Source organism: Phocoena phocoena, chromosome 21 (assembly GCF_963924675.1).
Source record: "Phocoena phocoena chromosome 21, mPhoPho1.1, whole genome shotgun sequence".
Lineage (NCBI taxonomy): Eukaryota > Metazoa > Chordata > Mammalia > Artiodactyla > Phocoenidae > Phocoena > Phocoena phocoena.
Window position 1 is genome coordinate 15,119,337 of NC_089239.1, and position 72,089 is coordinate 15,191,425.

At 42.1% G+C, this 72,089-nt stretch overlaps 1 protein-coding gene across 2 annotated transcripts; it reads right to left on the reverse strand.

Moving 5' to 3' along the window:
- Nucleotides 1-14,580: 14,580 nt before the first annotated feature.
- LONRF1 (LON peptidase N-terminal domain and ring finger 1) lies at nucleotides 14,581-58,685 on the reverse strand. 2 transcript variants are annotated; one of them, XM_065899946.1, is made up of 12 exons: nucleotides 57,974-58,685; nucleotides 44,081-44,199; nucleotides 42,937-43,059; nucleotides 39,783-39,932; nucleotides 39,074-39,314; nucleotides 38,877-38,940; nucleotides 37,497-37,611; nucleotides 34,332-34,453; nucleotides 31,925-32,083; nucleotides 31,650-31,812; nucleotides 25,558-25,710; nucleotides 14,581-14,739 (listed from the first exon to the last, which is right to left on the reverse strand). In XM_065899946.1, exons 1-12 carry the CDS (start codon nucleotides 58,683-58,685, stop codon nucleotides 14,581-14,583), a joined length of 2,280 nt encoding a protein of 759 aa, XP_065756018.1. The 2 variants fall into 2 exon arrangements, with proteins under 2 accessions (XP_065756018.1, XP_065756017.1); XM_065899945.1 differs by having other exon boundaries at nucleotides 38,877-38,973.
- Nucleotides 58,686-72,089: the final 13,404 nt, after the last annotated feature.

A 72,089-nucleotide genomic window follows, 5' to 3' on the forward strand; every position in this document is an offset into this window, starting at 1 on the left:
AAATAGTGCTGCAGTGGACATTTGGGTGCCTGTATCTTTTTTTAAAAAATTTTATTGGAGTAGAGCTGAGTTACACTGTTGTGTTTCAGGTGTACAGCAAAGTTAATCAGTTACACATATACGTATATCCACTATTTTTTAGATTCTTTTCCCATATAGGCCATTGCAGAGTATTAAGTAGAGTTCCCTGTGCTATACAGTATGTCCTTATTATTTACCTATTTTATATATAGTAGTGTTTATATGTCAGTCCTAGTCTCCCAATTTATCCTTCTCCTGGTAACAATAAGTTTATTTTCTACATCTGTAAATTTATTTCTGTTTTGTAGATAAGTTCATTTGTACCCCCTTTATTTTTAGATTCCACATATAAGTGATATCGTGATATTTGTCTTTCACTGACTTCACTCAGTATAATGATCTCTAGGTCCATCCATGTTGCTGCAAATGGCATTATTTTGTTCTTTTTTAATGGCTGAGTAATATTCCACTGTATATATGTACCACATTTTCTTTATCCATTCCTCTGTTGATGGACATTTATGTTGCTTCCATGTCCTAGCTATTGTAAATAGTGCTGCAGTGAACATTGGGGTGCATGTATCTTTTTGAATTCTGGTTTTCTCCGAATATATGCCTAGGAGTGGGATTGCTGGATCATATGGTAGCTCTATTTTTAGTTTTTTTAGGAACCTGCATACTGTTTCCCGTAGTGGCTGTATCAATTTACATTCCCACCAACAGTGTAGGAGGGTTCCCTTTTCTCCACACCCTTTCCAGCATTTATTGTTTGTAGATTTCTTGATGAGGCCGTTCTGACTGGTGTGAGGTGATACCTTATTGTAGTTTTGATTTGCATTTCTCTAATAATTATTGATGTTGAGCATCTTTTCATGTGCTTTTTGGTCATTTGCATGTCTTCTTTGGAGAAACGTTTATTGAGATCTGCCCATTTTTTTGATTGGGTCGTTTGTTTTTTTGATATTGAGCTGCATGAGCTGTTTGTATATTTTGGAGATTAATTCCTTGTCAGTTACTTCATTTGCAAATATTTTCTCCCACTCTAAGGGTTGTCTTTTCGTTTTGTTTATGGTTTTCTTTGCTGAGCAAAAGCTTTTAAGTTTAATTAGGTCCCATTTGTTTGTTTTTATCTTCATTACTTGAGGAGGTGGATCCAAAAAGATACTGCTGAGATTTATGTCAAAGATTGTTCTTCCTGTGTTTTCTTCCAAGAGTTTTATAGTATCTGGACTTACATTTACGTCTTTAATCCATTTTGAGTTTATTTTTGTGTATGGTATTAGAGAATGTTCTAATTTCATTCTTTTACATGTAGCTGTCCAGTTTTCCCAGCACCACTTATTGAAGAGACTGCCTTTTCTCCATTGTGTAGTCTTGTCTCCTGTGTCTTAGATTAATTGACCATAGGTGTGTGGTTTTATTTCTGGGCTTTCTATCCTGTTCCATTGATCTATATTTCTGTTTTAGCTCCAGCACTGTACTGTTTTGATTACAGTAGCTTTGTAGTATAATCTGAAGCCAGGGAATTGATTCCTCCAGCTCTGTTTTTCTTTCTCAGGATTGCTTTGGCTATTCGGGGCCTTTTGTGTTTCCATACAGATTGTAAAAATGTTTTGTTTTAATTCTGTGAAAAATGCCATTGGCAATTTGATAGGAATTGCATTGACTCTGTAGATAGCTTTGGGTAGTATAGTCATTTTGATAATATTGATTCTTCCAGTCCAGTAACACGGTATATTTCTCCATCTGTTTGTCATCGTTTATTTCTTTAATCAGTGTCTTATAGTCTTCTGAGTACAGGTATTTTGCCTCCTTAGGTACGTTCATTCCCAGGTATTTTATTCTTTTTGATGGGATTATAAATGTGATTGTTTCCTTAATTTCTCTTTCTGATCTTTTGTTGTTAGTGTATAGGAATGCAAGAGATTTCTGTGTATTAATTTTGTATCCTCCAGCTTTACTATAGCTCATCAATGAATCTGGTAGTTTTCTGGTAGCATCTTCAGGATTTTCTATGTATAGTATCATGTGACCTGCAAACAGAGACAGTTTTACTTCTTCTTTTCCAATTTGGATTCCTTTTTTTTCTTTTTCTTCTCTGACTGCCATGGCTAGGACTTCCAAAACTATGTTGCATAAAAGTGGTGAGAGTGGACATCCTTGTCTCATTCCTGATCTTAGAGGAAATGCTTTCAGTTTTTCACAATTGAGAATGATGTTTGCTGTGGGTTTGTCGTATGTGGCCCTTATTATGTTGAGGTAGGTTCCCTCTGTGCCCACTTTATGGAGAGTTTTTTTCGTAAGTGGGTGTTGAATTTTGTCAGAAGCTTTCTCTGCATCTTTCGAGATGATCATGTGGTTTTTGTCTTTTGTTGATGTGGCGTATCACACTGATTGATTTGTGGATATTGAAGAATCCTTGCATCCCTGGGACAAATCTCACTTGATCATGGTGTACGATCCTTTTAATGTATTGTTGGATTCGGTTTGCTTGTGTTGTGTCCCAGCTGTCTGTCCCAGCTGATCTCTCTGCTGGTGAGGGAGGCTTTCCCCGGGTATGGGAGTCTCATCTGTTCTTCAGCTCCCCACCAGGGGTGCAGGTCCTGTCCCATTCTACCCGGTTGTGTGGGGATTTTTCTTGTCTTTTTAGGTTTCCTAGGTCTTTTGCTAGTGTTCAGCAGGTGGTCGTGAGAATTGTTCCATTTGTAGATGTAGTCTTTTTTTTTTTTTTTTTTTTTTGCGGTACGCGGGCCTCTCACTGTTGTGGCCTCTCCCGTTGCAGAGCACAGGCTCCGGACGCGCAGGCTCAGCGGCCATGGCTCACGGGCCCAGCCGCTCTGCAGCATGTGGGATCCTCCCAGACCGGGGCACGAACCCACGTTTCCTGCATCGGCAGGCAGACTCTCAACCACTGCGCCACCAGGGAAGCCCTGTGGATGTATTCTTGATGTACTTGTGGGGAGAGGTGAACTCCATGTCCTCCTTTCCACCATCTTGACTCTTCCCCCTGTTAAACATTTCTTGTATCTTCTCTGTCTGTGCCTCCATTCTTTTTCTGAGATCTTGGATTCTCTTTACTGTCATTACTCTGAATTCTTTTTCAGGTAGATTGCCTATCTCCACTTCATTTAGTTGTTCTTCTGGGTTTTTATCTTGTTCCTTCACCTGAAACAAGACAGCAGATACTTTTCTGCTGTCTCATTTTGTCTAACTTTCCGTGTTTGTGGTCTCCTTCTCACAGGGTGCAGGATCATACTTCCTCTTGCTTCTGGTGTCTGCCCCCTTGTGGGTGAGGTTGGTCCAGGGCCTTGTGCAGGCTTCCTAGTGAAAGGGACTGGTGCCTGCCCACTGGTGGGTGGAGCTGGGCCTGTCCCTCTGGTGGGCAGGACCATGTCAAGTCATGTGTTTAGAGGTGGCTGTGAGCTCAGGAAGACTTTAGGCAGCCTGTCTGCTGATGGGTGGGGCTGTTTTCTCCCTACCCCTGCTGGTTGTTTGGCCTGAGGTGTCCCAGCACTGGAGTCTGCAGGCTGTTGGGTGAGGCCAGGTCTCGGTGCCAAAATGGTGACCTCTGGGAGACCTCACACTGGTCAGTGTTCCCTGTGATCAGGGACCACCAGTGTCCTTGCCTCCACAGTGAGTCACAGCCAACCCTCACCTCCCCAGGAGAGTCTCCAAGACCCACATGTAGATCTAGCCCAGGCTTCTGTGGAGTCACTGTTTTGTGCTGGGTCCCAGTGCATGTGAAACCCTGTGTGTGCCCTCCAAGGGTGGAATCTGTTCCCCAGTCCCGTGGCGCCCCTGCATTCAAGCCTCGCCGGCCTTCAAAGTCAAGTGCTCTGGGGGCTCCTTCTCCCAATGCCAGACCCTCAGCCTGGGGAGCCTGAGGTTTGGCTTAGAACTCTCACTCCTGTGGGAGAACTTCTGCAATATAATTATTTTCCCGTCTGTGGGTCGCCCACCTGGTGGGTATGGGATTTGTTTACAGTGTGAAAGTGCTGCCCCTACCATTTTGTTGTGGCGGCTTCTTTGTCTTTGGATGTGAAATATCTTTTTTGGTAGGTTCCAGTCTTTTCTATCGATGTTTGTTCAGCAGTTAGTTGTGATTTTGGTGTTTTCGTGAGAGGAGGTGAGCTCAAGTCCTTCTGCTCCACCGTCTTGTCCAGAATCCTGTACACTTTCCTATATGTGCGTTATACTTTGAATTTAAAAGTCTAAAATACATAAATAATTTTTTCCTAATACCTATGAACCACCCAGAGATTTAAAATCAACAGGCATAAGATTTTAGTATTTATATGTTGTATACATAGTAAAAGTTCAACAAATAGCATATTGATTGATTTCATCTGATTAAAGCTATTTTGATATCAGACTGAACTTTTTTTTCTGGCCATGGATATTTTGTTATAAACTTTTGAGTGCAGGAGTAACGCTGGTTAGGTCTAAAGTGAGGCAGCCTTTTGTGATCTGTCATGCATGAAAAACATCTGGTTGAAATGAGTGTTTGATAAGGGATACTTTCCATTGGATAAAGTCCTAGCTCTTTCTCGTGCCTTTGTGATTTGACACCCACCTACCACCTCAGCCTCACCTAGACCTACTTCTCCCCTTACCCACCTTCCTTCTGGCCACGCCATAAGCAATACAAAATTCCCCGTGGTTCTCTGATCCCACGTTGATCACTCTACCTGGACCGCGGCCCACACCCATTTTTTCCGCCGGTGCAATCCTAGTCTATATCAATTCTCCATTTAGTTTTCATTCTTCGTTTACTTCACAGGGGCCATGTACTCCCCAGTCATCACAGCCTACCCTGGAACACTGATCGTGCCCATAACACATTTGCAGACGTATCTGTCTTTCCTACCAAACTGTAAGTTTAAAAGGAGTCGATACAAGTATTCCAAATACCTGTAACAGTTCTGGGCACATGGTAGATGCTAATAAGTATTGTTGGAACCAAAGATCTGTGAAAATAGTACTCTGTCTCATTCTCCACACAGCAGGGAGCCACTGGGAGCATATGCCTCCCTTGCTTTAAACTCTCCAACAGCTTCCCAAACCAACTCACAGAAAATCCAGGGTCCTTACTGTGGTCTATAAAATATTATGTAAACTGGTCCCTGCCTAATACTCTTTGCTTCTGCTATTCTCTTTAATCCCTAAACTCTGGCCTCATTGGCCTCCTTTTTCATACCTGCACACACCAATCTCATTCTCCCCTTAGGGTTTTGTACTTACTCCTTCCTCTGTCTGCAGTGGTGCCCTCACAGTGTCATCCTGGCTGCTGCGGTGGTGGCCCTGAAGGGCCTTCAGGAATGCTGTGCAAGGGCATCCGGACCTGTCTGGTCCAGCAGCAGCAGGGAGGCGGCCCCGCCCTGGCACCACTACCCACACGAAGCACGACCTCTCGTCTACTGCTCAGATGCTGGCTGGGCCGTGGGGGCCGAGGAGTCTGACTCTTAAGACTGAGCCAGCCGCTTCCCAGTGCAACGTTGCTAGAGGACCTCGTGACCAGGGGAAAGGAGGCCGAGATGGCGCAGCTGCTGGACCACGAGCCCTGGTAGCTCTCGCAGCCTGGACGGAGCAGGCAGGACTATGGACCCAAAGGCAACTTTCAGAAACAGAAGCTAAGGACTGCTGGCTTCAGAGGCCTCCCCAGCTTCAGCCGGCAGGTGGTGCGGAGAACCGGCCTCTTCCCCATCTGGGAGGACTTCCGGCACGTCTAGCAGTGGACGCTGGACCACTGCCACGAGTGGAGTTCAGCCGCAGACCCCACCGGGACCACGCCTGGCGTGGGGAGGGCGGGTGAGCCTCCTTGTCCTAGCCCCATCCAGCTTCCCCGCGGCCTTGGTGGAAGGTGCGACGGCCCCAGTAGTTCTGTACTGGGCCAGCAGGTGGAGGCGGCTGTCCCCTAACCTGTTGTTGGTCTCTGCTGGGCACCCAAGAGCCGCACGGACCTGGACCCGGGGCGGCACGCCCTCTGCCGCGGTCCCATGGGGCCACGTGTGCGCCACCTTCAGGGAGCCATGGGCGTGTCTGTCCAGGCCAGAGGCTTCAAGGACTAGAGTAGGATCCAGGAAGCCTGCAGATCTCCCTCCTTCCTTCAAAGGAAGCCCAGGTCTTCAGAGAAGACCGTTCAGTATCCTCAGACCCTGGGATGTGAGCCTTGCCTGAGAGCTGGTTGTGATGGACTGTGTGCCGGATCAGTCCCCTTTGAGCTGCCCTATGGCCACTCTTTGGACTATTTAATCTAGTCTCCCCCCCAGTGTGGTGTTTGAAGCTTATTGAGGGCACAGACCTTACTTAAATTATTCCACAAAGTCCCTTGTCGCTGTGAGAGCACCTGGCACAACTTGCTCACAGGAAACATCCTGACACATCCTGTGAACGGGTGCAGGAAGGAAGAAATTGACACATCTCCTTCGAAGTGTGACGGGACCCAGGACTTTAACCCCTCCTCTTTTTTTTTTTTTTTTTTTGGTACACGGGCCTCTCACTGTTGTGGCCTCTCCCATCGCGGAGCACAGGCTCCGGACGCGCAGGCTCAGCCGCCATGGCTCACGGGCTCAGCCGCTCCGCGGCATGTGGGATCTTCCCGGACTGGGGCACGAACCTGTGTCCCCTGCATCGGCAGGCAGACTCCCAACCACTGCGCCACCAGGGATGCCTGCCCCCCCCCCCTTTTAGTATAAAAGAAACCTGAGGAAGATGGTTCTTTGGGATGCTAGTCTGCTGTCTTCTCAGCCTTCTGGCTTTCCAGATAAAGTTGCTATTCCTTGCCCAACAACAATAAAACAGTGCTGTCTCACTTAGATCTAGATTTTCTAACCATCTGACATTCTTAACCTTCATATATTGTCAACAGTATGGTACAGAAGTAGCATAAGACTCTGTAAAATTAAGAATGAAAGTAACTTGACTTCATGAAATTTCTGTTTCCCCAGAGACCCTATTGATCTCTCAGTTTTGAAAATCAAACCAACTTAGTAGTAACATGAAATCACTTGTTCATATTTATATCCAGATAGGCAGTCATTCTAGGGGTATTTATTGAGTAACTAGTATACATATGATGTGCTAGAATCATTCAGATATGTTGGCTTGGGATGGGAGGATGATTTAAAAAATTTTTTTATTGAAGTATAGTTGATTTACAGTGTTGTGTTAATTTCTGCTGTACAGCAAAGTGATTCAGTTATACATATATAGACATTGTTTTTTTATATTCTTTTCCATTATGGTTTATCATAGGATATCGAGTATAGTTCTCTGTGCTACACTGTAGGACCTTGTCGTTTATCCATGCTATGTATAAAACCTTACATCTGCTAACCCCGACTTCCCACTCCATCCCTCCCCCAACCCCCTCCCCTTTCACAATCCAACCACCAGTCTGTGCTCTGTGCCCACGATTCTGTTTTGTAGATAGGTTCGTTTGTGTCATATCTTAGATTCCACATAAGTGATATCATATGGTCTTTTTCTTTCTGACTGACTTCACTTAGTATGATAATTTCTAGTTTCATTCATGTTGCTGCAAATGGCATTATTTCATTCTTTTTTATGGCTGAGTCGTATTCCATTGTATATATGTACCACATCTTCTTTATCCATTCATCTGTCGATGGACATTTAGGTTGTTTCCATGACTTGGCTATTGTGAATAGTGCTGCTAGGAACACAGGGGTGCGTGTATCTTTTGGGATTAGAGTTTCGTCTGGATATACGCCCAGGAGTGGGATTGCTGGGTCATATGGTAGCTCTATTTTTGTTTTTTTAAGGAACCTCCCTACTGTTCTCCATAGTGGCTGCACCAGCTTACATCCCCACCAGCAGTGTCGTGTCCCTTTGCTCCACATCGGGAGGAGAATTTTCTTGTCTACAGTGTCTCATATCTGACAGTCTGCATGGGTCTGTGAATAGATGTTTCTGGAGTCAAGGCATAATTATTTTGAGTCTCATCTGTTGATTCGTCTTTCATTCCCTACCTTTCTTCATTATTGTCAACTCCACGTACAGATTTCCCAACTCCGGTTACTAGAATCAATTGTATCTGAAAAAGGAAGTTTTCAACCAGTTTCAGACCCACTTCCACATGGCCTTTGCATCATAATCCTTGTTGTCAGCCTGAATTGAATGCTGTTTTAGGTCCTGAGGCTGCGGTGTACCACAAACCGAGTGGCTTTAAACGGTAGGAACCTATTCTTTACATACAAAACCAGCAGAGCCATCTTCAAAGTTCACGCTGGAGTGGAGTGTCTCCAACTGAGGGGGGCCCATGATAAGAGAGAAACCCCCTTATTTACTGGGCAAGTAAGCACTGAAAAATTATAAACTGCTGTGAGGCACAGGCAGCAGGAAAAGCATAAAACTGAGTATAAAACGCCAACATAAAGAAAAAACCTCAGGCAAACTTGTGATTTTGTTAAATGAACATTTGTTAAGTAGAACCTTGGTCCTGAGTCAAATGATGAGCCACAGTTCAACAAAGACTGAAAGGGAAAGGGAAATAGAGGAGATTATTATTCCTCAGAGGTCCTGGCGGAGGTCCGTGGCAGCCTCAAGCGGCCACATGGAGAGGTAAAGGCAGGATGCAGGCAGGGTGGGAGCAGCAGGACCTGGGGCGCCTGGCTTTATTAGGGTCCACAGGTGCAGTGCTTTGCGGGTCCCGGGTTAAGGCTGGATCAGTTAATTCAAACCATAAAGAGCAGGGTTTAAGTAAGCTCCAGGGGGCTCTTGTGCACAAGTGGAGAAAGCTAGGAGGCAGGAGAGACTGTGTATCAGCAGGGTGTTGGAGAAGGCACATCAGGAACTTGACTCTGAGGCTGCCACGGAGGGCACGCACCCGTGGGAGGGCTAGTGTCAGTTCAAGGCCCCCACTGGGCACTTGGCCGCGCAAATTGATGCCCAGGCAGCAGTATTATGGAGTAATTTAGTGAACCCCTCAACACAAACCAATGCCCGCCCTCCAAGATAGATCAAAGAAAAATTATCTAAACTGAGACACGAAGAGCAAAGAAAGGGAAAATAGAGCATCAGAGAGCTATGAAAGAATATCAGATGGGCTAACATACATGTAATGGTAAAGAAGAGAAAAAGAAAAATGTCTATTTGGAGATGCGTATGTGTGTATGTGTGTACGTGCATCTCTGGCATAGTTTAATACATTTACAGTGAAATACCAAGTCCAAAACACTGAATAAATTCAACTATTATTTCATGCTGAGAGAGAACAGGGAAGTTATTTAAAAATTGGGGTGCCAGGGAAGAACCTAGATCACTTACCAAAGGAACAGAAGTCAGGTTTGCATTAGACTTTCAGCAGCAACATACATGTATGTATGTGCCTAGTATGGGGTCTGGTACTTTAAGAGGAGCTCAATCGAAGGCCACTGCTCCACACCGAGACCTGGTTATTGCACATCTGTTTTTACTTGCCACTGAACATCCTGTCTTGGGCTTGGACATTTGAGTACGAGAGGTAATTCCTAAGTCTGGTAATTCCTAAGTCTGTTCTAACTCCACCGATGTGGAAATGTTCTTGGAACTAAAGGTATGTTTTTCTTTCACTCCCTGGCTTGCACGAGGAGTTCTTACAGCCTTTCACCTTGCCATTTTGTTTACTTTGCTGTCCTTGCTTAAATGTGTTCTAGCATGTTAGGCTGTTCAGCAGTGATTTGTTCTGTATGTTGCTACATCGTCATTTCTCTAGCTTCATATTCAATTTGTTGATGATAAGAAAATTCTTTTCAGGAATCTCATATACACTCCTCCTTCCCTCCTTTCCTTTTTTGGAAGAGTTTGTTAACTATCTTGACTAATTCCAGTAATATTGGTTTACAATTAAATCAAGTGGATTAAGATTTGAGAGTCACTGAGTACACAGCAACAAAGGCATTTCAAAAAGTAGAGAAGGTATTATAAGCATGGGGTATATAAGCATATGAGATTTTCCCAATTTCAATGTTATATACCATTGTTCTGTTGTGGGTTTTTGTTTTAATTTGGGTCTCTGTGACTTGAAACATGGGGGATAAAAGACGCCACAGTATGAGCTTGGGTTGAAGATTATGAACATTTTAATGATCCTTGATACATAACTGCAGTATTACTTTCTAAAAAGGTTGTTAGCAATTTACACTGCTCCCAAAAATATAGGGCTGAGCCCAGTTTGGCCATCTCCCCATCTTGGTGAGGTGCTTAAAAATAGGTCCTAATGTTATCGCTGTAAAATGCATCCCTCCCCCAAGTGTAAAGCCTACTAAGTCAGGGAGTCACGTCGGTCACTTCAGACCCTTCACATACCGACCTTCTTAGATGCCTTAGAACTTGGGTGGTGGTAAGGTTGAGCCAGACTGCCTGGCTTCGGTCAGATCCACCACACATTAGCTGTGTAATCCTTTGACAAATTACTTAACTACTTAGTGTTTCCATTTCCTCATCCTTACAAGGACACTACCTACTTCACAGGACTTTTCTGAGGATTAAATGTGCGTGTTTACCACATTTTGAAACGAAGTCTGTAGGCTCTTCAATATCCTACTGTGACCTGCCCCCCCCCCCCCCGCAAAAAAAAGTCCTTAAGGATACTTTTAAATTTTGGTGAACAGCCAAAGGCTATTTGGAGGCAGGTCTGTAAGAGAGCTCATTTATTAAGCCACGTCATAAATGTCCTATCTATAAAAAATGCTGGCATTTAAGTGTTGGCTTAGGAAGAAAATTCATCTCATTGAGCCAATCATTTCCCTGTGGATTGATGAGCCAGACAGTTGAGATATTGCTGTTTTGTCTGTCCTTGGTCATCTAAGTTTGCCTTACTGTCCTACTTAAATGGATCAACTTGGTACCTAAGAAAGCACCTAAATTATTTTATTACTCTTGAGCTAATTACGTGCATTATTTGTTTCTTCCCTACTCTTAAGAATCTTCTCTCAGATGAACGTTAAAACTTTGAATCTCTCCTCCACACCTCGATGTTTCCCTCCTACTCTGCCTCTACTGATTTCTGCATTGTGTTCTGGAAAGGACCCCAACTCAACGCTCTGCCTCATTCCTTCACCCTTTGTCTGAATTCATTCTTCTGTTTAACTCGTTTGCTTTTATTTATTTATTTTTGCTTAGTTTATTTTTATGATTCATTCATTGACTCCAAAAACTCTTATTGAATGCTTCTGTGGTGCCAGGGACTGTCTGAGGAACATATTTTAGATCTCCAGATAATTTTTGGAATTGCACGTCCTCAAATCGAAGGGCACTGGATTTGTTGTGTTGTTTAGAATGTTTTTCCTCAAATTTGTAGGAGTTGACTGTCTCCTCATCTTTGTCATGTGGGAGCTCTATTCCTTCCTGTGGGTGCTGGTGTGGTTCTGGGTGGCCTGCCTCTGCTGACTGGTGAACGCTGGAACGCCTGCCGTGTGAGTGAAGTCAGTCAGCAGCCTACTGTCTGTGCGTGAGGGCCCTCCATCCCATGTGGCTAATGAAGGTTTCACGGTCTTCTCTGGCCCAACGCCCGCATTTGGTGCTTTGGCCTGAGAACAGCTGCTGTTGCTGCCTGCTGCCCTGGCCAAGTGGGGAGAGGGCAAATGATCCAGCCAGCCGTGTCAAATACAGCCTCCCCAGGGAACCTGCCCAAGTTTTCCAAGACCCTCTACCAGTCTGGGGCTCCCCTGCAGTCCTCCATTTCTGTAAAGCTATGCTCTCCTCTGGTCTTCTATATTAGATCCCGTTTCCATATCTCAAAAATTCCTCAAAAAGCATTGACTTTAGTTTTGCAATGCCATTAGATTTCATTTTCTTTACTGTCATTGTTTTGAACTTGGGGAGGAAGGTAAGACGAGGTACTTGCTCAGTCGAACCATCTTTATTCAACTTCCCTTCTTAACTGGCATTTATTTCAACCCTGTTCAGGGGTCACCCTGTGTCTTGGAGATTAAATCTGTCTAAACTGCTAGACACTGATCTTGATATCAGGAGAGGGTTTATGTATTTAATTCAAATATCCCCCATACATGCTATAAGCAAAGCACAAGGAACGTGCTATGGATTCAGGGTTTTAGCTGAGTGAAGGCATTCAAGTTGACCTCGAGGAACAGGAAGAACTGGACATGTAGAGACAGGTGTATAAGAAAAGAAGATCAACAACCAGCTACCTTGACTTGAAATATGGAATTCATGACAGAACTTAGTCACTTAAAGTGTTAAGGGAAAAAAAAAAGTCAGATTCTTCCCCCCCACCTTCTTTTTCTGATAATCTAGATGGAAAGTGCAGTAGGAAAAAGATTTCCAGAGATTAAAAAAAAAAAAAATCTATAGACAGAATAACTATCAGAGATCATTTACCACAAAACTAGGGTCAAATGATAAAACCCATGAATTTCCATTAGTATGTGTATGTATATATAGAGAGACCATTTAATGCTGCTTTGTGCGTGTGTATGTGTGGACACACGCAAGTACATACCACGGATGTCGATTCAGCACCAGGTAACTCCTGCTGCCATCTGACACATATTTTGAGAACTATACAGAACTGTATAGGTAAACTCTTCATTTATACCACCCAGACACTATTTAAGCTATTTAACAGGTATTTGATAGTTTTTTATTACAAGAAAGTTCAATCTAACACTGCAGAAACTATTGATAAGGTACTTTTGGGGAATGGCCCATTCTTTGTAGAACTATTCACGATTCGTGACTAGCATAATTGTGAGGGCAAATGGTGGCTCTCTATCTAGGCAGTGATTTCTGCCTTTTTAATTAAAACATTCAATATTAAATCCTAGCTGGGAAATCAGGGACTGAAAGAATCAAGGCTGTTTAGCCAAGAGGTGTCCCCAATGAGGGTAACTAAGAGCCTTATCTTTATCCTAAAAGGGACATGGATTTTTCAGAGGTTGAAAAATGTGCCTCAGAGCAGTGGTCCCAAACTTTTGGGCCCCAGGGACCAGTTTCATGGATGACACTTTTTCCACGGACCGGGGTGGGGTGGGGGGTGGTTCAGGCGGTAACGCGAGTGATGGGGAGCGGCAGATGCAGCTTTGCTCGCCTGCAGCTCACCTCCTGCTGTGCGGCCTGGTCCCTAACAGGCCACGGACTGGTACCAGTCCGGGAGTTGGGGTACCCTTGCTTTAGAGGATGGTTCTAGGCCTAAACTTTCCTTAAGACACTTCATTGTTTGGTCAAAAGATGACCAAAAAAAAAAAAAAAAAACTTTTGAAAGCTATAGCTTACATCTCACAGCACAAAACAGTAGGCGAAACTCATCTGTTCTCTACTCTGTGTAGCTTGATTCCTCCGCTGATCTTTTTTTGACATTAACCTAATCATTAAGAAAAAAAAGTATTATGAATTTAGCTTTTATTCAAAATTAAATAAGCAAAAGCAAAATTTTTAAGAAACTTTTACAAATTACTTACATAAAAGAAAGTTAAGAGGGACAGTCACAAGTCTGCAACAAATAATTACAAAAGTATCTAGGGCAGCATGAATACAGACCATGTCACAGCATGGTGATCTAACTGTGATATGAATAAGGCATAACTAACATTTGCACCAAGACGAGAATTAAAAAAAAAAACCAACATACTTTAAAAGCTTAGTTCTACATTAAGCTTCTTCTCTTCCCTTAGATTCTTAATGGGTTTATACTATGTAATTTTTTAAAACAAACATATGTCAAACTATAAATTACATAGATGGGCAGTTAATGTGAAAAGCCCCCCTAAAATGTACAAACTAACTGGTACTGAACTGAGTTCTCCATTTACCTTTATGTACAGTTAAGTGTAAACCATATTTTCACAGTTTTAAGTGTTTTATGAATAGATGCACAGTACCAAGTCAGGTTTGCAATTGTTCCTGAAAACTGGCTCTAGGTTCTGCATCCGATGCCTGTTGGCTATTGGGATGCAAGTATTTACATAAATAAGAAACTGTGTCCTAGTTAATGGTCAAGACAGTTCAGCAAGAGCGGTATTTCCGACAAAAAGTGATACTCAATACCATAGCTTACGTACTTGTGCAAATTAAGCATCAGGACAGAGAAATCTGAGGCAAATTCAATTTGCAAAAACTTGTATCGCTCCTGTTGTAAACTTGGGCAATAAATGACCCTCGGCAAGTCCTGCTCTCTATGGCTTTTTTCTTTCTTTTAAAATTTTAAAGCCAGAGAAAATGCACCCATACTACCCACACGGGCGCGCATACGCACGCGCGCGCACACACACACACACACACACACGCACGCACGCACCCACACACAGAGTTCTCATTTCATTTAGAGTATGGTACATAGTGCAACTTCATCACAATGTAGAGGTTTAACACACATTTCGTGTGTGTTTTTCTGTGCAAGTTCTTAGTGGTCTAAATCCTAGTTGAAGGTGTCTGTTTGCAGAACCACATGATTCAGAAGGTTGAAGGAAAAAGAAAAAGAAAAAAAGAACAGTTTCATTACATTTCTCAAACCAGCACTGGATGTGCAAAGGCAGCGGACAATCTGGCCATCACCACAGCCAGATTAGGGTAATTTTAGAGGAAGATCCAAGCAGTTGGTTACTTAGATTGGTCTCTAGAAAAATAAGTCAGTATATGCTGTATCTTTGTCAACCGTTCTTTCAAAGACTTCATTGACAAAACCGACAGCTGATAGCGGGGGTCGACGGGAAGGACGGCAAGAAGCCACCAACACCAGGCGGGTCCATTAGGGATTGCCTAAAAAGAATCCACATTGTATAGTGTTAATGAAACAAATATTTATGTAATTGCAGCAGTAAAAAAACCACCACCAAGCTAATCTGTACTGAGCACTTTATGGTGTCAGATTCTTTTTCTAACTTAAAAAAATTTTAATTGAAGTATAGTTGACTTACAATACTGTTGGTTTCAGGTGTGCAACAGTGATTTAGTATTTTTATAGTTACCCTCCATATAAGGTTATTATAAAATGCTGACTATATTCCCTGTGCTGCAGTTTACGTCCTTGTAACTTACGTATTTTATACCTAGTAGTTTGTACCTCTTAATCCCCTTTACCCCTCCTCCTCCTTCACTTCCCTCTGGTAACTACCGTTTGTTTTCTGTATCTGTGAGTCTGTTTCGGTTTTCTTATGTTTGTTCATTTGTTTTATTTTTTTATACTCCACATAGAAGTGAAAACATACACTATTTGTCTGACTTATTTCACTTAGTGTGATAATCTCCAGGTCCATCCATAGTGTCAAAAATGGCAAAATTTCATTCTTTTTTACGGCCAACATTCCATTGTAGATACACACACACACCACATCTTTATTCGTTCTTCTGTTGATGGGCTTAGGTTGTTTCCATATCTTGGCAATTGCAAATAATGCTGCTATGAATACTGGGGTGCATGTACCTTTTCAAATTAGTGTTTTCATTTTCCTTGGATATATACTCAGGAGTAGCGTTGCTGGATCTCATGGTAGTACAATTTTTAATTTTTTTGAGGAACCTCCATACTGTTTTCCACAGTGGCTGCACCAATTTACATTCCCACCAACAGTGCATGAGTGTTTCCTTTTCTCTCCACATCCTCACTAATACTTGTCTTCCTGACAGTATCCATTCTGACAGGTATGAGGTGATATCGCAACATCACTAATCATCAGGGAAATGCAAATCAAAACCACAGTGAGCTATCATCTCACACCTGTCAGAATGGCTATCTGAAATCCTTTATCAATCATGTAAGGAGGGCACTATTATGCCCATATAAAATGGGCATAATTAAATATAATGCAAATTGTCCAAGATAGCTCAGCTCCTATGTGGCAGAGCCAAGATTCAAATAATCCAGACCTGCCTCATAGCCAGCACTCTTTCCTCTTCACTGACCTAAACAGGGTATCTCAATGTCAGGCTACTGGCTTCTGGGGCTGGACAGTTCTGTGTTATGGGGACTGTCCTGTGCATTGTAGCATGTTTAGCACATCTCTGACCTCTGTCTACTAGCTGCCAGTAGCACCTCCCCCAGTTCTGATGGTCAGAATCGTCTCCAGATATTGCCAAATGTCCCACAGGGGCAAAACTGTCCCCAGTTGAGAACTGCTTTCTTAAAATATATATTTAAAACACTAAGGGACCTCCCTGGTGGTCCAGTGGTTAAGGCTCTGCGCTTCCAATGCAGGGGGCATGGGTTCGATCCCTGGTCGGGTAAGTAAGATCCCGCATGCCACATGGCATAGCCAAAAAAAATAAATATTAAGACAAGTTAAGTGATATTTTTAAATGTCTTCAAAGAATTGTGGAATCCTAGGAAGGATATAAGAAAAGTCTCAGCTTCCAGTTTCATTTGAGAAATAAACATATCTCCAGCTGATGTTGCAAGGGCTGACTACTGGCTATGGAACGAATTAGGAATTTATATACAAGAATGTTTAAGCCACCTTTACTACACACTGAATTGCTTTGTACTGAACCTAAAACATGAAGTTTCAGAATGACAAAAGGAGCTGTGACATGAGTTGATATCAATAAGCTCCTCCTAGAATCAAACCGGACTTATCTGTGTCCTGTGTGTTGTCAACTCAGCATCACTGCCACCTTCCGTAGAGACATCAGAAACTACATTTCCCAGGATCCCCTCCCCCCATGTGAGGGGGTGGTTCCAGGTTAAACATGACCAATGAGAGGCACTCTTTCAAGATTTGGAAGTTGGGAGAGGAAGCCATTGTCCTCTGGAGGCTGTTGCCAAGTGTGGGCAGATGTGAGATTTGCAGAAGCTTTCCAGAGCTTTCGTGAAAACCACCTCCTCCACTACTGCAAACTGAGATACTGGCGGGGACTGCCCTGGGATTCCTAAGGTGACAGTAGCTTCCCCTCAAGTCCTGAGCCCGTGCTCCACTGTGTCAGGAAGAGAGTCCCTGAGCTCCGCTGACGATGGCCTGATCTGATCCTCCCTCCTCCAGCTCTCCCAATGGGGGTGTCAACTTTAATTCTGACAATAAACCCTTCACTCCTGGGATATATAGAGTGGCTGCTTTTGTTTTCCTGACTGAATCCTGACTCATACAGTATGACTAACTGAAAGCAGTGGAAGAGGACTGCATAATAAAAGTGAGGGTGGTGGAGGTGATTGGAAAGTAATGTTGAAATTTTCTACAAGTTGGTTTGTTAACATTTAAAATGTACTTATTCAATTCTGTGCTCATCAAAAGCTGTTTCTATCAAGTTCAATCAGATTCAGGTAGCCAGGATAAAACAAACACGTGGCAACTGATATTATGCTGGACACAGAATGAGAACTCAATTTGGAGATGATGTGATGTTGAAATTTCAAGTTCAGGTGAAGGATTCAATTGAGATTCAGAAAGATGTAGGCCGACCTTTGAAAACTGGAATGAGAGACAGTGTCCATCACAGGGGCCCTCTGTCCATCTGATATTCATTTACAGCCATTCCTTTATGTAATCTATTCCCATCTAACCACAAACATTGTATCCAACTCAATTCAACAATGCTTATGCCTAATGCTTTGGTGGGTCTTTTACCAGATTTTCCAGGATAGGAACTCTTCTTTATGCCTCTTGCAGTGCTCTGCTTGACCAGAAAGCACCTGCTGTATGCTAATTAGATTAAACTTAAATGTAAACCCTAAATTCCAGATCAAGACCATAAAAACGATAGTTTCAGGAGGAGTGAAGTATAAAACATGAAGAGATAAAAATGAATTAAAGTGGCAGGGTAAAAAGCTGGGGATAACAGAAAAGGTGAGAAGATTTTTTAAAAGTATAGAAAATGATACATCTCTCAACTCTCAAAGAATAACAGCAAAGCTAAAGAGGCTCGAAGATGTAGCTGTCTTATAGGCACAATTTACTAGATGGTACCATGTCCCCTTTTTTTAATTGAAGTATAGTTGATTTACAATGTTGTGTTGTGTTAATTTCTGCTGTAAAGCAAAGTGACTCAATTATACACATATATACATTCTTTTTTTATATTCCTTTCCATTATGGTTTATCCCAAGAGATTGGATATAGTTCCCTGTGCTATACAGTAGGACCTTGTTGTTTATCAATTCTAAATGTAATAGTTTGCATCTACCAACCCCAAACTCCCAGTCCATCCCTCTCCCTCCCCACCTCCCCCTTGGCAACAATGAGTCTGTTCTCTGCTAGTCCATTTCTGTTTTGTAGATAGGTTCAGGTTCATGATGGGTTCATTTGTGCCATATTTTAGATTCCACATATAAGTGATATCATACAGTATTTATCTTTCTCTTTCTGATTTACTTCATTTAGTATGATAATCTCTAGTTGCATTCATGTTGCTGCAAATAGCATTATTTTGTCCTGGCTGAGTAGTATTTCATTGTATATATATATATGTACCACATATTTTTTATCCATTCTATCGATGGACATTTAGGTTGTTTCCATGTCTTGTGACATGTGCTATTGTGAATAGTGCTGCTATGAACATAGGGATGTATGTATCTTTTTGAATTAAAGTTTTGTCTGGATATGTGCCCAGGAGTGGGATTGCTGGATCATATGGCAACTCTACTTTTAGCTTTTTGAGGAACCTCCATACTGTTTTCCATAGTGGCTGCACCAACTTACATTCCCACCTTCAGTGCAGGAGAGTTCCCTTTTCTCCACACCCTCTCTAGCATTTGTTATTTGGGGCCTTTTTTTTTTTTAAAAAGAAACATTATTTATTTGGCTGCATGGGGTCTTAGTTGCGGCATGTGGGACCTTTCATTGTGGTGCGTGGGCTTCTCTCTAGTTATGGCATGCGGGTTCAGGACTTGTGGTGCATGGGCTCAGCAGTTGCAGCACGCAGGCTGTCTAGTTGTGGGGTGCGGGCTCTAGAGCATATGGGCTTAGTTGCCCCGTGGCATGTGGGATTTTAGTTCCCCTACAAGGGATCGAACCTGTGTGTCCCCTGCATTGGAAAGCAGATTCTTAACCACTGGCAGAGCAGAGCCCTGTGGCCTTTATAATAGTGGCCATTCTGACCTGTGTGAGGTAGTACCCCATTGTAGTTTTGATTTGCATTTTTCTGTTAGCTATGTTGAACATCTTTTCATGTGCCTATTGGTCATCTGTATTTCTTCTTTGGAGAAATGTTTATTTAGGTCTTCTGCCCATTTTTTGATTGGGTTGTTTGTTTTTTTGTTGTTGAGTTGTATGAGCTGCTTACATATTTTGGAAATTAGCCTGTGTCAGTCACATCATTTGCAAATATTTTCTCTAATTCTGTAGTTTGTCTTTTCGTTTTGTTTATGGTTTCCTTTGCTGTGCAAAAGCTTGTAAGTTTGATTAGGTCCTGTTTATTTTTGCTTTTGTTTCTATTGCCTTGGGAGGCTGACCTAAGAAAACACTGGTACAAATTGTGTTAGGGAATGTTTTGCCTATGCTCTTCTAGGAGTTTTATGGTGTTGTCTTAAGCCATTTTCAGTTTATTTTTGTGCACGCTGTGACGGTGTGTTCTAACTTCACTGATTTACACACAGCCGTACAACTTTCCCAGCACCCCTTGCTGAAGAGACTATCTTTTTCCCATTTTATATTCTTGCCTCCTTTATTGAAGACGAATTGACTGTAGGTGTATGGGTTTATTTCTTTATTCTGTTCCATTGATCTGTATGTCTGTTTCTGTACCAATACCACACTGTTTTGATGACTGTAGTTTTGTAGTACTGTCTAAACTCTGGGAGAGTTATGCCTCCTGCTTTGTTTTTTTTCCTCAGGATTGCTCTGGCAATTCTGAGTCTTTTATGGTTCTATATAATTTTTTGGATTATTCTAGTTCTGTGAAAAATTTCATGGGTGATTTGATAGGGATCACATTAAATCTGTAGATTGCTTTAGGTAATATTGCCCTTTTAACAATATTAATCCTTCCAATCCAAGAGTATGGGATATCTTTCCATTTCTTTGAATTCTCTTTAGTCCTTTATTTTTTGGTGCAATTTTAAAAGGTATTGATTTTTACATTCCCTTTCTGATATTTCATTGTTAGTGTAAAGAAATGTAACCGAGTTCTGCATGTTAATCTTGTATCCTGCTACTTTGCTGAATTCATTTATTTGATCTAGTAACTTTTGTGTGGAGTCTTTAGGGTTTTTTATATATAGTATCATGTCATCTGCATATAGTGACTATTTTACCTCTTCCTTTCCAATTTGGATACCTTTTATTTCTTGTCTGATTGCTGTGGCTAGGACTTCCAATACTATGGTGAATAGAAGAGGTGAGAGCAGGCATCCTTGTCTTGTTCCAGATTTTAGCAGGAAGGCTTTCAGCTTTTCACCATTTAGTATTATACTGGCTGTGGGTTTGTCATAAATAGCTTTTATTATATGGAGATATGTTCCCTCTATACCCACTTTGGTAAGAGTTTTTATCATGAATGGATGGTGAATATTGTCAAATGCTTTTCTGCATCTATTGAGATGATCATGTGGTTTTTGTCTTTTCTTGATGTGGTGTATCACATTGATTTGCATATGTTGAACCATCCTTGTGAACTTAGGATGATTCCCCCTTGGTTGTGGTGTATGATCTTTCTTATGTGTTGCCGGATTCAGTTTGCTAATATTTTTTTTTTTTGGGGTGGTATGCGGGCCTCTCACTGTTGTGGCCTGTCCCGTTGCGGAGCACAGGCTTCGGACACACAGGCTCAGCGGCCATGGCTCACGGGCCCAGCCGCTCCGCGGCATGTGGGATCTTCCCGGACCGGGGCACGAACCCGTGTCCCCTGCATCGGCAGGCGGACTCTCAACCACTGTGCCACCAGGGAAGCCCAGTTTGCTAATATTTTGTTGAGAATTTTTGCATCTACATGCATCAAAGATACAGGCCTGTAATTTTTTTTTTTTTTTTTTTTTTGGTGGTGTCTTTATCTGGTTTGGTATCAGGGTGACAGTGGCTTCACAGAATGTCCTTGGGAGTATTCCCCCTTCCTCAGTCTTTGGAAGAGTTTGATAATTGGTGTAAGTTCTCCTTTGGATGTTTGGTAGAATTCACCTGTGAAGCCATCTGGCCCTTGACTTTTCTTTGTAGGGAGTTTCTTTTTTTGTTTGTTTGGTTTTTTTAAATTACAGATTCTATTTCACTTCTGGTGATCAGTGTGTTCAAATTATCTATTTCTTCTTGATTCAGTTTTGGTGGGTTGTATGTAGAAACTTGTCCATTTCATCTAGGTTGTCAAATTTGTCAAAGTTGTTGGCATATTGGTTGAGATTTCTTTTTCATTTCTTATCTTATTTGGGTTCTCTTTTCTTGGTGAGCCTGGCCAGAGGTTTGAAAATCTTGTTTATCCTTGCAAAGAACCAGCTATTGGTTTTATTTTTTTTTCTATATTTTTTAACCTCTATTTTATTTCGTCCCTGATCTTTACTATTTCCTTCCTTCTGCTGGCTTTAGGTTTTGTTCTTCTAATTCTTTTAGGTGATAGGTTAGGTTGTTTATTTGAGATTTTTCTTGTTTTTTGAGGAAGGCCTGTATTGCTGTGAACTTTGTTCTAAGAACTACTTTTGCTGCATCCCATAGATTTTGTATGGCTGTGTTTTCATTGTCTCAAGGTATTTTTTCATTTAATTTTTGATTTCCTTGTTGACCCATTGGTTTTTTTAGTAGCATGTTGTTTAGTAGTCTCCATGTAATTGTTTCTCATTTCTTTTCCTGTGGTTGATTTCTAGTTTCATGCTGTTGCGGTCAGAGAAAATGCTTGAAATAATTTCTATACTCTTAAATTTTTTGAGGTTAGTTTTGTGCTCTAGTATGTGCACTTGAAAAGAATGTGTATTCTGGGTTTTTTTGGATATAACGTCCTGAAAATATCAATTACGTCTCACTGTTGTATCATTTAGGATCTCTGTGCCTTTTTGATTTTCTGTCTGGAAGATGTGTCCATTTATTGAGTGGGGTGTTAAAAGTCTCCTACTATTATTGTATTCCTATCAATTCCTCCCTTTATCTGTTAGTATTTGCTTTATGTATTTAGGTGCACATAGGCTGACGAGCGCATAATCCTTTTCTTATATTGATCCTTTTATCATTATATAGTGTCCTTCTTTGGCTTTTTTTATGGCCTTCGTTTCAAAGTCTATTTTGTCTGATACGAGTATTGCAACTGCTGCTTTCTTGTCATTTCCGTTTGTATGAAATACCTTTTTTTTTCCATCCCCTCACTTTCAGTCTGTGTCCTTTGCCCTAAGGTGGCTCTCTTGTAGGCAGCATATTATAGACTCTTGTTTTTTAATCTAATCTGAAACTCTGTCTTTTGATCGGAACATTCAGTCTATTGACATTTAAGGTAATTATTGATACATGTGTATTTATTGCCATTTTAAACCTTGCTTTCCAGTTGATTCTTTGTTTCTTTTATCCTTTTTTTTCTTTTTGTGGTTTGATGATTTCATTTTATGCTTGTGTTCTCTTTTTGGGTTTTGTGAATCTTGTATGCTTTTGATTTGTGGTTGCCCTGTTTTTCAAGTATGTTAACCCCTTCCTATATGTGCTTTAGACTGATAGTCACGTAGGCTCAAACACATTCTTAAAGAATCTACATTTTCTTACTTTCCTTCTCTACATTTTATGGTCTTTCTTTTTTTTTTGCGGTACGCGGGCCTCTCACTGTTGTGGCCTCTCCCGTTGCGGAGCACAGGCTCCGGACGCACAGGCTCAGCGGCCATGGCTCATGGGCCCAGCTGCTCCGCGGCATGTGGGATCTTCCCAGACCGGGGCACGAACCCGTGTCCCCTGCGTCGGCAGATGGACTCTCAACCACTGCGCCACCAGGGAAGCCCCATTTTATGGTTTTGATGTCCTTTTTTACATCTTAATGTTTATCCTTTTGCTATTCCTTGTGTCTATTGTTGCTTTCACTAATAGGGTTTTTAAATTTTCTTCTTCTTTTTGATGTGTATACTGGCTAGTTTATTTACTTTCCAATTGTGATTTCCTCCTTCCTGTATCTTCTTGCTGCTTTTTTATTTAGAGAAGACCTTTCAGTAATTTTTTAAGATAAGTTTAGTATTGCTGTATTCTTTTAGTTTTTGCTTGTCTGAGAAATTCTTTCTCTCTCCTTCTATCCTAACTGATAATCTTGCTGGGTAGAGTACCCTAGGTTGCAGGTTTTCCCCTTTCAGGACTCTGAATATATCTTGCCACTCCCTTCTGGCCTGCAGTGTTTCTGTAGAGAAATCAGCTGATAGAATTATAGGAGTTGCCTTGTAATTAACCCTGTTTTTCTCTTGCTGCCTTTAGAAGCCTCTCTTTAACTTATGCCATTTTAATTATGTCTTGGTGTGGGTCTGTTTGGGTTCCTCTTGTTTGGGACCCCCTCTGCGCTTCCTGTAGCTGGATATGTTTCCTTCTTTAGGTTTGGGAAGTTTTCAGACATAATTTCTTCAAATACATTTTCCCTCCCTTTTTCTCTTTCTTCCCCCTCTGGAATCCCTACTATGCATAGATTGGCCAGCTTTATATTACCCCACAGGTCTCTTACATTGCTTTCTTTTTTGTGTTTTCATTTGGCTTCCTGTCTGCTGTTTTGATTGGGTAATTTCCATTATTCCGTACTGCAGATCACTTATTCTTTCCTCATTATTCATTCTGCTATCATTGCCTTTAGCTCAGCTTTCATCTCTGCAAATGAATTTTCTAATTTTCCTTGGCTCTTCCTTCTAGTTTCTTTTAACAGTAATCTGCATTTCTGTCGATAGCCTTTCTTAATTCCTTCAGTATTTTCATTACCTCCCTTTTTGAACTCAGTATCTATTATTAGACTGAAGAGGTCTGTTTCATTGTTCCTTCAGGGGAATTCTCTTGGTCTTTTAACTGGGAGTGGTCTCTGTGTCTTCACTTTACTTGTATCTCTTACTCTGTCAGTTTAGGAGAAGCAATTACGTACTGTGGTCTTGGTGGGCTGTTACATGCGGGAGCGTCCGTACGTAGCTTGCGACAGTTTAGGAGAAGCAATTACGTACTGTGGCCTTGGCGGGCTATTAGCCATTACATGCGGGAGCGTCCCTACATAGCTTGCGTGGGTTTAACAATTTTTTGGCGTGTGGGCTGTTCTTGGTTTGGATGCCTGTTGCCCCTTTCCTCGGTGTGTGCTGGCCGTTGTCCCCTGGATCGGGGTGTGCAGGTGCGTGGCTTATGTACGCTGCCAGGGAGGAGGGGGCAGCAGTTGGCACGTGGTTGTGGGACCCTCAGCAGCAGCAGTGGTCTGCACCTGCCTCTGGAGTCCGAGATGGCAGCTGCAGCTTGCACCCGCCCCTGGAGCTCAGGCAGGCAGTGCCCTGTTGCCTGAGAGTGCGTGCTCAGAGACGGAAGCTCCTACGGCAGTCCTGACCCTCTCCTTGCACACCCCGAACAATGGCACCTTGCCTCTCTGGCAGTCCCAGGTTTCTTCCCGTATTCCCTCGGTCCTGGGGCCCTACACTCTAGCCCCCTCAGGCTGTCTCCACACAGCCAACCACAGCCCTCTCCCCCGCCAGGGTCTGACCTCTGAAGCCTGAGCCTCGCCCCCTCCTGCCCCAGTGGACAAGTGTCTGTCTCAGGTTGGTGAGTGCTTGGTGGCACCGACCATCTGTGCAGGTCTCTCTCTGCTTTGCCCTCTGCGAACTGGTTGTTGTGCTCTTCTCTGTGTCTCTGAAGCTCTCCCTCTGTCCCAGCTGATCTCCCCACCAGTGAGGAGACTTCCCAGTGTCCAGAAACCTTTCCTCTTTCAAAGTTCCTTCCCAGGGGCGCAGGTCCCATCCCAATTCCTTTCTCTTTTTTTCTTTTGTCCTACCCAGTTATGTGTAGATTTTCTTGCCCTTTTGGAAGTCTGAGGTCTTCTGCCAGCATCCAGTAGATGTTCTGTGATAATCGTTCCACATGTAGATGTCTGTGATGTATTTGTGGGAGAAGGTGAGCTCCACGTCCTGCTCCTCTGCCATCTTGATCCTATCTCCCATGTCCCATTTTTAATTCCTTATCCCTCCTTCTGGAAAATCCTCAGCTGGGGGCTTTCTCCTCCTGCACTTGCTCCTATACGCATCTCAGCTGACACTGTTTCCATCCTCTTCCTATATAAGATGCAGTGGATACCCCTGTGCTAGAGAATATGGTCACGAATCTAAAGACAGGACAAAGGAGATGTGCAAAACTAAAGATGAAGAAACTTAAAAAAATCTACCAATTTCGGGACTTCCCTGGTGGTGCAGTGGTTAAGAATCTGCCTGCCAATGCAGGGGACACAGGCTCAAGCCCTGGTCCGGGAAGATCCCACAGGCTGCAGAGCAACTAAGCCCATGCACCACAACTACTGAGCCTGCGACCACAACTACTGAAGCCTGCATGCCTAGAGCCCGTGCTCCGCGACATGAGAAGCCTGTGTGCCGCAACCAAGAGTAACCCCTGCTCCCGGCAACTAGAGAAAGCCCGCCTGCAGCAACAAAGACCCAACTCAGCCAAAAGTAAATAAATAAATTTATAACAAAAAAAAATCTACCACTTTGGGTTTACACAAAAAGTGAGACTTTTGGAAACAATATCAAAGCCATCATACCTGGAGGTTTTCCTCCCTCCCGGGCATTGATCCAAAGTGCTGAAGAATTTGGCTTCGAAATCTGTCTCGTAAATTCTGAAACCAGCTGCAGGCTTGAGAGTAGACCAAATCGTGAAGCTGTCGGAGGTTCTCTATCTCCTCTTCATTCTCAACCTAGAAATACAACAGTCAGTAAGGTGTCTGTGTCTAATCTTCCCATCCATCCCTATAGAAATGGAAAAAACAAAACCATAAAAAAAATAGGGAATACCTATTCAGTGCTGGATCAGAGTATTATCCTTATGCAGTAAACACCATACATTTCTGCCTCACAGAGTGCCAATGGGCCAGACTAAGAAAGACAGCAAGCCTTGACCTCCCAGCGTAGCTGACCTAGCCTTGCTGAGTTAGCAGTGCGACACTGCAGAACCCAACTAACAGCCCCTAACTGGAAGGGGTAAGATGGAGAGTTAGTTCTCCGATAAAGGTCTACAGGGACTGGGAATTCATCTTTATGGATCAACAGCCTTTGAAAGCAGTAGAACAAAAAAACCAGGGATACAGTTGCTACAATGAAAGGGAAGATTGGGGGAGATTTAAGGTACCATAGCAAAAGCAGTAATAGGACAGAGGAAAAGCATAATTACACCTTTAACCAGGGAACTGGGTCAAAAACAAAAACTGCAACAAATAACTTAGCATATAAAGCCAGAATTTCAAAAGAGAGAGAATACATTATACACTCATTATACAATGATGAACTGCTGCTGCTGTAAAGGCCCAAGGCCGTGGCTACCTCCATCCCCTGTGTATGCCCTTTGGACTACTGGCTCATCAAACTGCAAATATAAAATTAAACGCATCAGCCTTCCAGCCTAAGATCCAGAAGAGTAGTCTCATAAAACACAGGTGGGAAGATGGAACATTAACTCATCCATCTCATATTGATTTCTTTAACACTCATATCCCACTCACTCCATGCCAGGGAGCACTATATTTCACATACATTAACGCACTGAACAAATACCAGGCCTGAGTCAGCCTTTCCTACTTCAAGAGTGACTCAATAAAAAACAACAATGGGACTCTGAAAATATTCTGATGTATAAAACGTTAAGACTTACATAGCACAGGGGCTTCCCCGGTGGTGCAGTGGTTGGGAGTCTGCCTGCCAGTGTGGGGAACACGGGTTTGAGCCCTGCTCCGGGAGGATCGAGCAACTAGGCCCGTGCACCACAACTACTGAGTCCGCGTGCTGCAACTCATGAAGCCTGTGTGCCTGTGCTCTGCAGCAAGAGGAGCCACCGCGATGAGAAGCCTGTGCACCACGCCCCTGCTCGCCGCAACTAGACAAAGCCCGTGCGCAGCAACAAAGACCTAACGCAGCCAAAAATAAAATAAAAAGACTATAGCACACGAGACAAAAGAACATACTTATTTTTGAAGGATTTGAAAAAGAAAACCAAAGTTGTTCACAACAATGTGAATGAATGTGCTTAATGCCACTGAACTGCATATGTAAAAATGGTTAAAATGGTAAATTTTATGTCGTATATTTTACCACATGAAAAATTTTAAAAGGTAGAAGAGCCATATGATTCAAGAATTCTGGTCTTGGAATTGGCTATACAAGATTCAGTCCTCTGCTAACACACATTGGTCTTGATATGAGCAATAAATAAACTTGTGGGGCTGGGATCAAGATGGTGAAGTAGTAGGATGTGAAGCTCACCTTCTCCCTCAAATACATCAAAAATCTACATATGGAATGAGTACACGTGGAATGATTCTCCCAGAATATCTACTGAACACTGGCAGAAGACCTCAGACTGCTGAAAGGGCAAGAAAATCACCATGTAACCAGGTAGGAAAAAAAGAAGACAGAAAAAAAAGAAAACGAGAAAGGAATCAGGACAGGACCCGTGTCCCTGGGAGGGAGCTGGGAAAGAAGAAAGGTTCCTGGACTGGACCCTGGGAAGCCCCTTCACCGGCAGGGAGATTGACCAGGACAGTAGGGAGCTTCAGAACCTTGGAGAACACAGCAGCTGGTTTGTGGCAGCCAGAGTGGAGAGAGGACAGATGGTCAGTGCTGCCACTGTGGGCTCCCCAGCCTGAGATGTGCGTCAGCCGGGGCTGGGTGCTGGTACTCGGGCTTCAGAGATCAGACCCAGCGAGAGGACTGGGGTTGGCTGTGTGGAAACAGCCTGGGGGTGGTAGCGAGAATCCGGTGCAACCGCAACTGAGAGTGTATGAGGAGGAAACCTGGGCCGCCTTAGAGGGGGTGCTTTGTTTGGGGGGTGCTCATGGGGAGGGGTGGAACCTGCCATTGTAGCCTTTTTCCTGTGTGTGCGCTCGCAGAGGGCAGGATACTGCCCGCATGTGCTTGAGACTCTGTCACAAGTTGCCACTGCCTCCCTCCCAGACGCCAGGAGTGGGTGCAAGCCACCTCCTGCCTCCCCTCCCAGGGCCAGGCACCAGTGACTGCATCTGCACAACCCCTATCAAGGGGATAACAGCTGGCACACACGGAGGAAAGAGGTGACAGGCATATGACAACCCTCGCACCAAATATATTAAACCCACACACGCTACACAGGGACACCCCACATATAAATAGCCCTCCCAGACCACAGTAGATAATTGTTTCTCCTAAACTCACAAAGTAAGAGAAATATAAGTAAATTAAGAAGCAGAGGAACCACACTCCCAGTTAAAAGACCAAGACAATTCCCCTGAAAGTACAATGAAGTTCAGAAAGGAGGTAATGAAAATATGGAAGGAATTAAGAAAGGCTATTGACAGAAATGCAGATTACTGTAAAAAGGAGCTAGAAACTGTAAGAGAGAAACAAAGAAAACTTAGAAAACTCATTTGCAGAGACAAAAGCTGAGCTAAAGGCAATGAATAGCAGAATGAATAATGAAGAAAGAGTGATTTGCAAGATAGAATAATGGAAATTATCCAATCAGAAAAGCAGACAGGAAGCCAAATGAAAAAGAAAAGAAAGCAGTATTAGAGAGCTGTGGGATAATATAAAGACAGTGTGGTACTGGCAGTGGAACAGAGTAGAGCCAGAAATAAACCCACACACCTATAAAGGAAGCAAGAACATACAATGGGAAAACAGTCTCTTCAGCAAGGGGTGTTGGGAAAGTTGGACAGCTGCATGTAAATCAGTGAAGTTAGAACACACCCTCACACCATGCACAAAAATTAACTCAAAATGGCTTAAAGACTTAAACATAAGACATGACACCGTAAAACTCCTAGAAGAGAACATAGGCAAAACATTCTCTGACACAAGTTGTACCAATGTTTTCTTACCAAGGCAATAGAAATAAAAGCAAAAATAAACAGATGGGACCTAATTAAACTTGTAAGGTTTTGCACAGCAAAGGAAACCATAAACAAAACAAAAAGACAACCTACAGAATGGGAGAAATATTTGCAAACAATGTGACCAACACAGGCTTAATTTCCAAAATATATAAGCAGCTCATACAACTCAACAGCAAGAAAACAAGTAACCCCACTGAAAAATGGGAGAAGACCTAATTAGACATTTCTCCAAAGAAGAAATACAGATAGCCAAGAGACACGTGAAAAGTTGCTCAGCATCGCTAATTATTAGAGAAATGCAAATCAAAACTACAATGAGGTACCACCTCGCACAGGTCAGAATGGTCCGTGTAGACCATTAAAAAGTCTACAACTAACAAATGCTGGGCAGGATGTGGAGAAAGGGAACCCTCCAGTACTGCTGGAGGGAGTGCAGCCATATGGAAAACAGTATGGAGTTTCCTCAGAAAACTAAAAATAGAATTACCATATGATCCAGCAATCCCACTCCTGGGTATATATCCAGAGAACACCATAATTTGAAAAGATACATGCAACCCCTATGTTCTTAGCAACACTATTCACAGTAGCCAAGACATGGAAACAAATGTCCGTGGACAGAGGAATATGGATAAAGAAGATGTGGTACACATACACAATGGAATAATACTCAGCCATAAAAAAGAATGAAATAACCGCAACTTAGATGCAACTAGAGATTATCATACTAATGTGGAATCTAAAACATGACACAAATGAACATGACACAAATGAACCTATCTACAAAACAGAAACACAATCACAGACATAACAGACTGGTGGTTGGGTTGCCAAGGGGGAAGGGGCTGGGAGAGGGATGGAGTGGGAAGTTGGGGTTAGCAGATGTAAGCTTTTATATATAGCATGGATAAACAACAAGGCCCTACTGTATAGCACAGAGAACTATACTCAATATCCTATGATAAACCGTAATGGAAAAGAATATAAAAAAAAGTCTACATATGTATAACTGAATCACTTTGCTGTACAACAGAAATGAACAACACTGTAAATCAACTATACTTGAATAAAAAAAATCTGATCCAAAAACAAAACCCCCCAGAAAATAAACTTGTGACTTGTTAATAACTATTACCAAAAAAAAGTACCTGCCTTCTATCTTTACAGAATTCAAGGGACCAAACCGTGAACTCTAGTAAACAGGGAATGATAAAAATAAAGGTCTAAAAATAAAGGTCTGAGTTAGAAAAAGGAGCTAAGAAGTAGGCAGAAGTTTTAAAGGCAAGCTTTTAAAGTTAAGGAATTTCATTGCAATAACAGAATTTAAAATGTCATCAGAGGTCACAGAAATTAGAATTACTACACCAAGGGAAAAAACAACTTTGAGAAGCTTTTCCAGAATGAACAAGAAATCATTATATAGATGAAGAAAAATTATTAGACAAGACCACAATGACATAGAGAATTCAGTTTTCTAAACATCAAATCCATAGTACTCTCAATATGCTAATTTACTGTCACATATTTATATATAGTCATAAGTTCAGTCACATACTCAAGGAATTTTATCAGCAAGTCCAATATATGAAGATGTAAATTTACATAAAACTAAAATAAGGTTATCACCTCTTAGCAAATGATTCCATTAGCCAAATATTCCTAAGGTACAGACTACCAGTCAACTCAAAATTCCAACTCATACTCTTGGCTCACTGCACAAAGCAAAGTTTCCCCATAACATCTTTATAATAAGATAGGACAGACAGGTAATATCAGATTAATCAAGTTTAGCAGCAGAGAAGCAATATGATATAATGATAAAACATAGCACTTGGAGCCAGAGAGTTGGTTTTAAATTATTTTTTTACACTACCTATAGGATCTTTGGCAAATTTATACTCCTGAATACTTTCATCTGCTAGCTATCTCATAGCGTTTTGAAAATTTAATGAGCCACTGTTTGTAGAAATGCCTAATGCCAACACTGAATAAGTGCTGACTGAGATGAAGGGCTCAAACAGATCAATGAACAAGTGAGAGTGTAAGATCTATGTTTTTCTAATGCCCTTCCAAAGAAAGTTGCCTTTCATTTGATATTTACAGTACCACAGATCATTTTTCTGGTACCTAAACGAACTGCAGATGGTCGAGTAGGTACTGGAAATACCAAAAGGGCAGCATTAACCCTATCCAAGAAAATTTTCACAGTAACCCTCCACAGGTAATACACCACCAACAATTATACGGACAGTGCTTTATCTGCGTTGCCCTGAAGTTAGACACAGTTGGGTGCTGTGTTCAGTTTTAGGTTCTCTTAGGCATATCTTAATATAGAACAATTCTTCAAGGATTTTATGTGTTTACCTTTACGTCAAAGTTCAATCTACTGACGATTACATCAGCTTTGACTACTAATAAATTCAGTTTAAAAGGGTAGGAATTAGCAGGTTTCATAACTTACACGGATTGGAAGTTCAGTTGGATCCACTGCTATTGTTAAGCAATTACCATGCAAATACATACATTCTAGGCACTGTGCTGGCTGTCAAGCCAGTAGAAATGAACAGTATATCTAGGTGCTGGTCTCCCAAGTTCTCTTGGAACTCAGGATGGTTAAGAGCAAGATGAAAAGGTAACTTGGAGCTAATCTGTATAAGTATTGTTGAGGGTCTCTGACAGGAAGAACTGGTTAATATTCCTATCAGCCTTTACGCGTGTACAATGCCTAGGACACAGTATACCAGAGCATGCTGAAAAAGAATAGTTTTTAATACCTTAACATCTTCCAGATATTCAATGTCTGCAGTGCAGTATCCATCTTTCATCCCTCTTTTTAAAACCCTAAACCGCTTTCCTCCAACTGTGTCAACCACAGACCTCCCATCAGGCAAGAAATGTACATTTCTAATTTGTAACATACAACCATAATCTGCAAAACTAAAGGAAAAACTCCAATTAATATCAAAGTTCAAGCAACAAACATGCAAGTTCTCAGCAATATTCAAAGAAAATTCCAGAATCAATAAAAATATTTACATAAAAAGCATACCTATTTTGTGTATCGCTGACACACATCCCAAACTGTTTAGTTCCAGTCTGTATACTTCTTCGAATCATCAATCTGTATCTTGGCTCAAATACATGAAGAGGGCAAGGCACAGTGGGGTAGGCCATAGTGCAAACAAATATCGGAACATTCTTGGTCAAGCTGAGGAAGAAAAAAGTTTCATTATTATGTATCAGGACATACAACAAAAATGAGTGAAACCTGCAACAGTAATAAATAATAGGCAAATTCACTCTAAAATCAGGTGATTTTTACTCTTGGTAAGAAAAGGAATCAGCATCCTTTTCATTTAAGCTCATATTGATACAATATTAATCCTAAAAATCTGTTGGTGATCCTCTTACAAGTAAATTTGAATTTGATATACAGAGTTATCATACAGAGCTAAGTATCTTTATGAATCACAAAGCAATTGATTATAATTACTATTTTATATTAAAATCTGTTTAAAATATTTCTAACATGACAGAGTTAGTATACTTACTCTTATAGATAATAAGAAAACGTGAGGTCCCACAAAAGACAAAAAGCAAATCATTCAAAACTTTTAGGCATTAAAATATTTTCATACTAACAAAAACAGGTAATTCAATGAGCTAACATTTCTTCCAGATAATTAAAATGACAACACTGTTATTGCCAGATTGGCAAGAAATGTGAAGGACAGAGGCAGTGCGCAGCTTTGGCAAGGGTGTGGGAAAACTGGCAGCGTGAATAGCACAACCATGCTGAAGAAGAATCTGGCCATATGCATCAAATGCTTTCAAAAAGATTCGTATCCTTTGAACCAAAAGGCTCACTTTTTTCCTGCAAGTACTATAAGAATGTTCAACATAGCACTGTGTATAGTAGCCAAAACTTAGAAGCAAAAAGAGAAGGCCAGTAAAACAAATTATGACGTAACCATAAAATGATACTATGTTTAAATGTTGAGATTAATGAGAAAAGTTACAGAAATGATAGGATTAAAATGATCCCATCTTTGTTTAAAATGTATTCATAATACATTAAAATCAGGAAGGATATATGCCGAAATGCCAATGATGATTACGTTTGGGTTACAGATTATGGCTCCCCCCCCCCCGCTAGCAAAACTTTTAAGTACCAGGGGATGAGCTACCCCTTAAAAGAATAGCCCTGTTAGTACACAGCAAGATTCCCTGAGGCTTCTCCATCACACTCAGCTTCCCTCACATCACTACTCTTTCTGTCATCCATGGATTTCACTCTTCTGTGAGGGGTCTGGTCCTCTCACTATGTTTTAGTATTTCAAAAATACATCTGAAGCATTCTTATATCCCAGCTTTCTGCAGTGTTGGTCAAAAAGGCTTATAATCCTCACATCAGAATATTTTCTATCATAAAATCACACAATAAAATATCAGTTCCATGAGGAGACAAATCAATATCAACTTCTACAAACAAAAGATTAGAAACCTTTCTTCTGTTGAAGGTCACTAGCCCAATGAAGACATCTGGTAGACAGATATTGAAAAAGAAAATCTGCAAGCACAATTATTTTTTTCTTAGAAAGTTAGAAATATAAAATGTTTAATCTGTATTTTTTAAAAATAGAAACAGCATATAAAAATTACAATTTTGCTCTTTAGTGTCCAGTTAAAAGTAAGTGGGAAAAAAAGAGAGTTAAGAAATTAGAAACCCATGAAAGAAACTTGGACACTCAAGAAGAGACTGGTGAAAAGACATGAGGGGAAGAGAAAGGAAAAAGAAATGTAGAAGAAAGCAAGCTATACAGAGCAACAAAACCATGTCCAACCTACCCAGCCCCAATTGGCTTTTATGAGCTCTTACTAGTGGTACCACTGAATCCCAAAGTTACCACTAGGTTTTTCACCTTGCTGATACTAAGTCATTTCTGCTAACAGTCAGTAGCTTCATTAATTGAGAATTTAGCCCCTAAGTCACCCCTTCCAATTTCAGTCTCAGGCCTCAAGGTCCCACCCCCTTCAAACCTCTGATTGGCGAACCCTCCTGCCAATCCAGGCCATCTATCCTCCACCTTCCCCCTGCACCACCATGACTGATGCCTGAGGGATGCAGTTCCCAGCAACCACCTCACCCCTCTCCATTCCCGATTGATTCCAGGGCCTGATGTCACTGGAGGAAACCCCTCCTCCACCTAAAACACTGCTTCAGTGCAGAGAGCTGAGTCAGTCACTCCCAACAGAACATCTAGAAGTTACCAAATGAACTTTTAAAAACTTTTGTCGAGGACAGGGGAAGCTGGCCACTATTTGTTTAAAATATGCCTTTGACTACACTGGGTTGAACTAAAGACAGAACCCAGCTTGCCGTGAGGCTTCTCCTTACTATTTCAAAGCGTAGTAGTTCGTAATTTGATTGTTAATTTTTCTGAGAAGAAACTTACTGTGAGAGTTCAGCAGTTTCTTCATCATATATTTTTTTTCTCTCAGACAGTTCATCAGGCAGATACTTCACTATTAAATCTTCCAACAGCTGTGTGACACAGTACCTCCTATCTGCTAGATACTGAAAAACAATATTATTTTACATTCCAGTGCTTTTCTTCCTACAGTATAAAACAGGCAAAACAATTTAACTTGATATAGTAAAGCCTTTATTACATATTTATACAGTCAGTTCTGAATTAATTTAATTAGTGAGGGGGACCATTACAATGGATGGTGCTAAACAGGTAAACCTGCCTGAGGCTTAACTCAAGAGCATTAAAGACACATACTTGCAACCTGAACCAAGTTCTGTATATAAGACCCTTGTCTTGCTATGATCATACATCTTTATTAGCAGCAGTCAGCGCTGCCCTGCCATCTCCCACACCAAAGGCCAAGTTCCATCTCACAGTGCATGAGTATCTGAAACTACCATTTGAATTGAGAAACAAAAATAAGATAAGGAATGAAGAAAATGATGCATTTATTTGCCTTATTTAAGAAAAGCAAAACTACTCCTTTTTTGTCCCCCATTTCAGTGGCAGAGCTTCCAGGTAATTTTTCTTTCAGATTTTCCTTCCATTGTCATCCCACTATGACTAATGATCCCCTTATCAAGAGGCTGCTTTTTCTACGTGAGCCACTCTCTGTATAAAATGGTCCATTTGTGTCACTCCCTTAATACTCTGAACACTGCCACCCTCATGCATTTTTGTGTTATTCTCTCTTCCAACTGCCAAAAGCCATCTGACTATCCTTCAGGGTCTGGCTCCAATTCTACCTTTTGCATAAAGTGTTCCTTAGTTATTTTTTTGTCTCCCAAGAGTCCCTTACTTAACCCTTTACCATATAAAAGGCAGTTACCATACCCTGCACTATATTACATGGACAGGGATACATTATATCTCTGTAACTAAACTAAGAACTGCATAGGGCCAGGGACCAGGTCAGTGTGTGTGCAGGATTTTGGACCAAAAAAAACCCAAAAAAACAAGAAAAGCCCAATACCAATTTATTTAATAAAAGTAATGAGGAAAAACTCTTGGGAGACAATCACAAGATAAAGAGAAGCCAGCACCTTTTTCTCTGTAGATCCAGCAAAAAGTTTTGTCATTATCTGATGAAGTACAGAGTAGGAAATATGAATGGTGGGGAAATGGGTTATAGTAGTGGTTTTTAAGCTTTAGCATGAACCAGGGCTTGTTAAAATGCAGATTGCTGAGCCCCACCCCAGGGTTTCTGATTTAGTGGCTCTGGGGTAGGGTCTGAGAATCTGTATTTCTAACAAGTTCCCAGGGGATAGTTTATTATAAAATTAATCAAATGACAGATACTATAAAAGCAGTTTCATTACCATTTTCTATTAAATTAAGATGTTTTAAAATTTAAGACTCATGTATTAAATTTGGAAAATACAGCCTCTCTTACAGTACTGGTAAGAATCTATTTTTGTACATTACTCGGGACCTAGGCAATTTGGCAATTGCTTTTAATAAGAGTCTTATAAATATATGGCCTTTGATCCAGTAATTCTCCTCCCAAGAATTTACCCTAAGGAAAGAGTCAAAGACACAAACCACAGTGTCAAAAGACACAAACCACAGTATGCTAAAACAAAACCAAACTTACATACCCAACAACAGGAAAATGTTACACCACTGGACTAGCATACTGCTACAAAAATCATGTCTTTAAAATGTATTCAAATGAAAAAATGAGCAAAATGAAATGACAAGTAGGAGAAGTAGAAAACTGTAGAGCAAGTCAATTTTATCCTTGTACATATATATTTAGACTTTACCAATTATATTATACAGGGTGTGTTCAGGTCAGGACAAAGGATGAAGTTAGTTTTAAACAGTATGTTATGTTTTTAAATAATATCCTTATTTTATTTTCCTTAAAACTGAGAGAACTCTAAATTTAAAGCAATGTATCTAAATGTTAATCTGAAAAAAAGCATAATAAATATATGAATGTATCTAAAAACTCTGGAAAACCAGGAAAGACAGCATGTTTAGAGTACTTCAACTGAAAACATTGAGTGTACTAGTTGAAATAACTAACAAACTCTTTAAGAAGGAAGTTTTTTAATCTTATGTTTCCTGACTTGAACATTGTTTATGTGGTTTTCTGTTTTACTACATATAGGCTTGCTATGCTATAACAATACATACATGCCATATGATATCTGTACAGAGCTATGTTTTCTGTATAGGAAATAACTGTATTTTCAATAGCAAAATGTTTTTTATCAATTTTTTAATTCACATTTGGAAGACACTTCTTTTCTTCAAACAATCCAGGGACAGAATCACTCTCCCTGATCAATGCTACCACTGCAACTGGAACTCAGAATTCGAAGGCTTTGGCCTCACCTTTGGGGACTTCAAGTCACTCAAGCACGACTGAGAGGGTGTTGCTCTCCCACTGATTATGGAAGATACCCACCTGAGATGCAGCTATTTTCCTAATGCAGGTGAATAGTGCTTTTCACTTCCTAGACAAGGAGGGATGTGGGAAGCTGTGCCTCCCTCTCCTCGCCAGGCCACCTCTTTCTAGAGCTGTGCTGTCCAATGCGGTAGCCACTACTCACATGTGCCTACTAAAATGTAAATTAATTATAAGATTAAACAAAATTTTAAATACAATTCCTTCTACACATGTGGCTGGTAGCTACCATGTTGGACAGCACAGATACAGAGCATTTCCATCAATGCAGAAAGTTCTACTGGACACAGTTGCTCCAGATGTTAAGGGGATTGGATTAGACCTGAAATCTAGCCTAAAAATGGTGGTGGGAGGCAGGGCAGTTGGGCTTCCCCAATACTGTCATCATTAAAATTCAGTAGATTCCTGACCAGGTACTTGACCACACCTCCTTTGTTTAAAAAATTAAGTAAGGGGTCTTGGCCTTCAGACCCTCTCTGCTTTCTCCTCCCCTCTCCAAACTCACTTTTCTCTAACACTAGCGTATGGGTAACAAAACAGAATCCCTTTTGGTCACTCAGCATATACAGTGTAACTTATTCTGAACCTATTAATCCTTGCTATGGCTGAATAAAATCAAACCATGTTGCTACACTTAAGACCAATAAACAGAGAAGCATAAAAATGTTTACCTCTTTTAAGCTTTCCTTACAAAGGGGACAGTATGGTGTGTGATCTAAACAACGCTCAAGACAATTCTTACAGAATGAATGTCCACAAGGGGTTGTTACTGGCTCAAAAAACAACCTGAAATCAACCAAAATACATGTTAGTTTTCACAATAAACTCCATTGGAAAAAGTGAACAAACTAATAATGGAACCATAACACTAATCTCTCTTTACAGTAGAGGAGGAAGAAGGAGGGTCTGGTGGAGGAGGGTCTGGTGGGCAGGAGGGGAGAGAAGGGGCAGTGGTAAATATGAGTATATCCTCCTGAAGCGTATAAAGCTCACCATCCACAGAGGTACCCTGCGCTGGGGGCCTGGAGCTGTACTAACATAACTGCCACTCACATGTGGCTATGGCGCCCTTGAAATGGGGCTGGTCCAAACTGAGATGTGCAGTGCATCTAAAATACACACCAGATTTCAAAGACTTAGTGCAAAATTAATGATGTAAACTATATCATTAATAATTACTCATTCGTTTTTGTACAGATTCTTATTTTATCATCACTTTAAAATCTTAACAAGCTTATAAAAGCCTTACAAAAATAATCCACTAAATTACCACCATTGAATCCTAAAGAAATAGGAGGCTGAATATTCAAACAATATGGAAAAACTAATTTTTCTTACATTATAATTATTTCCTGAAACATGATACTTTGGAAGTTCCTGGAAGTACTGTTAGATGTATAGGTACTTCAGAAATCATCTGGGTCTAATCCCCTCGCCTCACAGATGAAGAAGCCAAGACTCAGAATTAAGGGACTTCCTCAGAAATACCTCTCATCACCCCTGGCCTGGTGTGGACAGTGCCGGGTGCTTTACACCATTCCCTTGCCTCCAGCACAGTTTATGTACCTGGAAAATGTTCTTTTTAAACTATCAGTCTTAGAATTACAAGCATTCTACATAATGGAAATCCTTATCCAATGTTAAGATATATAAACAAGATAGAATCACATACACACAATACACCATTGTATTCTTACCCAAATCTAAAACCATGGAGTCTCAATAATAACATGTAGAGCTTTTATAGTACTTTACAATTCCCCAGATACTTCTTATATTTTAGTCATCTGATTCTTACAAGACTGCAGTTTAGGCTATGCAAACCCTGACCCCACTTTCTAAGTAAGGAAAAGCTAAATAAGGTTCAGAGATTACATTATTTGCCTAAGATGTGAAAGGGAAACCTGGGACTAAAATTCGTATCTTTTGATTTTTAATCCACTGTTCTGTTACTTCACATTGCCTATTATTACAGAGTAGATTACCTTTACTCTGTACTTTATTTACATTAATATAAAATATTCATCTTTTATAAAATTGTACATACTTACCTCATGCAGAGAGAACACTCAAAATCTGAGACATCTATTAATTCTTCTGGGATGTCACCGTAAGTTAATGAAAACGTACAGACTTCATTGGGAGTTTCTATTAAAACAAAGAGATGGGGTTATCTTCTTTAGGAAGAAGTTTGAAGGCCATGCTAAATAAATCAATGTGTTTTATATGAGTGCAGTGAAATTTTTACCTCCCTGTCTTTTCAGCTTATTTCTTCCATCTTCATTTACAATCACATCCTGGTCTAAGAGAGACAGCTTTCTTTTCAGCAGAACACCTTGCTCTTGAACAGAGAGTGAAAGTTCTGAGGACACTCTTTTTAAACAATCCTCTCTGGCAGGCATGTCTGTCGAATTTACAGCCTGTGCTGACCGAGCATGGTTTAGGCTTCCTTTGACAGGCTCTGAAGTGACCTCTGCTATTTCTTCATTCTACAAAAAAAATACAACAAATAAGGGTAACTAACTGTATTTCTTTACTATCCTTATTCTCGCCAGAACCAAACTGAAATTCTGATGTCTTAAAATGTTCATTTTATTGTTCATTTAAACAGCACCAACTTTTAATTCTAAAACCCTGGCAAGTAAGTGATTTTTACCAGTACTTAGATAGCCCTGGACATCAAGCTGGCTTACATCATAATAAGGTTAAAGCAGTTATGCTAATATCATTCCTACTCCAAGGAAACTGAAATAAATACAATGTTCTATATTTTCCAAGAGACTGAAAGTTTTCTGACATTGAATGACCTAAATTTGTGATTAATGAGCATATACTTTACATAAAAGTTTTCAGTATAAAATAAAAGGCCACAGATGAAATCCTTTAATAGGACAACACCTACTAGGTTTAAAGTACCTAAACAGATTGCCCATGATTATCTTTACTCACCCCCTTACCTGCTCTGGGCTAAGTTCACTGGCACAATGAGACTCTTCTATTACTGAAGCAAAACCAAAAGGTTTGTTTTTAATACATGGTAATGAACTCCAGGAAGAGTCCTTCAGGCCTTCTTTTAAGTTTTCAGGTGACAATAAATCACATAAAATCTGTAAGAGAAATATTATAAAGAGTAATGAAAACTATAAAATATTCGGTTGAGGATAATTTAATATAAAGTTACCTAATATTTAAGAATTTGGGGGAAATTTGTAGCAAATAACTTCATATGGAGTATAATCTACAAAAATATCAAATTACTATATCATACACCTAGAACTAATAATATTCTGAGTCAGCTATCCATCAGTTTAAAAGAAAGAAAACTTGTAGCCAACTTTATTTTTAATGAGCAGGGAAGGAACAGGTTAAGTAAAAAGCAGAACTTCCATATTGATTAAAAAGTCTTGCAAAACCAAGGTGTGCCTCAGTGGGGTCAAATCACCTCAAGTAAATGATTCAAAAGGAAGGCACGGGGTGGTGAGTTTGGTAGCCTGAGAAGGTACCCAAGGTAAAGGCTGACGTTTTATTTATTTATTTACTTTAGCCGCACCCCGAGGCATGTGGGATCTTATTAGTTCCCCGACCAGGGATCAACCCATGCCCCCTGCGTTGGAAGCACGGAGTCTTAACCACTGGACCGGCAGGGAAGTCCAAGGTTGACGTTTTAATATGAGGTTTGTAGAAAGAAGAGATCTTAAGAGAAGTGGAAAATATTACCTTTGAACATCAGTGAGTCCTATCCTGTCAAAATAGTTCATGGTTCATCCCAATGTATATTTTAAGGTGGACTTAAGAGTGTTTATGTGAACTTGGACCTTTAACTACTAAACTCTAAAATTCCATGTGTTTACGCTGAATTTAGTTTCTCCCTGAACAAGTGACCTGCACAGTCAGTCACCACTGCCCAGCATTATTTGTGGCACCAAATGGCAGCTGTCCGATATGAGAGGCAGCTGCAGTATCAAAATCTTGGGTGCTTCTCCCAGGAGTATGTCTACAACTCTCAAAGAAACGGGGGTGGTTAAGACGGAGGAAGAACCTGGCTACAAGGAAATGAGAGGGATTCAAATTTGTTTGCTTCTCGCATAAGCTGTGTGTATATGTACAGCAGACGATTTCTTAAAGCTTCAATTTGGAGGTTTGGCTTTTCAGCTGTACTGTCTCTCAATACACAAAACTCAGAGTTTTTCATGAGTCTTTACAATGTAATTAAAAAGGAAATATATACAATGTAAACAAAAGTGTGTGTATCTGTAGGTGCTCAAGCAATACCCCATCTAATGAACAAACATTTTAAAATTTGGGTATGGTTTTACATTTCCTGATTTTAAAAAAAGGTATTAAACACACACCCACCCTAGAACACAGCAACTCCACTCCTAGGTATCTACTGAAGAGATATAAAAACATATGTCCACACAAAATGACTTGTATAAGAATGTCCATAGCATCAACTGGAAACAATCCAAATGAAAATTGCCACTAACTGTGACTATCACAAACTGTGGTGTGTTCATACAATGGGATACTTGGTAAACAATCAAAAAGAAAAAAATTACTGGATGTATCTCAGAAACATTATGCTGAGCAAGAAAAGCCAGACACAGAAGAGTATGTGCTGTATGATTCCACGTATACGAAGCTCTAGAACAGCAAAACGACTGTATGGTGATAGAAATCTGAACGGTAGTTGCCTCTGGAAGCAGGGAGATCGGGGATTTGCTGGAAAGGAGATGAGGGAACTTCCTAGGATGATGGAAATATTCTATATCTTGATTGGGGTGCTGTTACATGACTGTATAATTTCTCAAAACTCACTGAACTGTAAAATCCATGCATTTTATTGTATGTAAATTATACCACAATTTACCAAAAAAAGTACTGAGGAAAAATACATATTTCAAGGCAGTAGGTATTTTGCATTCACCTGACCTTATCAACGAACAAACAAATATTTACAGAAGTATAAGGATATCCAGCAGCATGGAAAATGCAAAATCATAAACCCTTAAAAAGTCTGCAATCTCACCAGGGCAATCACCCTAGCAAAGAGAACAGTCAGAAAACACACAACAGTAAACCATTTTTTGTTAAATCAGTGGGCTAGAACATGCATGCAAACAAACCTTATAGAGGATATAGCAATGTTAGCTGTATTCGTAAGGCACTTGGAATCTGAGAAAAATTTCAAAATTCTCATACTTCAGGGTACATAAGAATCTCCCAAGGTGCTTGTTAAACTATGCCCCAATTCCGGAGATTCTAATTCCAAAGGTCTGTGGTAGGGCCCAGGAATCTCTGTGTTTACCAGGCACCTGAGATGATTCTGAAAAAAAGCCACACTCTGAGAAACACTATGAAGGTAATAAATAATGTGGCATCTTTGGGGGACATCGAGGGGAGCATCTCATGACAGGGCACTGAAATTATATTAGGGTAGATTTCCCCAAAACATTTTTCAAAGACTCTAGTCATCCCAGATGCTCTGTGGGTAAATCTGGCAAAAGCTGAATGCTGTTGTCATGCTAGCAAAGCAAAAACTCTTGACAAAATCCGAAGAAATCTGTTTGGTTCCACCCAGTGTTTTCCAAAGTCATTTGATCGGAGAACCCCCTTCCCTTTTTCCTTTTAATTAACACCTACTGACACATCGCTGAACAAACTTTGGAAAGGGATGTATGCAGTACTGAGAATATTAAGGCAAAACAAATTGAGTGGGGCAATACCACTGGCAACCATGGAAAGCAAGCAAAGTTGAGACCTGAAATGAAAGGCAAAGGAAGCCAATAAAAATTCCTGGGCAGGAACATCACGACAACAGTGTTTAATTAAGGATGATTAGTCTGGCTCCCATGGAACAAACTATTAGAGAACATCTAAATTTAACTAGGCAAAAATAATGCATTTAACTATCTCTGAATGAAATGTTTTGATTTCGGTAAGAATTCAGTATGCTAATAAGTATATAAGCCTGAAAACTACTTGTCAAATTGCTACTGAATTTGACTTATGGACACTCCTTATGTTCTTACCCAAGATTCTAACTGGCATTTGTAAAAAGACCTGTGTCGTAGCCCTACCTTGAAGTATTATAGTTGGTAAACTGATTACCTTTTCTACTTCTAGCTTTGCAGGTGCGAAATCTTCATCAAGCGCTAAGCACTGAAGAAACAGTTGTAAGGCATCACCTAAAAAACCAGCATCATGCAGGACTTTTCCTTTCCTGAAGTAGACCTTCGATAAAAGCACATATACATGACTTTTATGGATGGAATTGTTTTTTAAAAGAATCAGTATCAAGGGGAAAACAAAAAGAAAGTCTGCTTGGAAATACTCATTTTGAAACTCTGACTGACTGAGGAGGCCCAAGCATTCTAAAGGCATATTTACACCCTGCCCTGGAGAGGCACCTACAGGGGAGCTGAGGCCCAGAAAGTGACTTCAAAACCACATTTCTCATTATATCCCTTCAGTGATAAGTCCAGAGGGTTCTTTCTTTTTAACAGTTGTAAAGCTGTCCGTACAATCGTTTTCCCTCTTAACATTCATTGGACTTGTACTAACCAGTCATGCCATCATGGAATTTTGAATCATTTTCCTTATTAATTTATAACTTTCAGAGCATCCTTACTATACTGTCCTCAAAGGCACAGCTTTGAATGGAGGAAAAAGTCACATAAAAAAATGACTTCTAGCTTAAAGAATATATATGGGAGATGGACTAATTTGCCTTGGCAGTTTGATAAAAAGGAGAATTAGTAAACTGATTATATATTATATACATGCCACAAGTCCTTTTTTAAAACAGCATGGGCAAGGCAACCTCCTTTGACCCCATCTACCACAGTTAACCACAGCCTAATCATCCAGTTCCCATCACAATGCCTCAGTCAACTGTTCAGCCACAAGGACCGCTTCTCTTTCCCTTGATAAAACCTCCTCCATTGATAACCAGTTTGGATCCAGCTCTGCAATAGGGCCAGTTGTGTCTCTTTGAGGAAATGCTGTATATTAAAGTCTGTTTTTTTTCTGTGCCTTGAATTCAGGTTGTTCTTTGGTTAGGAGACAAAGGTTTCTTATAGTTTAAAAAACTGTCATGATATTCATCCACTCAAAATATTGACCTTAGATTTCTAGAACTCTATATTTAAAGAATCACCCAATCCATTCCATTATAACTTATAACCATAACTGAATGCATATTCCCTGCAGTTGAAATTTGTAAATGTATGCAAATGTAAGACAGCAATTTTACCTCAGGCCAATTTGGCAGTTGAAAGAGAACTGCATTTAAATCTTCTATGGCTGCTTTAAACTCTCGCAGACCAGCATATGATTCAGCTCTGTAAATTTTCAGAGTCAAGTCGCTGGGCTCTGAAATAAATATACTATGAAGGTTTGATTATTTTTAAAAGATTATTGTATGACCCACAAAATACATCATACTAGATTACGAACTGACTCAGTGATTCTAGTCAGTAACCACCAAAGCAAAGGCAGTGAGTGAACCAAGCACTGTACAGGTGCAACCCACTAGTATGTTACAATTTATAATTTATATCAAATCCTTATGAGTAGATTATTTTAGTGGAGGAAATTATGCTTTTTAAAAAAACTGAAAATATTTTTATAATATGAATAATCATCCCTAAGAAAATGTTTTCTTAAAATAGGTCATTCTGTTAAAATTTAAAAGACTCATGTCTTAGATGTTTAGAAGATTTGCCTTTTTGTGGTAAATCTTACTTTTTTATACCAATTTTGAAATCCTATTTATAAATGACCATATGTGTAATCAATGCACATGGGATCCCATAGTTACAAAGACTGACCAAGGCACGGTCTTAGGAAAGTACACAGTGATCCTGCTTCTGGAGGAAATGGGTTGATAAGACTCAGTTTTTTTAAGAGGAAAAACATTTTTAATTCCTGCCATTAGCAAAAATAGTATTGGACAGTCCCCAGACAGATTTAATTTCAAATATTTCAGGGAAAAAAGCTGTGTTGATAATTTCACTATGTTCTCCATCACTACTTGAGAAACTAAACTAGTATCCAACTGCACTCAAAATTTCAGACAGTTGGTTCATTTATGATACTACAATCAATTACTACAGGTACATAGATTGTAAAACTGAAGTCTAGGCCAGAAACTAATTTTCAGTACATCTACAGATGACATAACTTGAGTCTTCTTTGAAAGCTATTCATCTTTGGAGGCTTCCAAAATTTTGTATGCTTATAAAACAAAGCATTCATTGTGGGAAGGGTGTAAAGACCCATAATGCCTCATTCAAAAAACAAAAACTATAATAAAATAAAACTCATTAATAGCTCCCTGATTTACTCTAGATTTTTTTTTTTAATTATTTATTTTTGGCGGCACTGGGTCTTTGTCGCTGCACGTAGGCTTTCTCTAGATGCAGCGAGCGGGGGCTACTCTTCCTTGCGATGTGAGGGCTTCTCATTGTGGTGGCTTGTCTTGTTGCAGAGCACGGGCTCTAGGCACACGGGCTTCAGTAGCTGTGGATTGCGGGCTCTAGAGTGCAGGCTCAGTAGTTGTGGCGCACAGGCTTAGTTGCTCTGCAGCATGTGGGATCTTCCCGGACCAGGGCTCGAACCTGTGTCCCCTGCATTGGCAGGCAGATTCTTAACCACTGCACCACTAGGGAAGTCCCTACTCTAGTTTTTAAATCATTGCTTTTCTACAGATAAATCTAGATTAAACAATTAAATTAGGCCTTTTTCAGTTGCTGGTACTTGAGAACCCGAATTTTATTGTTCCCTCAGATTTATACCAATGAAAAATTTTCAAGAATAAAATTAATATTTCATGAAAATATTTCTTACTTCCTCAGTAGAAAAAGACACATCTGGCATATTACATGTTTTGTTTCTTAAAGCAATATAATTGTAAATCATTATCTTTGAACAAAAATGCATAGAAACTGAAAGCTCCATGTGATTACTCAATCAAGAATGAAGAGTCCAAGCTAGACCCTGAGAGGGTTTAAAAGATTTTACTTTATCCATGTCTTCGAGGAGCTTACAGTCTCATTAGAAAATTCTATTTTCTTGTGAAATGGCACCATGTGATCCTGATTTCACAAGCACAACTGGAGTTCAGGAAACAGAGCAGTGTGTGCCAGACCAGTCCAAGGAGTAAGCAGTCACTACAGCAGCATCCAAACCCTTGAGCTGGAGAGGACGGTGACCAGGACGTGCACGGCTGGGTGCTTCCAACAGCATTCTTGGGACCCCGCCTGTGCTCCAGCACCTCCAGAGACAGGGGGTTCACGGTCACAACAAGCAGCCCACTCCACACACGGATCCCTCACTGGGCTTTTTATCTTCTCACATATTTTTTACAGCAAGTCCCCACGGCATGACACTTGACACAGTACACATTCGGACCTCGTAACGCACCCTCTGATCAAGGCCTCGCGGCTCAGTGGTGCCCTTTACGCAGCTTCTCTAGGGCAGCACTGAGGGAAGGGGAGGAGGAGACCTCCGCCTTTAAAGCACCCAGTCAATCTACAACGCTTCTCCCCTCTGAGGGAAGCAAGAAAGGACTGTGCCCCTCTCATCTCAACACAGAAGCACTCAGGCTATCCAGACTCCCTGGAAAGCTAGTGTCTACTGGGATTAGAAAAGAGGTGGACCCCATGAAGAGACGAGAAGAGGATCATATTTTAAAACTCCTGCTCCCCAAATCCTCATAGGTCATGTTTTTATTGAGAACTTCAAATGTCAATGGACATTTTGTTTTTTTTTTTTTCAGTACACGGGCCTCTCACTGTTGTGGCCTCTCCCGTGGCAGAGCAAGGCTCTGGAGGCGCAGGCTCAGCGGCCATGGCTCACGGGCCCAGCTGCTCCGCGGCATGTGGGATCTTCCGGGACCTTCCCGGACCGGGGCACGAAGCCGTGTCCCCTGCATTGGCAGGCGGACTCTCAACCACCGCGCCACCAGGGAAGCCCAATGGACTACATTTGAATGACTGTTTGGGTGGGAAAAACCCCACCTCATCAATTGAGTTCACACTCTCCAATATGTTTTAAAAGAGATTAGGGCTACCCCACTTATTTCCTGCAGATCCTTCTTAATTCAAAAAAAGAGCCAAATGCACTAATTGGGGCCCTTCGAATATGCTAAGGATACAGAATGTCTGCCCTCCGTATCCACTTTTGCGAAAAAGGCAACTGAAAAAGAACGCCATCAGCCTGGCATGTGTGTGATTAACTCAGGTGTGAAACAGGCGACAAACATTTACTGTCTGCTTCCTACCTGGCCCTGCCGACGCTGGAATGAACTAGTCACCTCACTGCACAGGCCACCAGGTGGGCCTGCCTCTCAGTCCACAGCTGCAGGTATGCAGTGCCTGGCACATTACAGACTCAGTTTGTTGGAAAAATGAAGAAGTATAAAGGTGGGGTTTGGGCTAAGTGTACTGAGCATGATTTAAATCCCACATCTAATTTTCTCATTCTACCTCCAGGTGCATCAAATTTCCAACAGCCTGCTGTGTTTTTCCTCAAGTTCAGTACACTTCTCACCCCCCACCCCCCAAACAAGGTGTCTGGTCACTATATTCTGTAACACTGACGTCCCAAATCAAACTCTTAACCGTGGTCAATTTTACTTCCTCTAATATTTCCCAAATCCATCCCTGGTCTCTTCCAATCCTACTGCTAACTGCCTTAGTTTTGGCTTCCAGAATATCATTAAGACTATTGTAGCAGCTTGCTCACTGCACCCCCTGCCTCCAGTTTTACCTATATCCCCACCATCCACAGATGAATAGGCATTTAGCACAACATCCCAGTTTCTCCCTGCTTGGGTCCTGCCCATCTCTCCAGCCTTATTTCCCATCATTATGAGCCTCCCAATTGACTCCAACAAGACCTAGCTGCTCACTCAGCCCCATGCATGCCTTTCTACTCACATCTCCTCCTTTCTTCACAGAGCTTCCTCATCATTCTTTGTGAGACCACCTCAAACCAACTCCCCTCAGTCTGGATAACTTTTTCTAATCCAGTAAGACTCGGCTCACCAGTCTCTTCTCCAAGACGCTTTCCTTTGCGTCTAGTGCCACTCAGCATCCCATAAGGATTCAGAGCATGAGCCTGGAAGCCAGACTGCCTGGGTTCAACTTCTGGCTCCTCCACTCACTCGCTGTGAACTGGGGCAAATTGGCAAACCCCTCTGTACCTCAGTTTCCTCAGCTATAAACCTGAGTTTTTGTCCACCTATGGTCAATTAATCTACGACAAAGGAGGCAAGACTATACAATGGAGAAAAGACAGTCTCTTCAATAAATGGTGCTGGGAAAACTGGACAGCTAAATGTAGAGAATGAAATTAGAACACTCTCTAACACCATACACAAAAATGAACTCAAAATGGATGAAAGACCTAAATGTAAGACCTGATACTATAAAACTCTTAGAAGAAAACACAGGCATAACACTGACATAAATTGCAGCAGTATCTTTTTAGATCCACCTCCTAGAGTAATGGAAAAACAAAAATAAGCAAATGGGACCTAATTAAACTCATAAACTTTTGCACAGCAAAGGAAACCATAAACAAAATGAAAAGACAACCCACAGAATGGAAGAAAATATTTGCAAATGAACTGACAAGGAATTAATCTCCAAAATCTAGGAACAGCTCATACAGCTCAATATCAAAAAAACAAGCAACTCTATCAAAAAATGGGCAGAAGATCTCAATAGATGGTTCTCCAGAGAAGACATACAAGTGCCCAGAGGCACATGAAAAGGCTAATTATTAGAGAAATGCAGATGAAAACTACAATGAGATATCACCTCACACCAGTCAGAATGGCCATCATCAAAAAGTCTACAGACAATAAATGCTGGAGAGGATGTGGAGAAAAGGGAACCCTCCTACACTGTTGGTGGGAATGTAAATTGGTACAACCATTATGGAGAACAGTATGGACGTTCCTCAGAAAACTAAAAATAGAATTACCATACCATCCAGCAATCCCACTCCTGGGCATATATTCAGAGAAAACGATACATACACTCCAATGTTCACTGCAGCACTATTTACAACAGCCGGGACAGGGAAGCAACCTAAATGTCCACTGACAGATGAATGAGTAAAGAAGATGTGGTACATACATACAATGGAATACTACTCAGCTATAAAAAAGAATGAAATAGTGCCATTTGCAGCAACATGGATTGACCTAGAGATTATCATACTAAGTGAAGGAAGTCAGAGAAAGACAAATACCATATGATATCACTTATATGTGGAATCTAAAAAAAATGATACAAATGAACTAATTTACAAAACAGAAACTTAGAAATCAGACTTAGAAAGCAAACTTATGGTTACCAAAGGGGAAAGGTGGGGGAGGGATAAATTGGGAGTTTGGGATTGACATATACACACTACTATATTTAAAATAGATAACCAACAAGGACCTACTGTATAACAAAGGGAACTCTACTCAATATTCTATAATACCCTAAATGGGAAAAGAATGTGAAAAAGCATAGATATATGTATAAATGAATCAATTTGCTATACACCTGAAACTAACACATTGTTAATCAACTGTATTCCAATATAAAATAAAAAATTTAAGGCTTCCCTGGTGGCGCAGTGCTTGAGAGTCCGCCTTCCGATGCAGGGGACACGGGTTCATGACCCGGTCCGGGAAGATCCCACATGCCTTGGAGCAGCTAGGCCCGTGAGCCATGGCCGCTGAGCCTGCGCGTCCGGAGCCTGTGCTCCGCAATGGGAGAGGCCACAACAGTGAGAGGCCCGCGTACCGCAAAAAAAAAATAATAATCTACCCCAAAGGGAAGAACTGAACTAATTTTAGGCAGACTTTTTTTTTTTAAACATCTTTATTGGAGTATAGTTGCTTTACAATGTTGTATTAGTTTCTGCTGTATAACAAAGTGAATCAGCTATACGTATATATACGTATATCCCCGTATCCCCTCCCTCTCGCGTCTCCCTCCCACCCTCCCCATCCCACCCCTCTAGGTGGACACAAAGCGCCAAGCTGATCTCCCCGTGCGATGCACTAAGCACACTTCTTTAAGGCAAAAATATACACAAAGAAGCAAGGGCAAGAATTTAAGTTACGTGAGATGATTTTTTTTTCAGCTAATACAGTTATTTGATAACAACAACAAACTATGTACTGTTCTAAATAATTTACAACCTTCAGAACAATCCTATGTGGGTATAACATTGTCCATATTTTTATAGATAAAGAAACAGTACAGAGAGTTTAAGTAATTTGCCCCCAAGATCAAACAGCTCGTAAGTGGTGGATTCTAGATGCTACCTCCAAGCTGCCTGGCTCCAGAGTTCTATGCTAATAACAGGGGAGAGAGGGAGAGAGGGGAGGGGGGGAGGGAGGGAGGGAGGGAGGGAGAGAGAGAGAGGGAGGGAGGAGAGAGAGGGGGAGAGGGAGGGAGGGAGAGGGAAGGAGGGATGGAGGGAGGGGGGAGAGAGGGAGAGGGAGAGGGAGAGGGAGAGGGAGGGAAGTAGGGAGGGAGAGAGAGGGAAGGAGGGATGGAGGGAGAGGGGGAGAGAGGGAGGGAGGGAGAGAGGGGGAGGGGGGAGAGAGAGTTAATGTGTGCAAAGTACTTAGAACAGGGCTTGGTATATTTTAAGCACTATTTTAAGTGTTTGCTATTATGATTGTGTTCCTTTACTGTTTGTGAGCAGCATTCATTTAATTTTAAAAATCTGTTTTTGAGCTCCCTCCATTATTTACTGTCTCTGTATCCTTTGATAAATGTTTGCTGAACCAGGGGAAATTCATTAAAATCTGTCCCCTTGAGCTCCTCAATTCATGCCCTCATTTTCTCTTCTCTTCAACCCAGTAATATTGTGAGTCATTAGGCAAATAAAAAGACTGAAATAAAATTCTGCTACAATGAGGAAACTAGTTTTAAGTTGACCAAGGTCCCACATGGGCTGTGGAGGGAGAGTTCTCCAGAGTGCTGACTCTTCATCTGTTTTCCAGTACGTGATGGGTAGTAATAGGACTGTACACATCATTTATTTCATCTTCAAGAAACTTGTTTTGAATAACAGAAGTTATAAAATATTTAAACTTTGAAAAATACAGAAAATTAAGAATTAAAAATCCTTTTCCCACCACAAAGAAATTTATTAAAATCTGTCCCCTAAAGTTCCTCAATTCTTGCTCTCATGAATTGAGAAATAACCAGTATTGGCATATAACCTGTACTTTTTATGTTTGTGTAGATTACATTTTTAATGTACAGTTTTATAAAATATACCATATATACTGTGTATAATCTGCTTTTTCTGTCAATGTAATTATATCCACAAGATTTTTAATGGTTGCAAACTATTCCACTATGTATACCATCTATTTGAAAATTCCCTATTACTTCTAATTTTTGCTAATATAAAAATTCATTACTATATAGTTCTTTGCTATACTGCAATGAACATATATCTGTAAGCTTTTACATATCAGTTTATTTCCTTATTTTCTATAAAGTTGAGTGACTGTGTAGAAAGTTATATAGATATACAGTCCTCAATACATTCTGCTCACCCTTCTTTTATAAAACTTTATTTTACACGCCCAGAAGCTGTGTATTTGTTTCCTAGGAAAACACAAATGAAAATAGCATTTTTTTTTTTAAGCATCTTTATTTGGAGTATAATTGCTTTACAATGGTGTGTTAGTTTCTGCTTTATAACAAAGTGAATCAGTTATACATATACATATGTTCCCATATCTCTTCCCTCTTGCGTCTCCCTCCCACCCTCCCTATCCCACCCCTCTAGGTGGTCACAAAGCACCGAGCTGATCTCCCTGTGCTATGGGGCTGCTTCCCACTAGCTATCTATTTTACGTTTGGTAGTGTATATATGTCCATGCCACCCAGCATCATTATTTTTATGTGCATTTTTTCAGTGAGTTTGACCTTTAAAACTATTTATTGGCTATTTGGATTGTTCATGTGTAAGTATTCCTCTCGAGTGTCTTTTTTCTTAGATATTTATATGTTGAGCTGTTTCAGGAATTCCAATGGCTAACTGAAATACCAAATTTCTTTGCTTCTATTTCTTTGTCACGTTCAGTAAGGTAGAACTTGGTTATCACAGTTAAACTAAGAGCTGCCAATTGACAAGTTGTTAGTGATTGATTAATAAAGTCCAGGAATAGTAGTCTGGCATACTAATTAAAATCATAACCATTGGATTCAGAAGATCTGGCTCCAGATCCACTTTGGACAGTTTACCTAACTCTCTGAACCTCAGTCTCCTCACCTATAAAATGCTGGCAATACCTACATCTTGACTGTTTTGTGGACGAAATAAGATAGTGCATGTTAACGGCTAACATAGTGCCTGGCACAAGAGTGTTCAATAAATAAGTTACTGTCAATATTACAAAATATTTCAAAACAAGTCAATTGATAAAGAAATGAGATTAGCTCTTGATACAAGGTATTAGAAAAGTATTTTCTATCTCTTTTACCCAAATAAACCTTAGCTGGATGAGAAATATCTTTAGGGATCAGTAACGCAGGTTGGACAAAAGGAGGGGAATCAAAAAAGAAAAAAGAAAATGATGATCTTATCCTACCAAAGAAAGAGAAAAAAACTGAACAGAAACTTCTGCCTTACATTTTAGAGTTCTCTTAAGTCATTCACCTTCTACAGTTAAACCTAACAATTTTGAAAAGTATCTTTACAATGTAAGAGGCAGAATACTATACAAATTTGTTAAAAATTACACTTGAATATATCTAAACCTCTTAGAAATATTCCACTAAATAGAAAAACAATTCTGAATAAACCAAAGGTTAATATAAAAATAATGAGAAATGTATAATAACTGAGTTTTGATAAATCTTTCATCATTTGATGAATTAAAAAAAGTAAAAACATGGAAATTATTTAAAACACAGCACTTAAGAGTTATTTATATACCCCCTTTTCAACTGTAACAATAAGAATAAGCTGTTATAACTGATCTTTATAGTAACCCTGAGGCACTGCAAAAATCCTTCAAGTGACTTCTGAATTAAAGGAAAGATGAATCACAGATATACTGGATATAGGCTCAGTTTGTTAGAAATCAGTTAAGCAATAAGCCCCTTTCCTGGTGATTTTCAATACTGTAAATACCAATTTGCTGCAATTTTAAAAGAAACAAGAAATACAAACTTTATAAGGACAGGGACTTGATTTTGCTCACCTCTGTATTTCCAGCATCTAAAACAATGCCTAGTATGCAGTAAGCACTGAATAAATACTCGTTAAATTAATAGCAAGAACACCTAAGATTTATGTTTTATATGCTAATTTTTAAAATCAACTTCAGTCTTAGAAGCAATATTCACATGCCCAATTTCTGCTTTCAGTTGCAACTCAGTTGCTTGCTTGCCTTTAAAAAGTCACTTAAAATTCTTGGAGCTCTTTTCTTCAGTTCTAATTTGGTTACTTATTTGCCTTAAAAAAAGTCACTTAAAATTCTTGGAGCTCTTTAATCTGTGAATTAGGAGTACTAATACATGCTCTCCTATCTCACATGATCTTTTGTAAGAATCAGTTAAGATAATGGAAGTGAAAATACTCAGTGAAGTATAAAGCACCATATAAATGTCAATGTTTACTGTTTCAGGTACTTTGCAGAATAAGTTAGGGCATATATAAGTTTACTGATGAATTAAATTCAAATCTCTTCATGTTAACCTAGTTGACTAAGATATTAAAAACCCTTTACATTTTCTTTAAATGTATTCAGTATCTACCTATAATTTGACTTACCTTTTTATAACGAAAGCCCTGCAATGTCTATATTTTATTGATGTATGCTAAAATGTTACTACTAATTAACATATGCAGGCGAGAATCAGGATTTAACCCTCACTCTGGTAATATTAATGTGGTAGAGAGAAAAGAGCAGGACTTGACATTATAAGATTTAGATTTCAATTTTAGCTAAATCACCTTCTTGCTGGAGCACAAATTTTACATTTTAAAAATATTTTAATTTTTACTGAGTATTTATCCATCAGGCACCATTCAAAGCACTTCACCTGTTTTGACTCTTAATTCTCACAACAGCCCTAGGCTGTTGTTATGGTTGCTATCTTTCTATGAGGTAGACACTATTTTCACTTTTCAGATAAGGAAAGCAAAACAGGGAGGTCAGACACAGGCCCAAGGCCAGAGAGCAGGTGGATGCCGAGCTGTGATTCAAACCCAGGTCATCAGACACCAGCATGCACAGCTCTTAACTACTAGGCTGTACTGCATTCTCTAACCCTATGTGTCTCAATTTCCCTCTGAGGATAATGGTACTCCACAGCATTCTTTATGACAATGAAATGACAAAGAATTTAAAAATACTTGGTAATAGTCAAGGACCACATAATTAATATTCAAAACAAAACTTTCCTTCTCCAAGTATTTCAAATAAAATATTCTCCTCCTTACGACTTTTATTTTTTTTTAACCAGTTCAAACTGTAAATTATACTGTTCTGTTGGTGTTCTTTTGCGGGGGAGAATGGCACGTCAGTGTAAAAATTCATTAAAAATAAAAGGAAGAGGGACTTCCCTGGTGGCACAGTGGTTAAGAATCCACCTGCCAATGCAGGGGACACGGGTTTGATCCCTGGTCCGGGAAGATCCCACATGCCGTGGAGCAACTAAGCCCGTGTGCCACAACCACTGAAGCCCACAACTACTGAAGCCCGCACGCCTAGAGCCAATGCTTCGCAAGAGAAGCCACTGCAATGAGAAGCCGGCGCACCACAGTGAAGAGTTAGCCTCTGTTTGCCGCAACTAGAGAAAGCCTGCGTGCAGCAACGAAGACCCAACACAGCCAAAAATAATAAAAACAAAAAGGGAAAAAATCTTTATTGAAAAAAAATAAAAGAGAGCACAGCAAAGTTGCATTATTTCAAAAGACTCTTAAGTATAAAGGTTCAATGCAGAAAAGACTTACATAATCTCCTTGAATACTAAAAAGACAAAGTTATGAAACATCTGAGAGTTAATACCAAAAGATCAATGGATTAAATGTTATCTAAATATATTTCAGTTCAACAGAAACTTATGTAATCTCAATGGGAACGTTCTGATTTTGGCAAAGGTTTTCTAACTTTCCTTTCTTGTTGACAGGGATTAAATTTGGATGTGTGTGGGCTAACTGTAGACTAGATTATTTTTTCTAGTTAATAGTATTTGTTTCATTGTAACAATTATACGAAGAAATTATAGTGAAGGTCTTTTTCCATTGTTAACAATAATGAAAGTATCTTAAGTAACTACAGCTGTATAATTATATAAATACATTTCAAATGCCTGGCTCTCAAAAATTTAAAGCTTAACTCTACAAATACATTTATAACTCTACTAAACCTTTTTTATTTATGCCCATAAACTGTTAAACACATAATATCTGTACTTTACCAACTATAATTTGTTAGCTCTAAGATTTTTTCCCTCCTATTTTGCACTAAAAATTCAAAGGATGAAAAAAGTTATCCTCATTAGTACCATTCAGACACATTTTTGATTATGGAATTAATGATTTCTGAAAGACCTAAAAATGAGGGGAAAACAGACTGATGAGGTGAAAGTCAGGAGACTTGGGTTCTAGTCCTGCAAAAGTAGAATTAAGCAGCTGAGTGGACAGAATTCCCACATGCAGGCTATGCAAACTGAAAAAAGGAGAAAGAATAGATCTTTCAGTCTTTTTCTGTTAAAAATAATATCCTCAACCCCAGGCCCCAAATCTTCTTTAATTAAAAGATTATTGGTCATAGAACATTAAGCTAAATCTTAATTAGTAAATGTACTCCATGTTCTTCCATGGATTAGGACCTGAGTTCTTACGAAATGCCTAATTTAAGAGGTCAAACCACTAAATCAGTGGGAGTTAATACTGAACAGGGCTGTCAGTAAGTTTCATCCTTTATTTTACACTAGTGACAAAAAAATTCCTTGGAAATTTATGTTAAACATTTTCATTGGATGAGTTATACCGGTAGGATGAACCCTGGTCCAACATTTAGGAGGAATGGAGGACATGGTGTTGCCTCCACAATGAGCTGGCTGTGTGTGACTGTGGACAAGTCATTTCACTGCTGCAGCTTCTGCTTCATTTAAAAAATGAGGACCAGGCTTCCTTGGTGGCACAGTGGTTAAGAATCCACCTACCAATGCAGGGGACACGGGTTCGAGCCCTGGTCCGGGAAGATCCCACATGCCGCGGAGCAACCAAACCCGTGTACCACAACTACTGAGCCTGAGCTCTAGAGCCCGCGAGCCACAACTACTGAGCCCACGTGCCACAACTACTGAAGCCCGCGCGCCTAGAGCTGGTGCTCCACAACGAGAAGCCACCGCAGTGAGAAGCCCGCGCACCGCAGCGAGGAGTGGCCCCCGCTCGCCGCAACTAGAGAAAGCCCGCGCGCAGCAACAAAGACCCAGTGCAGCCAAAAATAAATAAATTAATTAAAAAAAAAAAAAAAAAAAGGAGGACCATGTCCTGGATGGTCTGTACTTCACCATTCATACTCTCTTCACCCAGAGAGGCTGAGTTGTATTGGAATTTTGCATTCCAAATAGTTCTCTTTTGTTTTGGATCTATCATTCTATTTTATAACTGCTACTCCCCATAAAGATACTGAAAATATGCCAAGTTTGTGCTTTGAACTCTAAAGGTATTAAACAGCTCAACACAGTTAACTAGCTCAAAGTGACTGGGCACTTAGTGTAAAAGACCTACAACAAGATACTTTCAGTTACAGTTTATAAATGCACCTCATACTTAGCATCAGTTTATATTCTGGAAGTCTATTTTCTTGGGGATTATTTCCCCAAGTGTTATTCCATGCCTGTATAGACCTTAGTCTTGAAATATGCTTACTTAACACAAGGCTTAACAGTGACAAAATTGACATTTGGGGCCTGATCTTTGTGTGGGAGATTGTCCCGTGCATCGCCGGATGTTGAGCAGCATCCCCGGCCTCTACCCACTAGATGTACCAGCACCACTCCCACATGGGGTGGCAACCAAAAATCTCCCTAGATACTGTCCCAGATAATGTCCCCTGGGGCTGGGGGGCGGGCAGTAAAATCCCCCTGGTAGAAAACCACCGAATTAAAGAACAACTCTTAATTTTACACAGCGAACTAACTCCGGCAATGTCCCTTTCCACAGCCCAAAAAGAAAAGTGCTAGCCTAAGTTAGGAGGCCGAAACTGCTTCTTGGAGGCGAAGAAACAGACAAAAGATCTTCAAGGCCTTTTCCCCACAGCTTGATCAAGAGTGGAAAGGGAAACAAGCGTGGCAACGAACTCGATCAGAGGCTGACTCTTTATCTTTACCGTGAACTAGGTGTTTTCGAAAGTAAGCACACGTGTGCTTCTGAAATAAGCACGCCCTGACACACACGGGGAAATCATCAAGAGGAAGCAGGGCGGCAGGCATTTTCAGCTAAGACTGGAACAACCCGGAGCACCTCCGCAGCCCGGCGGCCCACGGGGCCTCCGGGTGCGGGGTGCGGGCGCCGAGCTCCTGCCACGCCCACCGGACGTCACACGTTACACAACGCCCCCCGCCCCCCGCTTATGCAATTCTGCCTCCAGCGGTTTCCAATTGCCCCGGTGACTTTTGTGGGAGACCAAGGTATACGTTGCACACCCAGCCTCGTCTGGGGATCCTCTCCCCGCCCCGGCTGGCGTCTCCCCGTGGCGGACCCGGCCCGGCCCGAGCGGCCAATTACCGGAAAGAGCGCGGCAGGAAGAGAACAGCCGCTCAGGCTCGCCCAACTCCCTCCCCATCCCGCGCTCGGGCGGCCTCGCCCGGCCACCCGCGCCGCGCCGCGCCGCTCCGCTCCGGGCGCGCCCGCCACAGCGCCAGGCCGCAGCGGAGGGAACCCCGCGCCGCGTCACAGTCGGCTCGAGGGCGATCCCCACTGTGACCGAAGCACCCTGGGGCGCCGCCCCCTCCCACACCCTCCAGGACCCCAGACCCGACCCGCGAGCGGCAGCCGGCCTCGGGAAGCCTCCCGGGGGCGTAGACGAGTTCGTGGCCGCCCGCCCGTCGGGGAAAGGAGGGTGGGGTCGCGGGGCCCGCGCGGTCACCTGTTCGCAGCTCCTCGCAGGCGGCGGCCAGGGCCTCCCGGTAGCGCCCCTGGTGCAGCAGCTCCCCGAGACGCCCGGCCGCCCGGGCTCTCTCCCGCTCGCCCGGGAACCACTTTTCGGCCAGGTGGTTGAGAACGACGCTGGTCCTGAAGCCCGAGGCAGCGATGGCGGCGGCCAGAGGCGGCGGCCGCGGGGAGGTCCCCTCAGCATCAGCGGCCGCGGCGGGCGGCAGCCGGTCCCGGCAGAGGCGGCAGCGGGCGCGGAGCTCTCTCCGCAGGCAGCGGCGGCAGTAGCTGTGGCCACAGGCCACGGTCACCGGCTCGCTCAGGAAGCCCCGGCAGCCCAGGCAGCTGAGCAGCCCGCCGGCGCCGGGGTGGGCGCCCTCCGCCGGGGTCGCGCTCCAGCCCAGCCCGTGGCGGAGCCGGTAGTTGAACACCAGGCAGTCCACCAGGGTACCGAGGCACTCGGGCCTGACCGGGGCCCCGCGGCGCAGCGCCGCCGCGTACGCCTCCAGCGCTCCCTTCAGGTGGCCGCCCAGCGCCAGCAGCTCGCCCCGGCGGAGCAGCAGCTCCCAGCGCTCCGACTCCGCGGCCGCGCGCTCCAGCCGGTCGCCGCCGCCGCCCACTTCCCAGAACCGGCCCCGGCTCCGCGGACGGAGATCCGCCTCCTGGCTCTCTCCCTGGGAGCTCCTCGCTACGACCGGAGAAGACATGGCCCGCAAAGGATTGCTCCTCCGCCGCCGCCGCCACGGTCCCGGAGCCTCCGGGGCGCGCGGCTCCGCACGCGGCCCGCGAGCAGGGGGGCGTGGCGCGCGGACACAGCGGGGCGGCGCGCGCCCGGGAAGCCCCGGGGGCGGGGCCTGGCGGGCGCGGGCGGGGCGGGACCGGGCTGCGCGGAGGCGCCCGGGACTCCCCCACACTCTCCCCCCCCAACCCCCGCCCCGCGACCGGGTCCCCGAGGAGCCTACCGCCTGTCCAGCCCCTCCCGAAGCCCCTCCTGGCGGGAGACGCGAGGTCAGATGATCTCCCAGCGGGGATCTAATTGGCCTCTCCGGAAAAAGGGCCTGGCTTGTAACCGAACAAAGCCCGAAGGAGCCCAGACCTACCTCGCCCCACTGGTTTCTCCGCCGGACGACCCCGCACCTGCCGCGGACTCTCCCCTAATCCCTGCTTCGTGGGTGCTCTCCTGCCGGGCAGCAGGCTTCGCGGGACTGAGGCCCAAACTGCCCACCCTTCCCGGACATAAACGCCCACCTGAGTGGGGACCCGCCCCCTCTTCCTGGCCCCTGGGAGCCTCCCGGTGTAGTGTAGGTGCTCATCTGCGTTTTCTCTAGTTTATGCCCAAGTTACAGATGGACACGTAGAGGCAGAGGGCTTGGGAACGCGCAAAGTAAGTCTGATGACTTTGTGACTCCCCAAGTCTAGAGTAGGTCAACTTTAGGAACAAAATAACTCTACTCACCTACCTGACGCGACTCCCTCCAGAGTGTAAGACAGTTTTCCCTGGTGCCAAATTACTGCTGCTTTTCTGGTTTAACCCCGCCCCCTCCACCATCTCGAGGGAGGAGGCCCACAGGTTCCTCTCCACATCTCATTTACTGCCCAACAGCTGGCTAAGGCCTATATTTGGCATTTTAAAAGAGAAAACACCAGGTGAATGTTTTTCACAGGAAAGTCATATCACTGCAACCCAAGCAAGGTCTGCAGTTTTGCCCACAGAAGAGAAGGAAAATGATCTGGTTTTTGTATAATGGGTTATATTTCCTTTAAACTTGGTGGTAGCGGGTTTAAAGCTCTCCGTTGAAAATATTTATAGATTTGATTATAAGGTACTAGATTTTTAACGCTGTCCTTTTTCAAATGGTTAGAAACAATGGCCCAGAGAGGGAAAGTTATTTGCCCAAAATCACACAGCTAATAATATACAAACGTTTTAAGATCACTTTACTCGCATTCCACTATTATTAGATCTTAGATAAAAATATTTCACATGAGATTTTCAAAACGGAGCTAAAGGGATTCAACCTGAGCATGCTATATCTGAAACTGGCTAACGTTTAATCAACATCCCTCTTTACAGAGACAGGCAGTTAGGCTCAAAACTGCTTTGAGTTACATGTGTTTCTACTACATAATTAGCAAATCTCACGACTTCAGAGACGTAGATACACTGCCCCCAAGACAACATCCACATTGAACCTGAAAGAGATTGCCAGCTGAGACCCAAGGAGCAAGTCCTAGTCATCTGAAGTGTGGTGTATTCGGATTGATTCACAAGCACAACCTTGAATCTAATTCTAGACCCCTGAATTACTGCCTTCCCTCCATAAACAGAAGAATGACATTAGTCAGATGCCCACATACTCATCTGAAACTTGAAACCATAAGTAGTAAAACAAATATCCATATGCCCATGGACGTTTACTTTTGTGATGTATTCCTATCCTAAGAGCCGCTTGCAAAATGTACAATAGTAATGAATACATGTGTTCATGATTACCCAAAAAAAGTATAAGTTGATAAACATGCTTATGTTTCTTATCAAGTATAGTTCAAATCAGGTTTTATTAGGGAATTTCCCCCAAAAGTAAAATATATGGTTCAGAAAATAATATGAAGCATCATTTGTCCTTTGGAATTTCTTTCCCCAATAAATGTGACAAATAGCCATATCTGATTCTGGTGTGAAATAAAATAGTACAATTATGATAATGTGAAGGGGGAAAAATGGGACTGTAGGAGGAATCTTGCCGTGTTCTCCTTGGCATTTGTGAATGGTTATAATTCCCGTTTGCTCGTTTATACATTTACGTAACTGGTTCTCATTTATGTAACTTATTTATGTAAGAGGTTGTACTGCCTCTGTGGCCTTTGTGCACAGCACAATTTCCCTCTGAATCAGGAAGTCTGGGGCAAAACGATCACTGACTCTAAGACCGGTCACTTGTCTGTCATGCTATGCCACCAAGAGGATATGTACTTTGATGCGACTGCTTTTTAAATTCAGAGGAGAGAAAATTAGTATCTGTCTTCATTCATTTTCTAAAATTTGGACTTTGGTCTCTGACTCACCCAGCAGGCTGCCATGGAGGAGAGGGAATCCTGTGGGGGAAAAAAAAAAAAATCCTCCGGGCCAAGAGGAATAGGATGGGGTGAAACTCTCCTCTCTTTCCCTTCCAGCGTTACTTCTGTCTTTGCTAACAAAGTAGTAAAATCATGAGATTTGTATTTCATTTCAGTTTTTTTGTGTTGTCTTCTAAAATAGATCAGTTATGTAAGAGAGTAAGAAGAAAAGCATATCTATTTCCTAATTTGGAAAATGCTTATCACCATCATTCCCTGCGTATCCCTGCCTTCCCCCGCCCCACTGCACCAGAAAGAGACTTTTCCTGGTATAGTTAGATAAACTATTTAAGAATCACGTAACATAGTGCTTTTCCTGTGCACAAGTCACCTGAAGGTGTGTATTTGAACCCCTTTTTTTCTTTTTTTTTTTTTTACTGTGGGTGAATTTACCATTTGTTTCCTCACATTCTTACCATTAAAAAAACAGAAACTGAATTTAAGCTTAGAAGAGCCAAGCAAAATTATGTCCTCTTCCTGATTCATTTCAGTTGGTAACATTCTAGTCAATGCATTGAGAACAGTGAATTCTAAAATGAAACAATCAGTACATACCCAATAATAGCGTATCAGTACATAAGGCACAGATGGAAGGGACTTTACAGCCACCTTGCGTACCCCTCGTTTTACATACACGAGGACTCTTAGACCTGAGAAGCTGCTGCTTTAATAGAAGTCATACTAGAAAGGGAATCCAGAGACCTGGTCTTGACCACGTCTATGCCTCTATATCCGGGAGGAAATCCCCCGGCCTTGCTGAGCCTCGTTTGCCATCTGAAAAATGCTAGAAGTGGAACTCTCTTTCAGGTGCCTTCTGCCTCTGGAGCTGAGTCCTAGGGGTTGGTTTGAACACAGTGAGAGGAGGCAGAGAGTCTCCCAGACACAGGAACACAGCAATGTGACACCTGATGAAAATATAACAGCAGAAGGTGAAGGCTGCTGAGAAGAGGGATCAGAAGCACACTTGGGTGGTGCACGCCCAGCCCTGTCCAGAGGAGGGAGAACCATCTCTGGGACACGAACATCTGCAGTCACTGGATAGGGATCCCCCCATACGCCCCTCCTCGCCCCTTATATAAATCTGTGAGAGGCTGGAGGAGAGCCTGAGGGGGAGGGGAGCTGGTTATATAACGGGCATTTGTGGGGAAATTTATATAAGATGCTAAAAATATAGTATATGATTGCTATAATGGTGTTCTAAGTGAAGAGCCCTAATGAGGACAAACTGAGTAGGTTAAATAGAGGTGACGGTAAGTAGATGTCTAAACCCAGTTGCCTGCAATGACTACTGTCTGACCAAGTATACTACCCAGTATTAAAGCATTCTGTTATCCCCTTGGGGAACACTGTCGAAGTGCTCAAGGGCACCATTCTTAATTCTTTTCTAATACTCTGAAGAACCTAGAAATACTATGTAACCCATATTCTATTTTATTGGTAGTCAAATTGATAAAATGAATGCATTTCCCAGTATCAAGCTGTTAACTAGAAATAGACATAGGAAAAAAATCCCATACATTAGTTAAGAAGTTCTAAGAATTAACTACATATAAAGTCTCCTGGATTGTCTCTCCTCCTTTCTTGTCCCCCGACCCCTCACCTTAGCACTTACTGTCACCTGACATCATATATATATATATATATATATATATATATATATATATATATATATATATATATAAAGTGTCTCTGTCCTCTAAAATGTAAGCTCCTTGAGAACTGGGATTTCTGCCCATCTTGTTCATCGAGGTGTCTCTAGCACTGAGGGCACTAGATAATCATTGCTGAATGAGTCACACACAAAGTAATGATATCACCTAATATTCTTCATTCTCATCAGTGATAAAAAGACATTTACCATTAACACCTAGGGCAATTTATATTCTTCACTTCTCCTTTCTCTCATATGTCCCATCGGGCTTGCCACAGAATCCTTTTAGTTCTGCTTTCAGAATATATACAGACTCTGACCCCTTCTCACTGTTCCCGCTGCTCCCCAAACCCCTGCCAGCCCCACCATCATCCTGGCTCAAGCTATCAGCATCTCTCCTAAAATAACGCAATGGGTCTTGGTATTCTTTAGGTAAGAGAAAAAATTTTGCAAGTGGAAACAGATACAGAGAAAAGTTATAATCAGCAAATATATATATGTGTACATGTATAAATAAATCAAGGAAACAAAGAAACAAACAGCCTAACATAGCAAATAAAGCTTTGATAATTTGAAAATTATAAAGCGCTATTCGTTTGGATAAGATCTAACATTATTATTACTATTATTATTTAGAAATGCTTACTAAACTCCTGGGAAAATCAGAAAGTCTTTGAACATTTGAGAAGACCTGGTAGGATGCCTACGTGGGTCAAAAAAATCTTGGAGTCATCCTCAACTCCTCTCTTTCTCTCACACTTTACACATGGTGGGCCAGAAAATCCTTTTGGTTCTACCTTCAGACTCTGACTCCAACTCACTCTCCCCCTGCCACCACCCTGGTCCCAGCCACTAGCAGCATCTCTCACCTAGACTGCTGCCACTGGCCTCTGCTTTTGTCATGACACCCTTGCGTTCTGTTATCAGCGCAGCAGGCAGCGTTATCTTCTCAAAACATAAACAGCATGCTCCTCGAAACACAGCCTCTGTTTCTCATTTTAACTCAGAAGAAAATCCAAAGTCCCAACCATGACCCAGAAGTCAGTGCTTGGTCTATCCTACCCTCCAGCTCTTTTGCTCTCTCTTTTCTCACACTTCTCCAGACACAACGGCCTCGTAGGACCTTGGTCCTCTCTGTTCTCCTGGCCAGGGATGCTCTTCTGCTTGAGATCCTCCAGGCTGCCTTTCTCTCTTCCTTTAGACTTTTGAGCAAATGGCACCTGTGATGTCTTGCCAGGTCTCCCTATCTCTTTTTCCTGTTTTTTATCTTTAGCATTTATCCCTAATATACTGCATGGTTTCTTTTTCTTATTTATTGTCTCCCCCAAGAATATAAATTGTATAGGGAAAACTTTATAATAAACTGCTTTATTCTCTGTTGGATTTTCAGTGTCTAGAACACATAATAGGTCCTCAATAAGAAAAGCTATTGAATGAAAGAATAAGGAAAGGACTCTGGTGCTCCATACAGACGGTACACAGAGGATACACACATGTGTGCTTCGATGCTCAGCTTCTGCTTGTGATGGCTTTGGCCATTTGTGCCACAGCTACAGGGGAGAGTGAAGTCGATGGATTTAATGATGCGGAATGGACCTATAACATGATTTCCTAGGAAAGGACTGGACAAAATTATAATTACATTTGAGAAAGAGAAGCTGTAATATCACCTTACTTGAAAAGGAAAAACAACAAGTGAATTGACTCCTTGAAAGTTCATGTATGTGCTGGGAATCTGGTAAACTGGTAAATCCCCAGTCAACTCGCCACGCCCATCAAATACAGAGGAGCCCCTGCTCCTATCCCCCACCCGCGTGGTTTTGTTTCATTTGTACATTCCCAGGATTGTACAGCTTGACTGGGCTGTCACCTGGTTTAGACGATAAAGGCATGCAGTGTACCTTTGCTTGCCTCATTTTCAGCTCCTATGTGACATTTTTTGAATCTGAGTTACTAGATAAATCATAAGAATTCAAGTTTGCAATTCATAAAATAATGAGTGACTTGGATAAAGTGAATATTTGTAGAATTTCATCTGAAAGACTGAAGTATGTTGGTTGTATGGGGAGGGTGTTGGAACTGGTGAAGGAAATCATGCATGTTAGGTAGAAAAACACCAGTGACTAGGTTAGGTCAGATGATCTGTGTCCCAAGACGGTCTACAGGGTCAGTGTCAAAAAAAGGAGAGATGATGGAAGAGTTCATAACCAGGAGGTGAACATGCATAGATCAGAGAGTCAAAACAAGGACATAATGGTAGAATAAGCAACCAGGTTAGTCGTTGAGAAAGTTAAGAGAAAAAAGCGGAGGAGGAAGATGTGGAACACAGACTGATACGCGTTATAGGTCATCTTTATTCAGCGTCCAGTGCATGCTGTAGGCCAGGCTGGTTTAGGGCCTTGCACCAGAGAGAAGCATCTCTTTTCCATTTCTTTTCCAACTGTGACATAGCTAGATGAAGGGACAGTCTTTCAAACTTAAGTAAGAACGGACATTCTTTCAAACTTAAGTGAAATAAATAAACAACATGAATAACTCTTTCATCCAGCATGGAACACTAGTTATCACAAAAATAAACAAAATGCATTATTAAAGGGTTTTGAACAAGTTTAAGAATTGGTACATTAAAATACTACTAAAGGAAGTCAGACTCTACCGAAATTTAATTTAGTCAAGGAAGACAATGCTTTCCTATGATCCATCCTTTGGTATTTCTGTCGATAAGAGAATACTGGGCTGAATGGTCCACGGATCTAACCCAGTAGGATTAGTTCCCATATTCTTATGTCTCTACTTAGTTAATCACATCAACTCCCATATGAAACCAAATCAAAAACACGTGATCAATTTGAATAAAATGCCTTGTAATCAGAAACGCCTTGACCAGAGCTCTAAGTAAAATGTGAAGTATGGGAATATGTTTCAGTATACAAGTGTCAGTTTTTTTTTTTTTTTAGCAGTACGTGGGCCTCTCACTGCTGTGGCCTCTCCCGTTGCGGAGGACGCGCAGGCCCAGCGGCCATGGCTCACGGGCCCATCCGCTCCGTGGCACATGGGATCTTCGCGGACTGGGGCACGAACCCGTGTCCCCTGTATCGGCAGGCGGACTCTCAACCACTGCGCCACCAGGGAAGCCCCAAGTGTCAGTTTTGATGACCCTTCCCACTGCTAGCTGATTAACTCATATGAACCCCCAGAATTCTGGCCACTAATTTAACCTGATCCTGACTCTGGTTTTTGTCTGTGAAAATTCAGGACCTGAAATCTCTGACTCAGGTCTAAGGTGACAATACTTCTCATCCAGCATGGAGGGAACCAAAGCTTCCCATGTACACATTTATTACCAGGATAATTTTTCTACAAGTGCCTTGGCCTTAGAAGATTTATTAATCCAGTTATCAAGATATCATTGTCCCCTATTACATCAACTCTGGTCTAAAAAAATTAAGGCCTGTCCCATAGGCAGGCTTCTCTAGATTTGGATCAAACCTCTCTAACCAGAAGGGGTATTTTGAGTAACAAAACAGTTCACTTTTGTTTCCCTTCAATTTGATGTGGCCAAGTTATCTGGCTCCAAATGTAACTAAATACCTCAAATGCAGCCAGCAAGAACTGAGTTTATGAAGATTTCATCTATATCTGTTTACATAAACAACTTGCTTCAAGAACGTCTTGGAATTGTTTATATGAAAAATCAAAGTTTTTTCGTGTTTATCTGGGGGGAAAAAATAGAGCCACCTCAACACGTAAGAAAAGTTTGCAACGGCCAAAAGGGTGTGAGTTAAAAGACACTGTTGCGTGTCATAAGGCCAAAACCCCTTTTACCCAGAGGGTAAACCACCTGGATTGTGTACACCCATGGTCAAAGTTTCTCCAATTCTGTGTATGATGAGGGGGTTGTGACATATAACTTCTGAAGTCCCTTCCAGCTCAGGGAGGCTGTCATTTTTGAACAAACAGACGCCTGCCTTTTCATACTTTTCCAGCGTAAAACCAAGCAGTTTGGGCCCACATGTGAAATTTTTCATTTTGTAATTAAGAAACCCCCCTTGGGTCTGCCCCCAGAGGGGTGGGCCGTTCCCTATGGAGGTGGAGTCGACACAAGCGCACCGCGCTTCCACCCAGGGTGTCAGCGCGGTTGCGGGGTTTGGGGGCAGAGAGCGGTGTGACGGCGCCAGGTCACAATGGCAGCAGAGGCTTAAAGGTGGCCCCACGGGGTGGTTTAGGTGGAGGCTCAGAAGAAGGCGAGCAGTTGAGCATCTTGGCTCAGGTCAAGGGATGCGAAGGTGAACGGGCCTGTCTACGAGGCTAGGGGAGGGCCCTCCCGAGTGCGCCACCACATCTGGCTCGGTGCCCTCGGATGCACGCAGTCTGCATCCAGACCCCAGGCTCCTCCCCAGCTGGCTGCAAAGGGCCGAAGGGAGGGTGATCTGCGCCCCCTTCCCTTCTGAGCGCCCCCTACCCGGGGGCTGTGGAGCAGAAGTGGGGCCTGCGCAGACTGCGGCTCAGCCCCCTGCCGGCCAGGCCCGCGGAACACAGGAGGCCCGCGAGATGCGGAGCCATGCAGAGCTGTCTTGATAAATGATGGCCGTGCTGCGCATCCGCGTGTCTGCCTTGCCTTCTTACCCAGGGGAAAGCAGCGTGCAGTGAGCGTGCTTACTACCTGCACAAGGGAGCGCGTGGTAATTCAAGTTCGCATTGATCTTTCAGAGAGACTTCAACCAGACCAGCAAAAAGAGAAGTGATCCACGGACACGCCAAGTGCAAATGGTGACCGGGATCCACCAGCCCCTGCCTCTCATTAACCTGATGCTATGCTCCTGGCCCAACCAGTTGCAAGGGGCGCGCCAGGTGTAGCGAGACACCCGGGAAAGAGGCCCGGGCCTACAAAGACCTTGGAGCTAACCAGGCAGCTTTCCTTGAAGTTTGTAAAGATAGCCATCCACAGTCAAGACACACAACAGCGCCACCTGAAACTAGACACTGTCCACTCTTTTCACCTTCAGCTGTGTCCCCTTCAGTTGCAGGAGATGGCTCTGCTCACTGGAAAAACCTTGTTTAGCCCCCAAGACCATCAGTGGAGGCTTACAGTTGAACCCAGGCCATCCCAGCTGGGGAACATAAGGGACTTACCTGTGTTTGAGGCCAAGCCCAGAGGCCACGGAGCTCCAGGGAGATGGGGATCACCCCCAGGTCAGCATCAGGAGCCTTCCCATGGTGTTTGGGGCCACCTCCTCTGTTACGCTGAAGGCAAAGGAATCCAATATGCCTCCTGCACATCCTGTGTTCATGGAAGCACACTCTGTCTCCCAATCACAACACCCGCAGTGCCTGACAAAGGGGCAGCGGTGTTAATGACGTCAAACCCAAGGTGGCAGAGGCAAGCAGGTGGAGGCCACTCCTTTATTCTTATCCTTCTGATAATTACCTTTGCAAAGTACAGAGCATGCACTGACTTTCCAAGGCTTTATAATGTTGTCCAAAATATAGATATTAATAATATAAACATAAATAGGTGTGCCATGAAATATGTAAGAAAAGAAAATCGTTTTCCAACAATGGGTGGGAGAGAGGTTGTGAAGCAGTGGCTACAGAGTACATAAGAAAATTACGAATCATTCTGTTGTTTTGAGAGGGGATCTAAATTGGGAAACAGATAAACTTATCTCCCTCCCCTCTTAATCAATGACTGGAAGCTAGGTGGTAGGAGTAGAACGGTATACATATTTCAGGAAAGGAAATAAAATGTCTCATTTCATTTATCTCTATGGTATCCTGAAGATACCAAATAATTGCTTCTTTCTCACAGTATTGCCTTGTCCTAGCCTTGGGTAGTTTGTAGGGGAAAAAGTCTTTTTACCTGCTCTGGTTTTATACACCAAGAGAATGAGAGGTTCACGAGGTTCACATGTCTGGTGTTAGATTTAAAATTAAGTTAAATTTAATAATTAATTTAATGATTAATTATTAAAATGAAATATTCTCTGTTGCCTTCATATGTGGTGAGATTGGGAGGGCCCTGAATGTCCTAATAGGAAGTTCCCCTCCCCACTCTGCTCCCATGGATGAGGTCCCAGCCAAATAAGCCTCCAAATCAAGGAAACCAAAGGCAGATCCTACTTAACCTGGAGTAGTGAGTTTCAGTTCCCTGCCAGCTAGTAGAATTATTCAAACAGGCCAATCACATCCTCCAAAGGAACCAGATGTCACCTCACTCTCTTGATACTACAGGTTCACTTTGTTCCTGGGTGGCTCTGCATGGCATGCAGTGTCCTCTCCTGGGCTGTGATGCACGGCTGTGGATCTCATCTGTCTAGTGTTGGTGTCATGTTTGGCTATCCCAGGAACCCTTGGGCAGGAATCCCTCCCTCTCCAATGGGATGAACAGGAGTCGATTAAACTATGTTTTATCCACTGAAATAGGATCTTTGTTAAAATAAAAAAAAAATCTGTATGTTTAAATAAAATAAGTCTGTGTGTGATTTTAGAAAGCATAGGAAAGCAAGTATTTTTTTCACCAATAACAGGACAGCTAGAAAAAGTGATCTCCCTGGATATTTTCTTTTTATCATAGCCTGTCCTTGTGAGAGACTGGCAGTGAAAGTGTAAGTGGTTGGCCAGCCATACAGTGTCGTGGACAGCACAGATTATCATAACAGCAGTGACTCCGGAAATTAGTTAGTGCTGGATAAAGGAGAGAGCCATTGTTTCCCAGGAAGCAAACTAGACAAATACAAGAAACAAGGCCTCCCACCAATTTATTTAGGTGTGGGTTAGGAGTGTGATTAACTCCCATTGTTTACCTGATCAAATATAAGAGCTAAGCTCCCAGGTATCCTGCAGGACAGCAGACAAGAGGGCTCTAGGAGAAAGGTATGAGTGAGAAAGAAGGGGAAAGAGGGGAGGTATTATCATCAAGTTAGTTCTGACCCACGGTACACATGCCAATCAGGGGCACAGGGACCCTCCATGCTTTCTACCTAGGGATGATTTCCTCCCCTAGTGTCAGGGGCCAAGGCAGTGAAGTCCAGTGCAGGGTGCATAAAGAAAAATTAAAAATAGAACTACCATATGATCCAGTAATTCCATTTCTGGGTATTTATCTAAAGAAAATGAAAACACTAATTCGAAAAGATACATGCACCCCAATGTTCATAGCAGCATTATTTACGATAGTCAAGATATGGAAGCAACCTGAGTGTCCGTCCACAGATGAATGGATAAAGAAGATGTGGTATGTGTATACAATGGACTATTACTCGGCCACAAAAAAGAATGAAATTTTGCCATTTGCAACCATGTGGATGGACCTGGACCTCAGCAAAATAAGTCAGACAGAGAAAGACACTTACATGTGGAATCTAAAAAAATAAAACAAATGAATGAATATAACAAAACAGAAACAGACTCACAGATACAGAGAACAAATCAGTGGTTTGAGAGGGGAGAGGGATGGGGGGAGGGGCAAGAGGTACAAACTATTAGGTATAAAAGAAGTAAGATACAAGGATGTAATGTACAGCACAGGGAATATAGCCAATATTTTATGATAACTTTAAACAGAGTATAATCTATAAAAATACCAAATCACTAACTTGTATACCTGAAACTAATATAATATTGTAAATCAATATACCTCAATAAATAAAAAAGATGATGTTACACACTAATGTAGTCCTGGCAAGTAGCAGAGAGGTGTGGTGAGCTCCAAGGACAAAGAACAGGTAAACTCAAAGGGCCAATATTGCCAGAACAAAGAGTTACAGGACCCATCACTGTTACAATGTGACCACTGCAATGTCCCAGAGCCCTCCCAAGCAGCATGCCCTGTCCCTTTCCCATCCCATATAAGGAAAGACATTTGCCGTGTTTTTCTCCCACTCAGCACACTGAAAGTGTACATACTCTGCCCAGTCAGCAGATGACTTACAGGTTCCCTGGCTGTAAAAACAGGCAAGCAACCCATGCTCACTGTCAACTTTCCCAGGCTACCAGGAAGTCGGCCCGCTGTTCTTGCAGCGACCCTTCTCTTTAATAAACTCTATCTTCCTTACATTCTGCCCTGTGTCTGGAAATTCTTTTCCAACCCGTGCTTGGACCACGACATTTTGGTGGCCCATACAGGAATATCTCCTGGGGGGATCTCCTCCCCCACCTCCTCTCCTCATTCCGTGGGACCCTCTGTGAACAGGCAAGTTGCCGGGGAAACAACAGAGGACTCTGGCCAGAGCCACACCCCGGTGTGTTCCGAAGGCCCCACGGCTCACTTCGCCCCAGTAACTGCCGCCCAGAATGGGTGAGGGTCCCTCTGTCTTCCTTCTGACTGCAGACTGGGCCGACTGGTATCGTGCGGGCACGGGTCAGGCATTTAAAAGCCATCAGGGCGTCTGCCGCTTGAAGATTCCCGTGAAGGATAAGGGGGTCTCGGAACAGACCAGGCTGTTAGAGCATCTGCCCCCAGCAAGGCAACTTCCGTGCACCGTGAGGCACATATTGGTTCATGCAGAACACTGAGCCCCCTCCCCTTGGCCGCCGCCTTCCTGGCAGGACTACGAGGCAGATTCCTCAGCCTGTCTCCTCTGTTACTTTCACCTTTTTCTCGGTCCGGATTGACTTACAGGAGCCTAGGCGTTGCCTCTGAGCCATCCCAGGAGTGCCTTTCACGTTTCAGGGAATCGCCAAACGGTGAGCCACCCGGTGGGTCCCGGGAATCTTTTTCTTTCCTTTCTTTGCTCGAGTTGCACGGTTCCTTAGTTAGTCGCACGCTCAGGGGTCACCTCTCACGGTCGGATGCGATTGTTGGGACAGTCGGCCCATTTTGTGCCTCAGTCGCACGGAGAGGTCACCAGTCGGTGACCCTCAGTACGCCCATTCTACGGCGTACAGGCTAAGAATGGGTTCTGGTTCGTCTCGGGAGCCTCCCTCAGACTCACCCCTCGGCTGTATCCTCAGGAAGTGGAAAAAATTTGACCCTGAAAATCTCAAAAAGAAGAGGCTCATTTTCTTTTGTAACACAGCTTGGCCCCAGTATAAAGTGGGGGACCAAGAACAATGGCCTCTTAATGGAACACTAAATTATAACACGATCCTCCAACTTCATCTCTTTTGCCGGGAACAAGGAAAGGACTCAGAGGTTCCTTATGTCCAGACCTTTATGGCCCTTAGTCAGAATCCGGATCTTTGTCAGATCCGGATTGGCCCTTAGTCAGAATCCGGACACATGCTGCCTGTGTCTTTCTGTCTTTCTGTTGCTGCCTTATCCCCCCCGACCCTCTCTGTCTCCCTCTCCATCAGATCTCCTAGACGACCCTCTACTCGACCTTTCCTGTCCCCCACCCCATCA

Bases quoted from the DNA above. Each gene is read 5' to 3' on its own strand.
- LONRF1 (XM_065899945.1), bottom strand. From the start codon at position 58,685: ATGTCTTCTCCGGTCGTAGCGAGGAGCTCCCAGGGAGAGAGCCAGGAG. The intron at 32,084-34,331 runs GTAAGTTTCTTC...TTTCTTCCTCAG, and splicing joins GAAACTGCTGAACTCTCACA to CTTGACCAAGAATGTTCCGA. The intron at 25,711-31,649 runs GTATTAAAAACT...TTGTATTTCTAG, and splicing joins AATATCTGGAAGATGTTAAG to GTTGAGAATGAAGAGGAGAT.